The 71,216-nt window shown below is 41.3% G+C and overlaps 5 protein-coding genes and 1 long non-coding RNA gene across 8 annotated transcripts; 4 read left to right on the top strand and 2 right to left on the bottom strand.

The window, feature by feature from the left end:
• The first annotated feature begins 4,197 nt into the window (after positions 1 to 4,197).
• LOC122053501 (protein GL2-INTERACTING REPRESSOR 1-like) lies at positions 4,198 to 4,722 on the top strand. The gene is made up of 2 exons (XM_042615556.1): positions 4,198 to 4,242; positions 4,322 to 4,722. Exon 2 carries the CDS (start codon positions 4,322 to 4,324, stop codon positions 4,604 to 4,606), a length of 285 nt encoding a protein of 94 aa, XP_042471490.1. The 5' UTR covers positions 4,198 to 4,242; the 3' UTR covers positions 4,607 to 4,722.
• Positions 4,723 to 7,346: 2,624 nt separating this feature from the next.
• On the bottom strand, positions 7,347 to 7,824 carry LOC122053502. Its single transcript, XR_006132210.1, has 3 exons — positions 7,695 to 7,824; positions 7,507 to 7,608; positions 7,347 to 7,405 (listed from the first exon to the last, which is right to left on the bottom strand). It is a non-coding gene; the product is annotated as an uncharacterized LOC122053502 (long non-coding RNA).
• Positions 7,825 to 18,496: 10,672 nt separating this feature from the next.
• LOC122050982 (transcription factor VIP1-like) lies at positions 18,497 to 21,913 on the top strand. Of its 2 annotated transcripts, XR_006131289.1 has the most exons (5): positions 18,497 to 19,119; positions 19,648 to 19,780; positions 20,995 to 21,079; positions 21,366 to 21,600; positions 21,772 to 21,913. XR_006131289.1 is itself a non-coding variant. In XM_042611868.1 (4 exons), exons 1-4 carry the CDS (start codon positions 18,596 to 18,598, stop codon positions 21,485 to 21,487), a joined length of 864 nt encoding a protein of 287 aa, XP_042467802.1. In that variant the 5' UTR covers positions 18,497 to 18,595; the 3' UTR covers positions 21,488 to 21,692. The 2 variants fall into 2 exon arrangements, 1 of the variants encoding a protein (XP_042467802.1); XM_042611868.1 differs by lacking the exon at positions 21,772 to 21,913 and having other exon boundaries at positions 21,366 to 21,692.
• Positions 21,706 to 22,960, bottom strand: LOC122050981 (E3 ubiquitin-protein ligase PUB23-like). The gene has a single exon (XM_042611867.1). The coding sequence runs from the start codon at positions 22,927 to 22,929 to the stop codon at positions 21,739 to 21,741; it is 1,191 nt and encodes a 396-aa protein (XP_042467801.1). The 5' UTR covers positions 22,930 to 22,960; the 3' UTR covers positions 21,706 to 21,738.
• A 2,890-nt stretch (positions 22,961 to 25,850) lies between these two features.
• On the top strand, positions 25,851 to 29,226 carry LOC122050983. Of its 2 annotated transcripts, XM_042611869.1 has the most exons (5): positions 25,851 to 26,471; positions 26,590 to 27,105; positions 27,509 to 27,707; positions 27,810 to 27,896; positions 28,708 to 29,226. In XM_042611869.1, exons 2-5 carry the CDS (start codon positions 27,056 to 27,058, stop codon positions 28,996 to 28,998), a joined length of 627 nt encoding a protein of 208 aa, XP_042467803.1. In that variant the 5' UTR covers positions 25,851 to 26,471; positions 26,590 to 27,055; the 3' UTR covers positions 28,999 to 29,226. The 2 variants fall into 2 exon arrangements, with proteins under 2 accessions (XP_042467803.1, XP_042467805.1); XM_042611871.1 differs by lacking the exon at positions 26,590 to 27,105 and having other exon boundaries at positions 25,852 to 26,471.
• Positions 29,227 to 54,025: 24,799 nt separating this feature from the next.
• LOC122053453 lies at positions 54,026 to 59,911 on the top strand. Its single transcript, XM_042615505.1, has 8 exons — positions 54,026 to 54,316; positions 55,738 to 55,798; positions 56,244 to 56,553; positions 57,071 to 57,269; positions 57,372 to 57,458; positions 57,964 to 58,299; positions 58,696 to 58,843; positions 58,945 to 59,911. The coding sequence occupies exons 1-8, from the start codon at positions 54,026 to 54,028 to the stop codon at positions 59,697 to 59,699; spliced, it is 2,187 nt and encodes a 728-aa protein (XP_042471439.1). The 3' UTR covers positions 59,700 to 59,911.
• The last annotated feature ends 11,305 nt before the right edge of the window (positions 59,912 to 71,216 follow it).

Genomic DNA, 71,216 nt, shown 5'->3' on the forward strand with positions numbered 1-71,216 from the left:
GCTTAGTCGCCGATTAGCTTGCTCCGCAGCTCGGCTATCTCGTTCGCCACCAGAGCAACATCTGCCTCCTTGAGATTTTGAGTTAAAACCTGAGCTTCCTTGTTTTTAATGTCTAGGTCTTCGATGACTCGGAGTTTTCTGGCATTGACAAAGTTTATCTCAGACTCAAAAGTATGAGCCTGCTTAGTAAGTCGATTGAGTTGGAGGGTTTGCTCGTGATTTTTATTCTTCTTAACACCGAGCTCCCGTTCGGAGCCTAGTAGTTGCTCAGAACTCCGATCCAAGTTTTCTTTCAGTCATGCCACTTCCGCATTTAGTTGATCAATAAGGACTTGGGAGGCTTCTAATCGCCCGATCGGAGCGCACAGTTGCTGCAACTCATGCTCCAAGAATATTAGCCTCTGGCACATGGCCAGACTCTTCATCTAGAATTATAGTAAGTAAAAGTCAATAAGTGTCGATCAGGGAATGTAAAAGAGAGACTTGGCAAAAAAAAGTATATATGCTTTGGTAGACTTATGAGTGAAGTTGTTCGTGAGCTCCTTGGGAAGGATGGTCATTGCTCGGACCCCGACATATGCCCAGACTTATGCCAATGCCCCTTGGATTTTAATCTGATGCTCAAGAGAGCGTAGCTCAGTGTCATTAGGGTAACGCCACTCATCGAGTAGGTGAATGATGGTCGTTATGTGTTTGTGGCCGCTTGGATCTGATGACTCGAAGGCAGTCAAACCCTTTGACTTGGACATCAGGGAGGAGTAGATGGTAGACACATAGGCGACTAGCCTGGATAGCTGAGTATTTGTCGATTATCGATCGAATTCATTAAATGTAAGAATATAAACTTGAATACCTTTAACCATGAATAATTATTAGATTTTCTAATTATATATATGATATGAATATTTTTTAATTTAAATAGAAAAAAATGACTGCTACAGTTACATAGGTGTCTCAGCCTGTTATAGAGGGAGATAAACCATACTCAATCCATCGACCAATTAAATGAGATTTATTATACTTTTTGATCCGGTGATAATCTAGGAGGGGCCCCCTCCCAGGAAGTGCAACGCTCAGGTGAACGTCAAAACTAAGAGGTGGTCAGCTAAAGGACTAGCCGAGCGGAAGTCCATACAGGCCGATCGGCCGGAAGAATTCGCCGATCGACCGGAAGAATTCAAGAAGGGTTGGGTTAGCTTGCAGCGCACTGAAACCAAAGTCACTCACGCCGTTCGGATCTGATATATTCGTAAGGGGTTAGGGAATTGGCTGGTTAGGACGATCAAGGGAAGTTCAATTAGACTAGCGGCCGATAAATTAAACGGGGGATACGTTCCAACATATTTCTGGGAGTCAATGTCGCTGGCTGACGGCGCTGATGGACGAAAAATCGTACGGGAGAAGATTTCGCCGCCTTGACAGAGATGTGTTCGCCCTGTTATAGTAAGACGTCAGGGACCCTTTCACGATATTAGCTTTTGGGGAAATTTTGGGAATGCACGTCTGCCCGGGAAGTGTGCAGTCAGCTCACCGAGGCTCTATATAAGGGGAGAGGTGGCCATCTGCGGAGGTACGCGCAGACGTCTTTTGGGCACCACTATTCACTTCTTTACTTACTTTATTTTCTTCTTCGGCTGTTGTATGACTTGATCGTCGGAGGGCTGTCGCCGGGAACTCCTTCCAGGCTTGGCACTAACGACTTGTGATTGCAGGAGCAGAACACCTTCACCGCAAACGAAGACCCACATCACGTTATTACCCGGTGGTCGTCTACTCAGCTTCAGGGCAGGATCACTTTCTAATGATGTTATTATACTTTCTACATGATTAAATACTACTAGCTAGTTTTGGAGTGGAATTGAATGTTTTGGAGTGGAATTGAATGTGTTTGCTATAAGGTTTTTATTATCATTGGTAATGTATTTAGATTTATTAGATTCAGATATTTATTAGTAAAATTTTAGATGTCTTGGATATTTATCTTTGTTTTTTATCATTGGTAATGGATTGGATTTGATTTGATTGTATCATTTTTGTGAATGTGTTATGTGGATTGTATCATTTATTATGTTGTTTGGTTCTGTAATATGAATGTGTTGTGAAAATCATCATTTGTAATGATGCTTTGATTGATATTTTATATGTAAATAAGGAAAATGTGAAAATAGGAAGGTGTTGGTGAAATTTTCACGCTAATTAGCTATAGAATTTTAATTGTCATTAGCTGATTTGAATTTTTCATGTCTCAAAGTAGCGATGGAATTTTTATTTTCCATCGCTAATTAGAGATGACATTTTAAAATTCCGTTTCTAAACCTAGTGACAAAATTTTAATTTTTCGTCTCTAAACCTAATGACAGAATTTAATTTTCCATCGCTAATTGGCGATGGAAGTTAATATTTGTTGCTAAGTTTAGAATTTTAATGTTGACAAAATTTAAGTTTCCATCACTAATTTTACAGATGAAATTAAATATTCCAGTTCTCATTTTATCGACGGAAGTTTAATTTCGATTGCTAAGTTTAGCTACGAAATTAATATTCCATTACTAAACTTAGTGACGGAATTTATTATCCATCACTAATTAGCGACGAACGGTTAAATTCGATCGCTAAATGATGTGAACAACCTATTTTATCGCGATGGAAATATTTGATTGCCATGTCCAATTAACAATTAATTAGCGACTGATATAATTTCATTACTAAAAGGATTTTTTTTTCTTATAGTGATTCTAGTTAGTTTATAATGATTACATTCGTTATTTGTTAGTTTTAAAAATTAAAAATTAGCCTTTGAACGAGGTTTTATGTATTATAATTATTAAAAAAAATAAAATAATAAAAATATTTTATTTTATTTTAAAAAATATTAATAAGGAGCTCCCAAGTTTATAAATTTTAAAAAGGTTTATTTGACACATAATGGTGCTCTTATAATCTTACTTAATATGGGTGAAGACGATTTGTTCGTCTCTAATGTCCCAATCCATCCGTCCTTGGTCAATATAAAGAAAATAATTATTAATTATTAGTACAAGTGATCAAGATATAGAGACATCATGTATTATAATCCCACCTAAGATGCATCCCATACAAGCCCGGCTCTCAATACAAAGAATAAATATTATTAGAGTAAAGAAAGTATATTAAGATATCGAGATAAAACCACTATTCCTGAGCTTGGAGATCTTCCAACTCTCAAGTTCATTAACAAGTTCATTAAGGCTCATTTTTAGTCGACTGAATTTTTAGTCCACTAAAATATGCTAAATGTACATATTATCACTAATTTATTATATCGTAACCTTAAACACGAACATGAACAATATGCATACTCGAGGACTGATTCAGTCGGATGTAACTCTTTTACAGGACTCAAAGTAACTGTCCATTAACCAGGCCATGCGACAAGGCCTACTAGCTAGTTCAATGGTTTTGAGGCGATGAAATTAAGAGATAGCGGTCTCTTCCAAATTGTAGTGCAAAGACAACAAGATGTTAATTAATTAGGGTTTTATACTAATTTAAGTCCCATTAATTGCGTAATTAATTAACTATTTAATTAAGTAATTGTCGGTGGACTTTGTGCCATAATGGCCGCAATAAAAGCCCGTTGCAGGAACCTCGCATTTACGCCCGATGATATAAATACTTCCATTAATTATCCCAGTTCCCTTCAATTCCTAACCCTAATTTCCAAAAAAAAAACCCAATAAATTGTGGTATTAATCGCTGCGTTAATTAACGTTCGGGAGGTAGTGGGAGAAAATCGAGACCGTTGAAAATTTGAAGGGCTCTCAATCAATGCCCATTAAGGGACAATTATTCTTCACGCAATTAAAGCCTTAAAAACCATTTTAAATGTGGGTTTTCATTGGACAATAATTCTTTTATTTATTTTTGCGTATTTTGAATTCCTGACCGGGTCAGTAAATACTGGAATCTTGCACATTTATGTTCTTCTCCCTCCAGATCTTCTTCGGCTGGAAGATGAGAAAGAAGAGGGATGAGAAAAACAATCGATTGTAGACAGTTTTTTTTTTCTTTTTTGTTTTTTTCTTGAAAAGCTGAGAAATGAGATTTACTCTGGGAAATTAAATTGTTCATTAATTATTTTGTTTTTATTTACAATGAAGAGAAGCAATAAATTAAAGGCTGGGAATTTGCTTATAAAATGGCATCGCAGGCGTACTTTCCACCCATCGCTTAGTTTTGTTCTCTGTCTGCCTCACTCACAAGGTTTGTATTCTTCTTTTGATTTTTATTTTTTATTTTAATTTATAAAAATAAATAATTGTTGTGAATTTGTTGGCGACAGATGAGCGGGCGCGGTGGACGAAGGGTGGAGCTGAAGCTGAACGTGTCGGCGGCGGAGACGTCGCGGCGGCGGCGGTCGTCGTCGGTGTCGTCGTCGGAGCCGAGCTCGTGCTTGTCGTCGGAGCCGGAGAGTCCGCCGGCGGAGGCGATGGTGCTGGCGGCGTGCCCGCGGTGCCTGATGTACGTGATGCAGTCGGAGAAGGACGAGCCCAAGTGCCCGAAGTGCAACCGCGACCTGCTCCTCGACTTCCTCGCCGGCAGCGGCGCGGCAAAGGCGGCCAACTAATTAACTAGTTGAATTGCTCGATCTCGATTGCAGCTTTAGTTTGAATCGTTCTCAGTTTCTGTTTTCCCCTCTCTGCTTTTTGTTAGTTGAAGCTGATCCATGTGAAATTTCCTTGCTCTATCATTCTACTACTAATAGTTTGACAACAAACGTTCAGTTTGAGTAGCAAATCTTTAAACGAATATGTTCGCGGGTTTACGAGCCAATACTTTAAGTTCGATCTCAGTTAGCTCAAAATCAAAGTTATTAATTTAATCAAATGATTTTTTTTAAAAAAAAAAATCTAAGCAGCTTAACTTTTACCTCCATAAGTTTGTAAATATTTATTTTTATTTATTACTTTCCCAAAGTACTAGTTATTTTGCAATCTAAATCACCCTTTTTGCAATGTAAAATTGAATCTAGCTGGGCGACCTTTAAAAACTAGTATTTAATAAATATAATTTTTGAGAGAATTTTAATGTTGGATGACAAATTAGATATTCTATCGTTGTACTATAACCCTAGGACGGTCCTTACATTATAATAAAGCTGTTAGGTAGTCTATTCTCATATAATTAAAAAAATATTGTCAAAAGATAAAACTTTCAATATTACATTGATTTCTATCTCTAAAATTTTTTATATTTATAGATCTTCAATAATTTAATGTTCCCCATCTTAGATCCGCCTCATTTGCCCATCAAAGTAGAAAAAGGTTGATTATAATCCTTTTCAACTCATATAAGACTAGGGCACATAATATAAACATTTATTTTTTTATTTAATTTATTTACTAAAAATACAAACCCCTGAATATTAATGATACAGTGCATAATAATATGATCCGATCGTTAAGAGACAAGAATATGCGAGGATATAAAGTCAAAGGGATACGACAGTCAACATTCAAAGAGACGTGACAGTCAGAAGTATGTGACAGTCAACAGTCATGAGGACGTGACGGTTAACGGTCAAGAGGATGTGTCAATCAACAGTCAGAGGGACGTGATAGTCAGCAGTTAAGGAAAAAAGAGGTATGACCATCGGGTGTCGCTAGCCGCAGGACACCCGGTCAAGTGCTTACAGATCAGGATCCCAAATTTGAATCAAGATGCGCAATCGGGGTGATGCCTGACCTGCTCTGACTGGTCGAGTTTTCATAGCTCGATCATACCCAGGCCTGGTTCTCTCGGTAGGCCAACTCCCGATCAGCTCTAGAGCGATCTCACTACAGCTCTCCCTGCCCCTCAAGACTTAGGCTAGGTGTTATACCTGACGGATCATCCCGAGCTGTCCTAGTCATGCCAGGGCAAGACAGAAGACGCTACACGACAACAAGGTCAGAGAATCATAACTACCTGTCAGGGAATAACTGCTGTATGTCAGGTTATATTCCAATGGTCTGTAGTCATCTGTGAATGGAATCTTCTTCCAGTCCACAAGCACTACAAAAAATATCATTATTACTGACTGAATATTCCGTCGGTATATGAGATTACCGACGGAATACCGACGGAATTTCTGATATCGGAAGTATTTTGGTCGGCAATTACTTTACCGACGGATATATTTATCCGTCGGTAAGTACCGACTGAATATATAATTCCGTCGGTAAATTACCGACTGAGATTCTTACCCGTCGGTAAAAAACCAAACGGCGGTGAACGGAAACTCCCGACGGAAACAGTGATTCCGTCGGGAATATATCGAAGAAAACCCTGTACTTTCGATAATTTACCGACGAAAATTATAATTCCGTCGGTAAAAATCTGGAAAAAATTTGAAATTCAGCCCCTGTTTTGCTAGTTTCCCATATACAAATTTAATACAAATACAAACCATCACAAGCGATGGTATCACAAACACAATCCACATAATATATTAACAACATACAACAACAATATCACAATGTAAATCAATCCACAATCTCCAAAATACAACATACAACAAATATATAAACTTAACTGAACGACAAATAGAAAATCTCCAAACTATAATAAAATGTAAGTATCAAGTTCTCACAATCAAAAGTATCTAAAATTATACAAGTGAACGACAAATACAAAATATCCAAAATACATACCATGATACATCACTTATACATATATTCGAATATAATCATATAAAAGTCAAATACAATAGATTATGATTAGAATAAATCGATGCAAATGTAATATAACTCAAACATTGTTATATATAACTAATTTTACTTGTAAAAAAAAATACCTGGATTATATTTTGGATAACCAATAATAGTGGTGATGGTGAATGTATCAGTATGAACTCCTGAAAAATGTAAAACACTTTAAGATAAGCATCTAATAATATACAATAAATATATTTGACTTAATGAATATTTAAAAAAATATAAAAAAAATCAAGTTATAGTTAAACATACCTCAACAAAATCTAATCATCAGCGGGGTCGGGGTCTGATGGGTCTGGGGTCTCCTCTGACTGGGGCTGCTGTGATGGGTCCCATCGTGCAATGATTGCTTGCATCTGGGCCAATGCCTACTCCCGTGCAGCCCACTTCTGATCCATGGTAGTCATCTGAGTCTTCAAGTCTTGGTTTTCTTTTCTTAATGACTCCACCTCAGAAGAAGAAGAAGAGGAACTCGCACGACTCCTAGGAGTCCTCAAGCGATCAAATACCACCTTGACCTGGGAACCAAGGCCGTAGAGGGAGGAGTTCTTTGTCCTTCCACCCACAACATCATAATAAATTTCATTTATTTCCTAAGTGGATAGATCCTGTGACTCCCCTCCCTCTACTGGTGGCTGAGATGCCTGAGCAACCCTGCTTGTCATTTCCTCCTGTGTAGAAAAAATATACAATTTATATATTATACACAATTATTAAAGCTAATTAATCATTATTAAAAATTAAATATAAATTGCAAGTTAATAATTCAAACCCCAATGTTCTTTGATCGATCATCAATATATGTGTCATCCTTTCTCTTGTGAGTTTTGAGAAAGATCTCTAAGCAAGTGGGTTGTCTTTCTAAAGAACGCTCCTGCATGCACAAACAAATTTGACTAAAATTATACAAGTTCATTAATAAATAAAAATTTATTTTATATAACTTTAAATTAAAATCACCAGATCCATAGCGTGCTCAACAATGGAACGAGATCCTGATGTATGTCGAGCAGATCCAGTACTCGGGCCACCTGGCTCTGTATTCCTATTCGCTCGAGCTTTTAGAGCCTTTGTCTGTCATCTTTCTGCAGACCAAGTGGTCGTCCATGCACTCCAAATCTCCTCGGATACATAAGCAGGTCGTGTGCCATCCTTTCTCACATAGTATAATAGGCCTTTGTACAACTTGACACAATAAATATTCCAAGTTTTTGCAAATTCTACCTTGTGTCCCTCCTCCTATGTATATTTTTTCTGCAATTTAAAAATAAAATTTTAGAATATTAAAGGATAAATATAATGTACATATTCAATTTACTTACCACAAATTCTTGATAATAGAAATCCTTAGTTCCAGCATCTACATGTCTCCATGTAGTCTCAGATATGCAGACTCTTTCTGTCACGCCCCAGAGGAGTCCCTGTCCGAGAAAATTTCGGCAGCATCTCCCCTGTACGGTGGACAATCTGAAACTTTTCTACATCTCACAAATACCTTAGCCACAGGCGGCTGGAATAATAACAACAAAATAAAAACATCACCACGCAGTTATATATATCAAACAAAGTAGTGATACTCTGACTCAAAAACCACCCTACTCAACTACACTCGTAAAGCTCAAAACCGACGAACTCACCTCTTCTGCCAACCAGGCAGGCATGTAGTAGAATAAAAACCAAATCCAAATCCATCGATATAATAAAATCTATATCATGTCCATAAGTAAATAAATCCAGAACATAACGAGTTCAAACAGTTTAGAACAGAAAGAAACCAAAGAAAACCAAACATATCCTGGAGGTCTGCAGGACCAGCACTACGTGCAATGATGACTAGCGACTGGAACTCCATCCTGACAGCATCAACCTGAAAATATCAACAATGGAGGCGGGGTGAGTCCAACACTTAGCAGGTACAGTTGATATGCAAAGTAAAGAAACAACACCTAGCACTAATCATGCGTACAGTCTCCTGATAAGAAAGATAAGAATGCATCTGAAATAAACAGGAGAATACTGTACTAACCAGGTCCTGAGTATAAGGTCAAACAGTCCGAGGGATAAAGAAATCCTGTATGCATGTCAAACATAGGTATCCAAACAATATGCAGCATATAAATGCAGCAAACACAAACACAAGCAATAAATGCATCATGCATATGATGCCAATGATGCGTCCTGGTCACCCCTGACGCCAGTCAATCATCTCATACAAAAGTGAGGCCGAGTGGGTAGGGCTGTGACAACCGTGCACTCTGTCGTCACTACTCCTGATGAGTGACCGAGTGGACGGGATGCTGTCGGAGTACACCTATCCTCCTACCCCAAATCATAGATGGGGGAGTGCAATGCTCTCAACTCCCGGTACTCAAAGACGGGGAGGAATCCCTGCCGGATAACACGTTGTGTCACACTACCCATGAGTGGACCAACGGTGCCTAACAGAGCCCTGCTGCAACACACTCAGCCTGAATCGACCACTAACCCATGAGTGGTGGTGTGTGCAGATCCATGTAACTGGCGATGTGCTCAACAATAATGGAGCGGACTATCACACAGCATGCAATCATGTAAATGGTGCATGACACTAACCACAAGAATATCCTGACCTAATCCACATATATATAAAAAATGCATCAAAGGTCAACGAATCCAAAACAATCCAAAGGTATACAGAAGGTATAAAACCTAGGTCCTGAACATGGTCAAGCATGGCATATCACTACCCCTATAAGCATGTATAAACAGGTAAAATATACCTGAGATGCTAAACCAATCAATCAATCAAGCATGTAAGATTTGGGTAGTGATTAACCGAAACAGATAAGAAACACAATTAATACAACATGTTAATTTAATTACTAAGCATATCAAATGACATAAGTCAAAAGTACCCGCCTCCGAAAATAGAAAGGTCCAATTCCGACTCCGAGATACTCGTCTCGCGTCAAAATCCTGTGTCACCAATATACGTACATTTATTTATCTAGAACTCAACGAATAGCTAAATAAAATCTCAACGACCAATAGGATAAGATCCTAATCAAACTATTTCATATTCATCATCATAATAATCCAATTCCAACCTAACTCAATGTATTTACCAAATCTAACAATCCTCTACATCATGCATCAACTCCCTATGTCGTACCTCAAATCACAGCCTTGTTCAAGAACAAGAAACTGCTGGAATTTGTTGAAATCAACGACTGCCAGATCCAAGAAACCCCACACTTGCGGACCAGATCAGAAGGAAATCAAGCATGCAACCAAATGTTCCAAATACGACCCACTCACCTTGTTGGCTCGGCAGTACAGTACCAGAGCACAAAAGAGGGCAGTAAGGCAGTGTTAGGGCATGGAAGCAAGCAGTCTCCAGTGATGGTTGGCACTGCTCTGTGCGGCGGTGACCACGAACCGGAATCTAGGGCATGGTGAGGAATCAACTGGGAGGTCTCGGATGCCGACGGATCGGCACAGGTGAGAGAGATCTGTGGTGGGTTGACGGTGCTTCGTGCGGCAGCGACCTAGGGCAGAGGCATCGCAAATCCGCAGAGGGAAAAGGCGACGGCACGCAAGGCGACAGTGGGTCGGCGGTGGCAGATTTGTCGCCGGTGCTTGAGGGAAGTGGAAGAAGAAGGCGTCGAGTGGATGGCTCGGAAGAAGAAGGAGAAAATAGCTCTGCCGCGGAAGAGCAGTGGCGCCGGGCAGAAGGACTGAAGAGGAGAAGAACTGCCGAGCGGTTAGGGCACGGGTCGGCGCCGAGGGAAGGAACTCGGGAAAATCGCGTCGGGCGCGCGGAGGGGAAGAAGTCGGCACTGGTTGAGGGAAAAGGAAAAATAAAGAAAAGGGAAAAAGAAAATATAAAATAAATAAACATTTCCTTTTTAAAACGGGGTAACCTAAATAGATTTTCCCGGACCCCGTTTTTATCCCCGTGAACTTATCCGTATAAGCTTCGAAAAATTCCCGAAAATTTTCCAAAAATTCCGGAAAATTCCCTTATTAATATTCGTCAATTTTCCGGTATTTTACACTTTCCTTAAATTTCCGTGTGATATATGTGGATACTCGATGGCCGTCGGGAGTAAACCTACATATAAGCAATATTAAGACATAAGATATATGTTATAAATAAAGAACTTGAATTACTAATAATAAAAAAAATACTTACGACTCTCCAACAACCCTAAGTACGGTGGATCCACGGAGTGGTGCTGGAAGATCTGCCATGATACCTTATATCTACAAAAACATATTAGCACACATCATAATAAATCTTTAATAACATGATAAATAAGCAACAAAACATGATTAAAGCATAACTTAATAGATGAATAATAATGCTAAAATTTAATCAATGCTAGACTCTGGAGCAGGCCGCCGGCCGCGAGCAGCCCACTGGCCGCCGGCCGCAAGCAGCCCGCCGGCCGCAAGCAGCCCGCCGGCCGCAAGGACCCTGCCGGCCTCGAGCTGGCCACCGGCCGCAAGCACTTTGCCGGTCGTGAACAGGCCGCCGGCAGCGATCCGCGAGCAGGGCGCGGCTGGCGGCTGTGTGAAAACGCAAACGAGAGACGAGAATAGAAGAGCATACCTGAGAGATCGCCAGAACGGTTTGAACGGGAGGAAAGGGCGCCGAGATCGCTGGAGAGAGCCGCCGGAATATCGCTGCCGCTGAGGAAAGAAAGAGGTCGCGCGAAGAGGAAAGGGACAATCAGTGCCCTAAAACGTGATTTACCGACGGAACATTAATTCCGTCGGTAATCACCGACGGAATGGTTAATTCCGTCGGTGATTTCGGCTAGTTATCGGGTAAGGTTTACCGAATGCAAAGAAAACGGGTACGGGCGGAAACTTACCGACGGAATACTTTTTCCGTCGGTATAATAAAACCCTAAACCCGTTAATTACCGACTGAATATCATTCCGTCGGTCATGTTTACGCCCGCACCCGCCTATTTACCGACGGAATAAGAAGTCCGTCGGAAATACACAAAATTCTAACGGCGATATTATGGGACTCCCCGATGGAATAGTGATTCCGTCGGTAATTACCGACCGATCTAAATCCCGTCGGTACTTCCCGACAGAGGTATATTCAGTCGGTATACGCCGACGGAGTTGAGATTCCGTCGGTACTCCCGTCGTTAAACTCATGCATTTTTGTAGTGAAGAGGGTGCCACGTATCCTCCATCATCAAACAAGTCTTGACACTCGACATTCCCTGACATCAGTCAGACTCTAGAGGTACGCACTGTCATATAAAAAGGGAGGGCCTCTCTCTTGCGCAGGTACACTCTCTCACATATTTGTACTTATCTTCTACTTTTCTTTCTCTTTCATACACTATTCTTCTGGGAAAAAAATACTTGACTTGAGCATCGGAGGGTCTGCTTCGAAGACTTTTTTCCTGATTTATGGCTTCTAACGTTCCGTGTACTTGTCTGAGTATGTGCAGAGCTCAAGTACCGCCGGTTCAGTTATCGTCGTCCGTTAATACCATGTGAGAGTCCATTCTTACAGATGCAAACGAGAAAGATGTCTCAATCATCTCTCCATTAACGTCAGTAATCATTCATCTGATCTTTATATGACTTAGATTCCGAATCACATCAATTAATTTTCAAGGGGTAAAAATCAAAGACCGTCCATAGCCTATTAGAATGGATGTACTTTTTTTTTAAAAAAGTTTTTAATCTAAAGGACACCATTCCATCCATTTCTGATGTAAAATTTACCTGCCCTAACTACTCTTTAATATACTACACAAGATACCACTTAGTTTAATCATACAATTATATGAATAAAATAATTCTATATTATAACAACTACTAAATTTTAATTATGTAAATATTGTTAAATAAGATAAGTATTAATATTGAATATTATTAACTATGTCAAATCATAATCTCTCAGGGGAACGTACAACTTTATATAGGCGAAAAAAATATGAAAATTGATCGGAGTGTTTTTAAATTTATCCGGTTAGTGAATCAAGAAAACCCACTGTCAAAATTATTTGATGCTGTCTGTTAGAGTCAGGAAATCGTATTAATAAATAAAAAAATAAATATAACTCCTTTCATTTTTATCTTTTTAAAAACGACAATTTACCAAATGACACACTTGAAAATCTGAATTTACCAAAAGGTATATACTACTTTGGTATTTATCAAAGAGCGCACTTTTTTAAAAATATTTCCTATTTTACCCTCCTGATAATTTGACTTTTTCTATTGTTTTCCTTTTCTTCATTATATTTCTCTCACTTCTCTCTCCTCTGTCGGCAGAATATAGGAATAACATTAGTCAATCTTTAATCACATTTTAATACATTTGAAGAAGCCAAAATAAATAATGGATACCATATTTGGACTCCTTGTAATTTTAGAAATCCACAGAAACTGAAATGGGTGCAATCGGAGCTTTCTAGGTCGATCAGTGGGTTTCGGTCAAAACCCACTGATGGACCTAGACAGCTCTGATTGCACTCATTTAAGTTTCTATGGATTTCTAAAATTACAAGGAGTTCAAATATGATGTACATTATTTATTTTGACTTTTTATAAATGTTAACAAGCAAAATCAAAGAATCGGCATATTGGGCTCGATATGGAATCATATCGGGCCCAACGTCCGATATCATTCCATATCAGTTGGGCCCGATATGATTCCACAGGCCCAACGTGGGCTTTTATGTTGATTTTTGATTTTGCTTGTTAACATCTTAAAAGCCAAAATAAATAATGGACACCATATTTGAACTCCTTGCAATTTTATAAATCCATAGAACCGAAATGGGTGCATCGAGCTCTCAGTCCATCATGGTTTTGACCAAACCCACCGATCAACCTAAAGTCTGATGCACCCATTTCAGATTTCAAAATTGCAAGGAGTGAAAATATGGTGTCAATTATTATTTTTGCACTCATCAGAGGATTTGAAAACCCTAAATCTCTCTTTCTTTATTTTTTTTTTTTTTGTTTAGGCATGATATGAAGAGATATCATGCTCACGTTGGGCCCGATATCTCTTCATATCAGGCTTATGGGCTCGATATCTCCCATATCGTGCCCACGGGCCCTGATATGGGAGATATCGTGCTAAGTAACAACAAAAATAAAAAAAATAAAAAAATAAAGAGAGATTTAGGGTTTTGAAAACCTCTGATCCACCACTAGAAATGTCAAAATAATAGCATATTTTAACTCCTTGTAATTTTAGAAATTATAGAAATTGAACGGAGCTTTAGTCGATCGGTGGGTTCGGCCAAACCCACCACGGACCCAGAGCCCGATCGCACCCATTTCGCTTATGATTTATAAAATTACAAGGAGTTCAAATATGTGTCCATTATTTATTTTGCTTTTTATAGATGTTAACAAGTAAAATCAAAAATCGACATAAAGCCCGTTGGGCACGATATGATTCCATATCAGCCAACGCGGGCTCGATATGATTCCATATCGTGCCCGTTGGGCCCGATTTGAGTCCATATCGTGCCCAATGGGTTTTTCACGATTCTTTGATTTTGCTTGTTAACATCTATAAAACCAAAAATAATGGACACCATATTTGAACTCCTTGCACTTTAAAATCATGCGAAATAGATAACGGAGCTTTTCAGTCCATGGGTTTTGACCAAACTCACCGATCGACCTGAAAGTCCGATCACCCATTTCGATTCCCGTGATTTCTAAAATTGCAAGGAGTGAAAATATGGTGTCAATTATTATTTTAAGCACTTCTAGTGGAGGTTGAAAACCCTAAATCTCTCTTTTTTTCCTTTTTTTGTTTAGGCATGATATGAAGAGATATCATGCCCGTTGGGCCTGATATCTCTTCATATCGGGCCTGATATGGGAGATATCGGGCCAAGTAACAACAAAAATAAAAAAAGAAATAAAGAGAGATTTAGGGTTTTTCAAAACCTCCCACCACTAGGAATGTCAAAAATAATAATGGACATCATATTTTAACTCCTTGTAATTTTAGAAATTATAGAAATGGTAAATGGAGTGCATCGAGCTTTAGTCGATCGGTGGGTTTCGGCCAAACCCACATGGACCCAGAGCCCGATCGCACCCATTTCGCTTCTATGAATTTCTAAAATTACAAAGAGTTCAAATATGGTGTCCATTATTTATTTTGCTTTTTATAGATGTTAACAAGTAAAATCAAAAATCGATAAAAGCCCAACGTGGGCACGATATCATTCCATATCAGCCCACGTTGGGCCTGTTCATATCAGCCCAATGTGGGCTTTTTGTCGATTCTTTGATTTTGCTTGTTAACATCTATAAAAGTCAAAATAAATAATGGACATCATATTTGAACTCCTTGCATTTTATAAATCCATAGAATGAATGGGCGGGTCCATCACCGCTGACCGAAACTCACCGATCGACCTGAAAGTCCGATTGCACCCATTTCAGTCCTGTGGATTTATAAAATTGCAAGGAGTGAAAATATGGTGTCAATTATTATTTTTGGTACTTAGTGGTGGACCAGAGGTTTTGAAATACCCTAAATCTCTCTTTCTTCTTTTTCCATTTTTTTGTCTTGTCTATATGAAAGATCAATCTCATGTTGGGCCTGATATCTCCCCATATCAGGCCCAATGTGGGCCTGATATGGGGAGATATCAGGCGTAACAAAAAAAAAAAAAAAAAGAAAGAGATTTAGTTTGTTCAAAACCTCTGATCCACCACTAGAGAATCTTAAAATAATAATGGACACCATATTTTAACTCCTTGTAATTTTAGAAATTCATAGAAATTGAAATGGGTACAATCGGAGCTTTCTAGGTCGATCAGTGGGTTTCGGTCAAAACCCACTTATGGACCTAGAGAGCTCCGATTGCACCCATTTCAGTTTCTATGAATTTCTAAAATTACAAGGAGTTCAAATATGGTGTCCATTATTTATTTTGGCTTTTTTATAGATGTTAACAAGCAAAATCAAAAAATCGACATAAAAGCCCACGTTGGGCCTGATATCATTCCATATCAGGCCCACGTTGGGCCTGATTTGAGTCTATATCAGGCCCAATGTGGGCTTTTTTGCCGATTCTTTGATTTTTGCTTGTTAACATATATAAAAAGCCAAAATAAATAATGGACACCATATTTGAACTCCTTGCAATTTTAGAAATCCATAGAAACTGAAATGGGTGCAATCGTAGCTCTCTAGGTCCATCAGTGGGTTTTGACCGAAACCCACTGATCGACCTAGAAAGCTCCGATTGTACCCATTTCAGTTTCTATGAATTTCTAAAATTACAAGGAGTTAAAATATGGTGTCCATTATTATTTTTGGCACTCCTAGTGGTGGACCAGAGGTTTTGAAAACCCTAAATCTCTCTTTATTTTTTTTTTATTTTTTTATTTTTTGTTGTATCTAGGCCTGATATCTCCCATATCAGGCCCACATTGGGCCTGATATGGGGAGATATCAGGCCCACATTGGGCCTGATATGAAGAGATATCAGGCCCAACGTGGGCATGATATCTCTTCATATCAGGCCTAAACAAAAAAAAAGGAAAAAAAAAGAAAGAGAGATTTAGGGTTTTTCAAAACCTCTGGTCCACCACTAGGAGTGCCAAAAATAATAATGGACACCATATTTTCACTCCTTGTAATTTCATAAATCAGAAATGGGTAATCGAGCTTTAGGTCGATCGCCGAGTTTCGGCCAAACCCACCGACGGACCTGAGAGTCCGATCGCACCCATTTCGCCTATTATATTATTATCAGAACAAATTCTTATCTATTATTCAAATTTTGAAAACTTCAGTTAACAAAGTGTTTTGTTCATTGAAATCCAGCTGCTACACTATTCTGTGCCAACTGTACACCATAAGAACTTCATTACAATGGTTAGAACCAAACTTTGACACCATATCTACCTTCTCCTCACTCAATCCTTCTTTGTGATTGCAAGTTTACAAAAATCCAAATAGGCTAAGTCTATCAGTGGGTTTCATAAAAAAACTCACCGATCGACCTAAAAGCTCCGATTGCACCCATTTCAATTTCTATGAATTTCTAAAATTACAAGGAGTTAAAATATGGTGTCCATTATTATTTTTTGCACTAGAGGTTTTCAAAACCCTAAATATCTCTTTATTTCTTTTTTTAATTTTTGTTACTTGGCTCGATATCTCCCATATCAGCCCACATCCTCGATATGGGAGATATCAGGCCCTGATATGAAGAGATATCAGCACGTGGGCATGATATCTCTTCATATCACGCCTAAACAAAAAAAAGGAAAAAAGAGAGATTTAGGGTTTTCAAAACCTCCGTCCACCACTAGAAGTGCCAAAAATAATACTCGATACATATTTTTATTTTCAATTTTAGAATTACACGAAATGGGTGCGAGCTTTCAGTCGATTAGTGGCCAAACCCACCGACGGACCTGAGAGTCCGATCGCACCCATTTCAGCTTCTATGGATTTCTAAAATTGCAAGGAGTTCAAATATGGTGTCCATTATTTATTTTGGCTTTTTATAGATGTTAACAAGCAAAATCAAAGAATCGGCAAAAAAGTCCACATTGGGCCTGATATGGACTCAAATGAGGCCCAACGTGAGCCTGATATGGAATGATATCAGGCCCACTTTGGGCCTGATATGGAATGATATCAGGCCCACGTTGGGCCTGATATGGAATCATATCAGGCCCAACGTGGGCTTTTATGTCGATTTTTTGATTTTACTTGTTAACATCTATAAAAAAAAGCCAAAATAAATAATGGACACCATATTTGAACTCCTTGTAATTTTATAAATCCATAGAAACTGAAATGGGTGCAATCAGAGCTGTTTAGGTCCATCAGTGGGTTTTGACCGAAACCCACTGATCGACCTAGAAAGCTCCGATTGCACCCATTTCAGTTCCTGTGGATTTCTAAAATTGCAAGGAGCCAAATATGGTGTCCATTATTTATTTTGGCTTCTTCAAATGTATTAAAATGTGATTAAAGATTGACTAATGTTATTCTATATTCTGCCGACAGAGAAGAGAGAGAAGTGAGTGAAATATAATGAAGAAAAGAAAAATAATAGAAAAAGTCAAATTATCAGGAGGGTAAAATAGGAAATGCTTTTAAAAAAATGCACTTTTTGGTAAATACCAAAGTAGTGTACGCCTTTTGGTAAATTCAGATTTTCAAATGCACTATTTGGTAAATTACCGTTTTAAAAATGGCCAGGTTTTATTTCCTTTTATTTTATTATTTTTTAATCGAGGACAGATCCGGCGGGACCGCCCTGACCGGTTTGAGGCTTTGAGCCCATGCGGCGCCGACCGTCGAGATCTGGGCCCATCAGGAAGGTGCATTTACAAATATACCCCTACCCTCGTATTGAACGCAGCCTCAGAACATCTGTTTCGGACGCTTTTCAGTAGACATCGATGTGATTCAGGGCGGTGATAGGACACCTAGTCAGTCATGCTTGGCGGCTCCTGTCCAATAATGACGTGTTCGTTTATCAGAGTCCAGATCTGTTGATCCGGAAAATCGACGGATGGACTGCATTTACTTGGAACTACTTCTACATAATTCTTAGATGGAATCCGTAGAATTTCTGATCCGAAAACGAAACCTGATCGAGAACCGTCCGCTCACCATCAACTATACCTTTCCAGTAAAGAAGTAGGCCCCGTAAAACGAACCTCCCTGTGAGGCTGTAACTTCACCGCGTTCGCTCGGGTAGGTAAGTGAGTACATTGTTAGGTGCAAGTTTTTCACCTGATGCAATTTTCACATTGTCGTCGTCGTGCTCGAAGTAGACTACATCGCCATAGGTTGCGCCGCCACTGCTAGACCTATCCTGCTGAATCGGCCGGCGATGGAGCCTCCCGGCCTCCAGCCGCTGACTAACTCCCGCTTCGGGGAGATACCTCTACCCAACCATCATCGCGGCGGCGGCCACCGCCGCTCCAACTCGGAGACCTTCGTCCGCCTCCCTGGTGATCTTCTACTCGACTCCGATCCGGACTTCGAGATCCCTGACATCGACTTCTCCTCGTTCTCGGACGACACCGTGTCCGGGGACAGCGGGGCTCCCTTGGTCACTAGGCCGGACCCGCCGGTTGCGACAGAGGCGTGCCTTCCTGGGGTACACTTCAGGAGTCTGTCGTTCGACACAGCCTTCTTTGAGGGGATGTCATTTCAGGAACCACCGTCTGGTGGCAGCGGTGCTGCTGCAGGATTGACGCAGATGGGGCACCACCGCCGGCGCGGGTCCATGGATGGCGCGACTTCGCCGTTCGAGGGGGAGTCAGCGCCGCCATTCTCGGATTTCGCGAAGAAGGCCGTCCTTTCGGATAAGCTTTCCGAGCTAGCTCGGATTGATCCCAAGAGAGCAAAAAGGCCAGTTTTTGTCCTCTCGCCTCAAATTCAAATTATTTTCATGCTTTCTTCACGACAAAGTTAAATTGAAGAAGACGACAATGCAAACTTACAGTTATAGGAATTCTTATCTTCTCTGGCGACACTAATTTTGAATTTTTTGCAAAACTCTCTTTGGTTGAATTCTAAAGAGTGAAATTAGTTCGTTGGGTAATTTGTGAAATCCAAATTTACGCTTGATTTCCAGAGATTCTCCGAATGAATTTGTTCTCCAGGCGTGGTGCAAGAGATTCTGGTCTTAGTTTAATAAACATAGAACTGATGGGTATACGTTGAAGGATCAGAAACCGGTAGGGAATGCAATTGTTTCCTCTCTAGTCCTGACATGAAACACTAACACTTGAAACTTCGTTTTGGTTCAAATCCTTTAATCATGAGCATTGAAGATCATTTTTTTTTGCTCCTATGCGTTGCTAGACAAAAAAAGGAATGCTTGTCTATTGAAAGTCTCTTGAATTCTGATATGTTTCTGGCCCATTTGTAATACAGGATTCTTTCTAATAGACAATCTGCTGCTCGTTCAAAGGAGAGGAAGGTTCGCTATACAAGTGAACTCGAGCAGAAGATTCAAACACTTCAGACGGAGGCAACCTCTATTTCTGCACAGCTTACAGTTTTGCAGGTAGGAGATAACTATTCATCGCATAAATTCATATGATGATTTTTTTTTCTTTGTTTGAGGAAGGAATTCATTGCATAAATTCATATGATGATTTTTCTTTCGTTACACTGGATTTAATATGGTTGGGAGATAATTTCAGACGCTGGAATGGTTGTCACACTAATGTTTTTTTCCCCAAGTGGTTAAGGTAAAAGATTGACTATAACTTTTAAAGAAGGCATCAAACTTTCCTCAGAAAGTCCTTTTCAACACTTAATCACGAAGCTGAATCTACTAAAGTTACCTAAGATATTGACTATATAATTAAAGTAATTTTCCTCTAGATTATAGAATATTGAAAGAAAGTTTTACTATCTGAGGATTGTTATATTGTGTAATGAAGCACAACTAATTTGGCTAGGGAAGCAATTTGTGTCTTCATGATCATATCAGTATCCATGCGATTACTAACATGAAACATGACAAGCCTTGAACTGGTATACAACTATTAATCTTTTCAAATATCCTAATACATATTAAATGGATACCATGAAAATATCAATGTGGTTATAGTACTCTTGGATTGGGTGTATAAGTTTATGAAATATTAATGCAAATAAAGAAATGGATAATGCAAAAAATATAATAAAATTGGAGAAGGATTGAAGATTGACACATATTTAATTACAGGAACAACAATAGGAGAGCTTTTCAAGATTGATGCATCTTTAATTTAATTTTAAACAAAGATTCTTGTTGTCTTGTAAATTTTCTGGTTGTTTAGTAATTTTTGGTTGTCAATTTCTTTTTCTTTTGGTAAATAACTATTTAGATGATCTATTTTCGATCTAGTTTGTATTAAGGTTGGGGATTTATAGAAGAAGTCCCCCAACTCCATGTATTTTTCACTTGATTTTCTTTATGTGAGGGTTATTTGTTTATTTATCCGTTGCGTTACATCAAATGATATCAAAGCCAAAATCTAGTCCAGTTTGTTACATATTACTCTCCTTAATTGCTACCACTCTCGCATTCATCCCTTGTTGGTTTTCTCATCCACCTTAGCCACCATGTCGTCATCACCATAACCACAATTACATCACTTGCGGTCTACCATCAATGATCTCTCCTCGATTGCCTCTATACAAATTGAGCAAGAGGCACCCGCTTTTGTTGTTTTGTAAATTTCTGATTGTTGGAATGAGTGATTGAAGTCTATCCCGTTCATGATCCAGAGAAACAGTACTGGTTTGTTTGCTGAGAACAGAGAACTCAAGCTGAGATTGCAGGCTATGGAGCAACATTCGAAACTTCGAGAGGGTAAGTTGTTTTCGTTTTAAAAGTTCACTTATAGTCTCATTTACTTGGCTATGTTCTTACATGATTCCTCTTACGTTCTATCATATAAATTTCCTCATCATCTTTTTGTCATACAGCTGCAATTGTTTATCCATGACAATACGATTACTAAGTGCTTCTTGTGATCTGTTTATTATCTTCTCTGGATCATAATACTCTTTAGCTTGTTTCAATTTGCATTTGTAGTTTCTTTTTCAAAGAAGTTCAAAGATTCACTTATCAGAAGAAGCATTTTTGGTCTGTACAGCTCTCAACGAAGCATTACGAGAAGAAATCCAGCGGCTGAAGCAACAGATCGGAGAAGTTCCGAGTGCAAATGGAAATCGTTTTAGACGCGCAAGTCAGCGGCATGAAGAGTTGCCTCTTTGAAGTACTCATCTTGTTCAGCATACCCATGCGTCTCCGTCTCAAATTTCTTCAAGTGATCAACAACTGAGCGAGCAAAGTTTGATGGATCTGATGGACTTGATTTGAGAACTGCGGTGAGAGGATGCATAGCAAATCTGTATTCATCGTAAAACTTGGACTTGATTTAAGAGATTGTTATGAGGAATAAGAATATAGATTGAATCAATTGATCTTGCAATTTTTCTTCTTCTTCTTCGTAAAAACAGAATGAATTAATGAATTAGGGTTGTTTTGAGATGACGTAGGCATGGACGACAAGGGGAATCCTTCCAAACTGGTGAATGCAACCTCAGCAGCCACCTCGCCTTCTCCTTCACCGCGCTGCCGCAGTCGGCCTGCAGCACCAAGCAGAGCTTCTCCACCGCCCCCACGCTCACCATCTCCTCCAACACCTCCTTCGTCGCCGAGCTCCAGCACACCGCCGCCAGCACCCTCACTGCCTCCTCGTCCGCCGCCGCGGATATCTGCAGGATCCTCTTCGCCACCACCCCGATCCCCGCCGCGTGCCCCACCAGCTCCGCCCTCCCCTCCGCGCACGAGCAGAGCCTGCTCAGAACCCCGAGGTCTATCTCCGTCGTCCGCTTGTCCGGAGAAGACAGCTCCAGTTCCACCACCTCCCTCACCCCGCCGGCCTCCACTATCTTCAACCGGTTATTCCCCCGAACGCAGGCTCGGAGCAGGACCTGCAGCGCCGCCTTGGTCACCTGCGGCGAGATCCGATCTCGAATTACCCCCAGCACCGATCGGAAAAACTCTGTTTTTAGTTGCTCCAGAAGTCGTGCACTTGCCGCCTCCATCAAGGCCTTCGCGACCATAGTCGCCGTCGATTTCATCTCTCTGTTTTCTCCGGCCAAGACTTGCGCGATCAAGTCCACGATGGAAAGGCAGTCACGGCCGTCGGCGATCGGCTTCAAGTCATTCTGAGGCACTCGGAGCGACTGAAAAAGAAGGTTCAGAGCGAGGTCGACCTCGACTCGATCGACGTCGACTCGGAACGAAGCGATTAGTTTGATCAGTATTCGCGGGACGCCGGACTGGACCAACCGCCGGCGGATGGATTCATTATTCTCGCACCCGAGCGCGGCGAGTAGGTGGAGCGATCGGAGCTGGAGCCGGGGAACGAAGAGACCGCGGACGAGGTCATGGATGTCGGGGCATCTATCGTCGGCGGCGTCGAACCAGGATTGGATGAGGCGGCGGAGGGTGTGGTTGGGGGTGAGCAACGCCTGGTCGTCGGGAAGCGGCTGCTGGGTGACCGGGCAGATGGGCTTCCGGTCGACTAAAAGCCACCGCTCGATGCTGGCGCGGTCGTAGGTAATGCCGGTGACGGTGGTGACGGGGTCCTTCATGATCTGAAGCGATATGGGGCAGATGAAGTGGTGGGGGACTTCGCCGGAGTCCATCAAACCGGGCCGGTGAAATAACTGCCGCTGCGTGTGCATGCAGAAGCGGGAGAGGAGATCGATTTATACGTGCGTTGTTGAATCCGTAAAAAAACTTTCAATTCCTTTGACTACGTGATTACTTAGGGACATTGAGAATGAGAAGAGACGCTAACCTTCTTCCCTGCCGGTGGCCATTAATTCATGTTCACAAACAGCGAGCGAGCTTCCACACATTCCCATTCACCACGGAACATCATTAATTCTAGTGTTAATTAGTATTCCACAATTTTGACAAAATCTGTCTGAAACTTAGATCCTTGAGACACCTTCCTTTTCAATTTGTGTTAAACGAACGGATCGTCTCACGATGGCAATGAATCGGGTTGGGATTGAATTTTATATCTTCCGTCCTTATATCCATCAAATATAGGATTTCTGATGGATATATTCATACCTATTAAATGATCGTTATAATTTTTTTCTTTCTATCAAATTATTATCATTTAAAAAAAATATATTAAAATTAACAATCTATTAAAAAATATATATAATTTAAAAAAAATTAAACATCTATATATTCTCCTCCTAATTTCAACAAAAATAATAAATTAATTTTTTTTTAATATATATATACTTTAATCAAATATTCATATAGGATATCAGATATTCATAGTCCCTTCATATTTTCTTTTATTCAAGATGGATGTCGAATCTTTCATTACTTTGGAATGAAATTATCATCCCTATTCGCCTCCTCTAGTTGCTTACTTGCTTTGCTGGTCTTCCTTCTTCGCCGTCTTATGATTTCAATTTAAAAGGACGTGACGTGTTTCTTCAGCCCTGACTTTGACCAGTCAAAGTCGGCCGTATCCTCTTTCCGCGGAACTGGCAATCTTAGCTAGATTCTCCTTCGTCGACAGAAGAGAAAGGACTGAAATCGACGGAGCAAGTTTAGGCGGTCTTTCCACAGCTATAAATTAATGCATGCAGGAGTGTGAAATGAGATGATCATGTTTCTCACTCCGTTAATTTCATTAATTAGTCCGTCTTAGATAATTGGTATGATCCTATAAAAAGTACATAATAATGATAATATAGAAGATCCGTATAAATAAAAGAAAATTTTTTATAAATATATTATAGTTGAAAATTGAATCATAAATAATTAAATGATAATTTAATCATGAGACCATCATTATTTATTATCCTTTTATAGAATGTTATCATCTTTTACAAGAGAGTAGATCATCTGGATCGCATTTTACGGTCCCAAGGATGATCCCTTAGCATAGATTGGTGAAATGAATGATCCTCATTCATAAAATAGGTGGGGACCATTCATCCCCACCAATCCACATCAAGGGAGCATCTCCTGGACCGTAAAAAACGGTCCAGAAGATCTGAGCTGCTTTTACAATATACGGAAGTACTTCACGTGAATGATGAAATCGATAGATGCGGATGGATTTGAAAATGTGAAAAAATAAATTAAAATATTTTGATCAATTATTGAATTTGATAATAAAAATTTATTTATTTATTTATTTTGATTTTTTTTTTATTTATTTAGTAAGTTGATAATAATTTTATTGATGAATATGGTCTGTGAATATTGTTCATGAATATTATCTACAAATATTATTCATGAACATTGTTCAATAATATATTTCACGAATATTGTTTACTAACATTGTTTACGAATGTTAACGAATTGAACACGTATGTATTTAAGATAGTGACAGATTCGGAAATTCAAACATGATCATAGAGGGGGCGATTGCGGCAAAGATGTCCCTCATCCTCGGCTCTTGCAGCGCCGCCCTTCTTCCTTCCCATGCACCTTCTCTCCTGTAAGTCTGCTTATTGGGTTGCCTTACCTAGTTTTATATTTGTACAAGTGAACTTTGACATTTCTATCTCATAGGTCTTATTGCTGAGATATTGTCTTCCGATCGAGTGTGATCCAATGGTACAGGCATGAACAGGTCACTTAGTGGCACAGTGTAGATCCGCGCACCGGGCAACAAGGTGGTTGGAATTTCGTTGTCGGATCCAGAATCCTATACCAGCCTAAGGCTTCAGGATTCGCTTAAAGGAGACTAGTGTTTGGCCCGACTGCGAGTTGTAAATTCTTCGCCCCTTTGATTTTAGTCGTGCATTTTTATACATGTGATTCTAGTGTGGTAGAAGAATTTTCTTTGCATACAGGGATTCCACCGCCGAACGATAGGGCAAAAGTAATTCCAACTCCCATTCCTAAATTAAAAGACATCTCAATTTCCTACCTAGGTTAATCATTCACATAGTTATGATTAGTGTAACCATAAACAGATTGTCATTCATATAAAAAATACTTTTTGCTAAAACTAAGGCAAGGAATTTATTTTGTTAATCAAATTATATATCCATTGGAGAGGGCGAAATGAATCTTACACCGTACAGAATCACTGATATAGATATTGCACCGACCCTTAAGGACGCAAGCAGGTGAATATGATGAACTAACTTTTTCTAAAGAAATGTGATGAACTTTAGCTAGGTCAGAGAGAGTCTAGTTGTCCATTATCAACATAGAAGATAAGAGAAAATTCAAAAAACTATATTTAGAGTTCTTGCAAATGATAGATCATCCAATCCATGGTGTTTATTGTTCAAGCACTTGTAAATCAAACTCAATAATTTCTCAAGAAAAATTTGCAAAATGATTTAAAAAATAATTATCCTGGATTTAAACATATCAAAATGAATTAAATTTATCACCCTAATAACGAGCTATAATCGTTACCAATTAAATTTGTTTAAATAGGTTAAATATGACTTGCATAGATAAATGTAAAATTTGAAAGGAAAATTTAGATATAATAATGAGAATAATAGGCTATAATGAGTGTAAATATACACAATTGAAAATTTCGAGTCACGTGCATCCAAAACCCGTTCTCATATACAAAGGGGACAAAAGAGGAGGCGACGAAATCGTTTACCTGCCCCACCTCTCCCATGCCTACCGCCGCCGACTCGCCCTCCTCCTCCTCCTCCAATGCCTCATCCATCTTCATCGCCGGATCCGATCCTGACGAGATTCACATCGTCGGCACCTCAGGGGTGAGCGTGGCTCACTCATGGCTCTGTCACTCATGGATCGCTCCTGGATCGTCGACCTTGCATCCCTCCTCGCCTCGCCTCCCTCGCTGACTCTGACCGCCCCACTCGCTCCCTTATTGAATCACCAGCCGATGCCGGCGCCATTTCGTCAGGCCCTCGCCTCTCCATCCTCCGGATCCGGTGACGACCCTCTCTGCAACTGGCCTACGACACATTCCAATCCTCTAACCCCCTATTGCCCTTTCTCTCGTCCCGCGTCATCTCCTCCTCCTCCGCCACCGGCGCAGCCAACTCTCCCTCCCTCTCCGGGTTTAGGGCCGTACTCCTCGCCCTCTTTGCCGCCGAGGTCAGAACCCGCGCAGGGAGGCCCGTTCTCCTGCCACAGGCCATCTTGTCTTCCCGTTGCTGGATTCAACTGGATAACAGTACAAGGAAATCTGCCAAAACTGTATCTGGTAATACTTCAAAACCTAACACTCAAAATCAGTTAAACTGCAGGTCTCTAAATGATCTCTACTTGTCTACGCAGTTTCAGCATTGGTTGTGTAATTTCTTTTGTTGCTGTTTTCGTAGCTTTCAAATGATACTGTCAATGTGCAACTCACAAATTCAACTAAATCAATCATATTTAAATGAGGAGGTAGTGAAGTAAACCTCTATAAATTGGGGATAAACCTCTACATCTCCTATCGGTATAAATCTAACTCAGTGGGCGGATTATTCTTCCTCCTACCCGCGACCAAGAAGGCGGTTGCAGTGGCGTTGGCTCCTCCGCTCCACTTGTTTCTTTAAAGCGAGCGCGGGGTCTCGACGCAGTCCCACTCCAATTCCCGTGGCCTGCTCTTGCCTTCTCGCCGGCCGCTCCTCCTTTCTCCGTTCAATCCTCCACGGAAAATACGGTGCCCCGACGCCGGAGGCTGCATTAGCACCGCCGCGGCCCTACATTTTCCTAGCTACTCGCGCTCTTCGTAAGTGGCTATTCTGTAAAGGGCCCCCCTTCCTCCCTCGGTTTTGGGTTGGTTCGGTAACCTTTCCGGCGATGAAGAAGGTCGCCACCAACGAGCAAGATACCTATAATCTCTCGCAAAGGTTCTTTCTTATTCCCCTCTCAATCCCCCCGGGTCGCTGGCTAGTGCTTTCTTTTCTTTTCTTTCTTTCTTTCTCGACTTGCTGCGTCTTTAATCGGAAGCAGATTCTTTTGTCCTTTTCCTGAATTTCGAAATCGTGTTTGGGGTTTAGTTTAGGGGTTAGGTTTGTTCGTTGAAATTTTTGCTGAGTTGTTGTTATCGGAAACTATCTTTGCTTTTTCTGGAGCTACAATATTCTGGTAGTAACGCAATGCATTTTTCTCGCAATCTGCAAGAATCTCAATGTGTTTGTTTACAATTTTAGGGTATCCAAAACCTGGGTCATTTCTTGAGAATTTGTATGTGAATTTTGTGGCGGTTATTTAGAGGAAAATCATTAATGTGCAATTTTCAAACTCTCGCAGGTACGACATATCAATGCTTCTTACTCTAATGCAAGAGGTTTATGAGGTTGCTGATGCTGCTGTTAAGATAGACTGGAATGCGCTTGTCGAGAAAACTGCAACTGGAATTACGAATGCCCGAGAGTACCAAATGCTGTGGAGGCATTTGGCCTACCGTCACCCATTGCTTGATAAGATAGAAGAAGGAGCTGAACCTTTGGTTGGTTACTTTGTGTCCATATTCTGTTCTTGTGTTTACAATTTTATAAAAATGGTTGAATTACAATTCAATCAAATTGATAGTACTTGCTTCATGTTGCAGGATGATGACAGTGATCTCGAGATAGAATTAGAAATTGTACCTCCTGTCATAGAAGAAGCCTCATGTCAGGCGAAAGAGTTAGCCGAGGTACTTGTTTCATCATATTATGTGCCTGTACTGTCGTTTGTATATGAATATTTTCATTGAACATCATGAAACATTCAAATAAACTATCTCCTCTGGTATGAAACTCGCAAACACACATACACACACTGATATAGTAGGCGTGCTTAATGGTTTGACACGAACAGCTAGCTACAGACTCAGAGAAATGCTATACTTCTGACAACCTTCGGAACAAAAGATTTAGTTCTGTTGCCCACCAAGTCCCTTCAATTTTCTTTTAAATAGTTTATACTCTTAGGACAAGAATGTTCTTCAAGAATTTATTGTGTTTTTAGTTCCATGTTCATACGATTTGAATGGATTGGACACACTAGAAACATCTGCAAGTTTAAAAAGGTGCTATTCTTGGTTTCTCTCAATTTCCAATTGACATTCATGTGATTTTCCAAGATTTGTATTAGGGAAGGTTGAATTGTTTTGGCATAATATAAATCTACTGTCAACATATTGTTTTATATTGTCTACTAATGGTAAGATGAACTTTGATCATGCGTATTTGTTATTGTACAAATTTTTGTCATGGTCGAAAATGCTCACTTATTGCAATTGGAAAAAAAATGGTTACCATACATTGCAGAGCACGTCTGAAGACAAATTTCTAAACTAATCTAGCTTAAATGGCCAAGCAAGGCCAAACCCACATGTTCAATACCTCATAAACCTAACTAAAATAGATTATTGCAATTGGACAAATCCATGAAAGTTTTTTTTCCCCATTAATTGTAATTTTCATATGTGGCTGATTAAATTAATGAATTCCCCACATGTTTAGATTGTGTTAGGCTTAAGGGAGAAGACAGATCTAAATGCTCCTTTGGCTGAAAAAGGAGTTGACAAGGAGATGCTAGACGCCGCTCCAGATAAACAAGCCCCTCAAACTAGCCATGCTGTTGCTTCTAGCAGTCTCCAGGAGAAGCTGAGCCAGCCAACAGGAGCACCTATCGTCAGCGGCGTTGAATCAGGATTGGATGAGGCAGCAGAGGGTGTGGTTGGGGATGTGCAGGGCCTGGTCAGCAAGAAGCGGCGGCTTGGTGATGGGGCAGATGAGACTCCGGTTGACTAAAAGCCACCGAAGCGATATGGGGCAAATGAAGTGGTGGGGGACTTCTTGATCCCTTAACGATCTCTACTTGTCTATACAGTTTCATCATGGTTATGTTCCCATTTAACATTTCTTTTGTTGCTGTTTTCTAGCCTTCAAATGATACTGTCAATGTGTAACTCAGAAATTCAACTATTCAATCTTTTGAATGAGATAATGAAGTAAACCTCTATTAATTGGGGATGAAACCTCAACAACTCCTATGGGTATAAATCTTACTCTAGATTCGAAAGAGATATTACCTATAAGTGCTTTCAAAAACATTTAGTGTTTCCTTTTACACTTGAGATAAAATGTGCTTGAATACAAGTGTTTTTGTTCAAGCATTGGATTTTCAGTGTATTTAGCATTGGATGTTTAGCAATATTACTACGTGCTTTAAGATTATTTTACATGTTTCATCGTAATCTATTCCTAAATGAATCTATTAGATCTTTTATCTCAATCTACGAGATGCATAAATACAATGAGATTCTTAACAAAAGAATACTTTTATTTATTTCTTCATCCTACATGATTTTCTAGTTTAATCTGTATAGTTTGAAGGTGTTGTTTTGTTCCTCCTAGCTAATTTCAACTAGCAAACTTGGTTTTGAGTATGCAATAGATTGATAGTGTAGTTATTAGTTATCAGAGTTTAAATCATACCATCAAGAGGTATCATTGGAAGCTCTAGTTCTTTTTCATCATACTTGCATATATAGAGTTATATTAACACTAGGGAGAAATGATATGGTGAATTCATTTCCCTATATCAATTTTTACAAGTGATGACATAATTGGTTGGAGTCGAAAAAGATTACGGAACAAAGGAACAATGGCAGCCAACTCTTTAACACCATCTTTCACCATGTATCTTTCACTCGAAGATGAATATATGATGAACAAGATCAAAGCCCCCATATATTATGTCATTTTGGGTTAAGAGTTACTTAGGAAAATTTTTTTCATGTCCAAAATTTAGAGTAAATTTTTTTTATATAAAATTATTTTAAAATCAACTGTATTTATATGTTTTTTAATTATTGAGTTTTTATTACGTTTATTCGATATTTAAGAAAGGGGATGTGATTTATTCTTATGACATGACTTAGAATTGTCAGATAGAACTAAGACAATTATTAATGATTTGAAGACGGATAAAAAAAAATTGCATATGGAGATTAGTGAATTGAAAAATGTAATAGTTGCGAAGGTGCAATTGATTGTAATGATCTCCTGGAGGATGCAAACAACTCTGTTACTATAAAGTTGAGTGATGAAATATATTCACTGAATAGAAAGTTTAGAGTTGTTATCGATGTATTTATATTTACTTGAATTTTGATGATGTTGAGGTGATTGATGCAATATGCTATAAGCAAATCACTTTTGAAGTAATGAAAGATTTTTTGGAGTTTTTAATGTTCCTTCTCAGTGTCTTATGGTTTAATGTTTGATATAACTATCCAATCAGCTTGATAAATGTATGATGTTTGAGGTTTCAATATATAGTTCATGATTTAATGTTCCTTCTCAGTGTTAAATCTGACAATGTGCATGAGTTCATGGTGGAGATAGATGAACAGTAGGAGAGGAATTTTTGGTTTCTAATTCTGAGATTTCTGTTTGGAGTTTGTGAGCTACTGTTTTTAGATTCTTATAGATATCAGTTCTAAATCTGAGCTAATGTTTTGGAGTTTGTGGCAACGTGTATGGAGTTTGTGGCAACTTACCACGTTCGAAGTTCCTTCCATTACATGTTTCTTAGATTCTTATAGATATAGGATTTATGAAAAAATAGTTTATTTGGTTTCTTGAGTTTCATCATTATTGATCCGGCGATAAGAACAGGGGATCCTCGTTGTAAGGGGTCAACGCCACGTGGAAGTCAAAGAGCCGGGCGGCCCATCGGAGAAGGTCGGACCAGCTAGGCCGACCGGGAGAAAGGGGGCGGACCGACCGGGCGGCCGCCCGGTGCTTAGCCGATGGCACAAGGCACCCCTATGGAAGTTGAGGTTCCGGCGCTCATTGAACAAGATCGTGGGCCGAGCGGACGGAACGCTCGGCCGAAGGCATGAAACATACTGCTAACGGTCGTCACAAAATACATTACCAAAAATTTCCCAAGTGAACCATCATATTTGGCCGGTCGGATGGAAGTCGGACGTGGGCCGGTCGGGTTCCCGACAGGAGTTTGGAGAAACAGACAAAGGACATCTTCTGACAACTGGCATGCTTCGTGATATGGTTATACTCCAAATCACGCAACAGGGGGTTCCGCTGTCCCATCGAGGACATGCTTGGACTGTAGCAGTATGGGTCAGGTAAGCTCACTGACAAGCCCTTACTGGGGTATGGGCCACGGACACGTATACACCTCGGAGTGTGTGCACTTGCTTCTCCGCTGCCCTATATAAAGGCCTCCATCCTTCACCGGAGGTACGCATTCTGATTTTTCGAAAGCCACTTGCCACTGCTTGCTTGCCTGACTTGAGCGTCGGAGGGTCGCCGCCGGGAACCCCTTCCCGGCCCGACTTCTGTGCAGGTTCGCTGGAGCTTCGTGCCACCAGTCGAAGATCCACGTCAGCAGTCGGAAAGCGCCCCGTGCCCAGCGTTCGCTGATTCAGCATTCTGACAGGATCAATTATGATTTTTCGAAGTTCCTTTCCTCACCATGAAGTCCTTTTGATGGTAGTTGAAAAAAATAGAATTTAAACAAGATACAAACCATGGTCTTCAATATGCAAGAACAATCCTCATCAATAGAGAGATTCATCTTTCACTTTAGTAGCAACATAAGCATACAATATAAGAAACTGAATTCATTCTCCAATTTCTCTTAAATTACAATACTTGTATAGTGGAAGAAATGATAACCAAAGTTGTTTTAGTTTTTAAGACTACAAAAGAGGGTTAACCAATATCTTCCTACAAAACACAACTCAAGACTCCATGAAACTCGTGTTGAAACCACATTATCTAAATGAGAAGCTTTTTTATTGCATCTTGCAATTACATCAGTTTGAGAATAAATTAGTATGAGTAAATATCAAGAAATTGTTAGGATCTTTCGTACGGCTAGAGAGGGGGGTGTGAATAGCCGACCCCAATCGATCGCGTTTCTTCCTACGATTAGGTTAGTGCAGCGGAAATATAAACTAGAAACGAAAGGAAGAATATCAAACCTTAGACGCAGCGATGTAACGAGGTTCGGAGATGATACTCCTACTCCTCGGCGTGTCCGTAAGGTGGACGAGCCCTATCAATCCGTCGGTGGATGAGTCCCCGGAGAACCGGCTAATGTCAAACTCCTTGTGGGTGGAGAAACCTCGCCACAAACGTTTGCAAAAGCAAACAAAGAGTACAAGTACAAAGAATAAGCAAGAAATACAGTAAGAATACACAAGCACTCTACCAATCTTGCTTTCTCGTCGACTGGAGTCCGGATGAAGCAGCAGCTTCAAAAACCCTAACAGCAGCAGCTGTTCCAGTCGGGGAAGCTCACGCGAAGCTTGCGAGGAAGGAACTCAACAGAGCTCAAGCACCAGAACAGCAGCTCTGTAGCAGAAGAGAAGAGGAAGAAGAGTTATCGCGCAGCAGCAGCCCTCGACCCCTTTATACCTGCGAAGAAGACAGCGAAGAAACTAGCCGTTGCGTCGCAACGGCTAGAACCCTGATCGGTCTAAGGACCGATCAGCCTAGGCGCATGAGGCTTCTGTTTGTCACCTGATCGGTCCCCAGACCATAATCGCTCTCCTCTGATCGGCGTGGACCGATCAGGCTCTCCGATCGGTCCATAGACCGATCAGCTTCGCCTCACGCCATCGATCTATTCCCGATCGGCCCGCACCGATCAAAGATGGGTGGATCGGCCGAGACCGATCCACGGTTTCTTCGCGAGGTTCCCGATCGGTCTCCGCATCGATCGATGAGCCATCGATCGATTCTCGACGGTCACCGCATCGACCGTGGCAAACGCAGATCACCGGATCGGCCACCGGACCGATCCAACTCGCTTAGAGTGCCCTCTCTAACCTAATTCGGAGAACGAGCTACCGAGCCCTCTCCGACTCCATATGCCAAGCTTCACTCACTTGGACTTCTCAACACCGGATGTCCGATCACCCTTGATCGATCTGGATTTTCCCTCGCCGGCCACTCACCAGGACTTTCCACCGGCTTCACTCACCAGATTTCACACTGCCTAACATCCCGCTTAGGACTTTCTCATTCACCTAGCTTCACTCACTAGGATTTTCACCGCGCTTCACTCAATTTTCCACTGCTCGGCTTCACTCACGGGACTTTCACCTGCCTTCATCTAGACTTTTCCTTGCTCGGCTTCACTCACCAGGACTTCCCAACCGCCTAACATCCAGTTAGGACTTTCCATCTCTGGCTTCACTCACCAGACTTTCCAACCGCCTAACATCCAGCTAGGACTTTCTCCTCGCTTCACTCACCAGACTTTCCATACCGCCTAACATCCCAGTTAGGACTTTCTCACTGCCCAGCTTCACTCACGGGACTTTCCCACCGCCCGGCTTCCTCATGACTTTCCCATTCACCTAGCTTCACTCACTAGGATTTTCCAATGCCCGGCTTCACTCACCGTGACTTTCACCTTCACCTAGCTTCACTCACTAGGATTTTCACCGGCTTCACTCACCGGGACTTTCCAACCGCCTCGGCTTCACTCACCAGGACTTTCTCCGTGCCAAACTCCCTGTTTGGACTTTCCCGTGCCAAGTCTCCATACTTGGACTTTCCGCGTGCTACTTGGACTTTTCCCGTGCCAAGTCTCCGTACTTGGACTTTTCCAACCAAGTCTCCATACTTGACTTTTCGCGTGCCAAGCTCCCTTGGACTTTTCCTTGCCAAGTCTCCATACTTGGACTTTTCAGTCAACCAGTCAACCTTGACCTAGGGTTGCACCAATAATCTCCCAACCATCTATTCTTGTCTCACATCAAGAATACAACTCTTCCACGAGTGTCAAACATCAACATGCAACTCAACTAGGTCAATCTTGACCTAAGGTTGCATCAACAATCTTCCCAAGTCAAACATCAAAATACAACTCGAGTCAAGTCAACTCGAGTCGGGTCAACCAGGTCAACCTTGACCTAAGGTTGCACCAACAATCTCCCCCTTTTTGATGTTTGACAAAACTATAATCAAGTTAGGTTAACCCGATAACCTAACTTAGGTTTTCCAACCATCTTCCAATGTCCAATGTTCTTTCCTTGAACATTCTCCGGACATTCTCCCCTTAGGTTAACCCGATAACCTAACTTGGGTTCTCCAATAGTTCTCCCCCTTTTTGACACACATCAAAAAGAATTCCAATGTTCTTCCTTGAACATTCCTTGACATTCTTCCCCTAGCTTAGGTTAAACCGATAACCTAACTTGGGTTCTCTAATAATTCTCCAATGAACACTCTCCCCTTTTTGACACACATCAAAAAGAAAAAGGAGAGTATCAAGGTCAAGAGTTTCTTCCTAATGAAAGTCCCATACCTTTCATTGAAACTCTTATTTTCCCTTTGATACTAAGCTCAACAATCCACTTAATGATAATCCCATATCACTAATCCTCAAGGAGTAAAAACTCCCCCTTGACCATTGCACCAACAATGTCTTGGAGAGTTTCAAACCTTTATAAATCTAAAACCTAACTTCCAGCCGAAATTTCAGACATGCAGTCTATCAGACCTCACTGGATCGGTCACCAGACCGATCCACAGCACTCTGGATCGGTCCAGTGACCGATCCAGCCCTCCCTGGATCGGTCCAGCGACCGATCCAGACACTGATCACAGGGATTTCTGATTTTTCTTCTCCCGAAATTCAGAAACCCCTAATAAATTCCAGAAAATTCGAAAAATTGTGAAATTTTGAGGATACATTCCTCATAACATACATTATCATGGAAAAATAGTTTTCTATGAAAATAGTTTCCATTTTCAAATCTTGATACAAAATTCGAAAACTTTGAAATAGTTCAAAGTTAAGTCATCTTTGTATCATCTTGCTCAATGAAGAATGCTATCACTAGGAAAGCTTCATCAAGGTTTTTCAAATCAATTTTAAAATGCTTTTAAAACCATTTGAATTTAGGACCATAATCTTAGGGCTAAATGTACATGACTTGTACACAAGCTTTCCCTATGATCCCTATTTTCTTGAATTAGGCTCATCTAGGTACAAAACCTATGCACCTTGATCCTAACTCATGATCCTAATATCTCACACACATCTAAAGTGTATCAAACACATCCAAGTCAATTTTGATGTGAGATATGGGTTAAGGTCAACTTAGGCTAAGTTCTCATGCATTTTCTAAACACCAATTTGATCTCAATATCAAATTATATGTTTGTCCTTAAATCAATTCAATTGATTATTAATGCAAGAGATGATGACATGGCATAAATTAGTAACATAAATGAAAACATGTGCCAATGTCATGATGTCATGGCATAAAGTTTGAAACTAAACTAACACATGACATATAGATAACCTAAGCATTATCATGACATTTCAAATGATAATAAGATAAATATGATGTCATGGCATGGCATATGGCAACCAATCATGGTAAGTTAGCATAGATAAATATACCTAGATTACCTATCTAAGTATCCTTAACCACTTTGCTAACTTAAAATCTAACCCTAGATTGCCCAAAGTGCTCCAAGAAAATGTCAAAACCCAAATTGGCATTTCTTGATCTCTTGTTTGATTTATACCATTTAAGATTTTACAAGAGTAGCACTTCTAAGTTAAGGCCCGGACCTAAGAGAATATCAAAATCCCAATTCAATATTTCTCTAGGTTTTTCCAAATTGTGTCAATTTAAAGTAAGATTAATATATTCTTACTTTGGCACAACTTACTCTTCCAAGGAGTGAATGATAAAGATTATTCCATTTCATTTTCAAAGGTTCCCAAAAACCTTGAAAATGCTCCTTGAGTGTCAATTTCCTCAAAGTTGGGTTAACTACCCTTCTAATTGGAGTTGACACTCTCTAACCCATCTATGGGATAGAGAAGATGCTCCTAGGAACCCAATACCTATTTGAGCTCATTGGGTTCACTAAATATTCACTAGGGATGACTTCCCTAGCAACCCTCCTAATGACCCTCTTAGGCTTTGAAGCCTTGGTCATTTGGGTCTCGTCAAGGTCAACTATAGGGGTGACTCCCCTTGTAACCTTGGTAATGGTCTTCCTAGCCCTAGGTTTTGTTCCATAATCGAATGGAACATTATGATAAGTGGGCTTGACCATTTGGGACTTAGGTTTGTGACCCAAACCTTTCTTGTCCTTGGACTTGGGTTTTTGACTCTTAAACCCTAGAGATGACTTCTCCATGTTCTTAAGAGTCTTTTCCAAAGTATCAAGTCTTGACTTCAAGACTTGATTCTCCTTCTCTAATACCTCAATTTTTGATTTATCACTCTTCCTTGAGGTATTCCTAGGCATATGTCTAGTTGATTTTGGATTCCTACCTAGGTTATCCTTAGCCTTAGATGGGTTGATCCTAGGGTTAGCTTTCCTAGTGTTATCCTTATCTAGACTAACATCTTTGGCACCTAAGCACATATATTGGTTCCTAGAATTATCATGCTTATCATTCTTGACAATTGCAATAAAACTACTAGCATGAGTCTTATTATTATTGCAAGAGTGTGCCTTAAATGTTACCTTAGGGTTTGCCTTAGCTCCCCCTATCGACGTGCTCGGTCTCTTGTCCTTGTGAGATTGCCTCCCCCTCGGACATTGACTCCGATAATGTCCCCTTCGCTTGCATTGGAAGCACACCACGTGCTCCTTGCCCTTGCGTGTTGGGACTCCGACTTCCTTGATCTTTGGCGCCGGTGGAGTCTTTCTAACCCTCTTTGGACACTTACTCTTGTAGTGCCCAAACTTCCTACACTCAAAACACATTATGTGTAATTTGCTTGAAATCACGTTTGTGTCTGGAAGCTGATGTAGATGAGCCTTTCTTCATCCCTTCCGGAGGTAGATGCTTCTTCTTGCTCCGAACTTGAACAAGAGGAACTCTCCTCCTCTTCTTCCTTGGATGTTGAGTAGCCCTCAACTCCCAATTCGCTCCCTCCATGATGTGAGCTACTTGGCTCACTAGGCTCCTCTTCATGGCTTGAAGTGGAGCTCTCCTCATGGTACTTGGCCAAGTTATCCCACAACTCCTTGGCATTGTTGTATTTACCTATCTTACACAAAACACTAGTAGGTAATGAAAATTCAATTGTTTTAGTTACCTCATTGTTGATCGTGAATTGGTGGACTTGTTCCTTCGTCCACTTGTTCTTCTCTAGAGGCTCTCCTTCTTTATCCATTGGAGGAGTAAACCCTTCTTGTACACAAAACCAGTTCCACATATTAGTCCTAAGAAAATACATCATCCTTACCTTCCAATATGCGAAGTTGTCGTTGTAGAAGGGTGGAATGGTGATGTCTTCTCCAAATTGATCCATCTCTAGCTTGTGCTCCCACGGGTGTGAATCCGATGAAGAGCGGCCTCGCTCTGATACCACTTGTTAGGATCTTTCGTACGGCTAGAGAGGGGGGGTGTGAATAGCCGACCCCAATCGATCGCGTTTCTTCCTACGATTAGGTTAGTGCAGCGGAAATATAAACTAGAAACGAAAGGAAGAATATCAAACCTTAGACGCAGCGATGTAACGAGGTTCGGAGATGATACTCCTACTCCTCGGCGTGTCCGTAAGGTGGACGAGCCCTATCAATCCGTCGGTGGATGAGTCCCCGGAGAACCGGCTAATAAGACTCCTTGTGGGTGGAGAAACCACACACGTTTGCAAAAGCAAACAAGAGTACAAGTACAAAGAATAAGCAAGAAATACAAGAAGAATACACAAGCACTCTACCAATCTTGCTTTCTCGTCGACTGGAGTCCGGATGAAGCAGCAGCTTCAAAAACCCTAACAGAACTCAACAGAGCTCAAGCACCAGAACAGCAGCTCTGTAGCAGAAGAGAAGAGGAAGAAGAGTTATCGCGCAGCAGCAGCCCTCGACCCCTTTATACCGGCGAAGAAGAAACAGTTGCGTCGCAACGGCTAGAACCCCGATCGGTCTAAGGACCGATCGCCCAGGCGCATGAGGCTTGCTTGTCACCCGATCGGTCCCGCATCGATCGGTGTCGCGATCAAGCCCCGACGGTCGTGGACCGATCAGGAACCTCTGACGGTCCATGGACCGATCGAGCTCCTCACGCCATCGATCTATTCCGATCGGTGCCCGCACCGATCAAAGATGGGTGGATCGGCCAGACCGATCCACGTTTTCTCGAGGTTCTGATCGGTCTCCGGACCGATCAGATTGCAACCGATGAGCTCGCCCTGATCGGTCACCGGACCGATCAGGCAACGATGTCTGGATCGGTCCACGGACCGATCCAACTCCTCGGTTTAGAGTGCCCTCTCTAACCTAATTCGGAGAACGAGCCACTGAGCCCTCTCCGACTCCATATGCCAAGCTTCACTCACTTGGACTTCTCAACACGGATGTCCGATCACCCTTGATCGATCTGGATTTTCCTTGCCGGCTTCACTCACGGGACTTTCCACCTGCCTCACTCACCAGATTTCACACCGCCTAACATCCCAGCTTAGGACTTTCTCATTCACCTAGCTTCACTCACTAGGATTTTCACCGCTGCTTCACTTACCAGGACTCCTTCACTCACTGGGACTTTTCCACTGCCCGGCTTCACTCACTGGACTTTCCCTTGCCTGGCTTCACTCACCAGACTTCCCAACCGCCTAACATCCCAGTTAGGACTTTCCACCGCCTGGCTTCACTCACGGACTTTCCAACCGCCTAACATCCCAGTTAGGACTTTCTCCTTGCTTCACTCACGGGACTTTCCATACCGCCTAACATCCCGCTTAGGACTTTCTCACCGCTTCACTCACGGACTTTCCCACTGCCTGGCTTCACTCACCGGGACTTTCCCATTCACCTAGCTTCACTCACTAGGATTTTCCCGAATGCCTGGCTTCACTCACCGGGACTTTCACCTTCACCTAGCTTCACTCACTAGGATTTTCACCGTGCCAAACTCACTGTGGACTTTCCCCGTGCAAATCTCCGTACTTGGACTTTCCCAGTGCCAAGTCTCCATACTTGGACTTTCCGCGTGCCAAGCTACCTGCTTGGACTTTTCCCCGTGCCAAGTCTCCGTACTTGGACTTTTCCAGTGCCAAGTCTCCATACTTGGACTTTTCGCGTGCCAAGCTCCCTGCTTGGACTTTTCCGTTTGCCAAGTCTCCATACTTGGACTTTTCAGGTCAACCAGGTCAACCTTGACCTAGGGTTGCACCAATAATCTCCCAACCATCTATTCTTGTCTCACATCAAGAATACAACTCTTCCACGAGTGTCAAACATCAACATGCAACTCAACTAGGTCAATCTTGACCTAAGGTTGCATCAACAATCTTCCCAAGTCAAACATCAAAATACAACTCGAGTCAAGTCAACTCGAGTCGGGTCAACCAGGTCAACCTTGACCTAAGGTTGCACCAACAGAAATTTCAATGACAATTGAACTAAAAATTTCAATAACTACAGTTACATCAGTTTGAGAATATCATATTACTTGCATCCTGCAGTTACATTAGATGAGAAGCTTCATATTGTTAGTCACAGAACAAACACTCGCAAGCTCCCTCCCTCAACTTGCATTATCAACGCTTGCAAGAACAAACTAATCAAAAAATTTTACAAGAAAGAAGAACAAAAGCAACAAGAAGAAGAAGAAGCACTTGTAGATCTTTTTTTTTGAAATAGAAGACAAAAAATGGAAACTAATTAAAACCTAAACAACAATGGTGTTGGTCTGGGTAGGCCGGCAGGAGAGGGTTGAGTTGCTTGAAACACTAAAATAATGTCTTCTCGATCTTTCAACTCAGGTTAGCACCAATAGCAAATAAAATAGAACCAATAAGAAACTAAAGAAAAGAGGCACCAAAATTTACTTGGTTACAACCTAGGTGGTTGTTAATCCAAGCCAAATAAAAGCTCTTAAAAAGTTTCCTTCACTGAAGGCGGAGAAGCCTCTTACATTCGTTAACAGCTCAGATCATTGCTAGGAAATCAATACAAAAGTTGTTATTTATTTTCTAAGTCTAAGGAGTATTTTTATAGCCCCTGAAAATTCTTATCCGCAGGCTGAAGGTGCCTTCCATAGGGCTGGAAGGCGCCTCCAGTGAGGCAAAGGATAAAATCCTTTCCGCCAATGGCTAAATTGCATGGTCGAAGGCGCCTTCCATGGCTGGTTGAAGGCGCCTTCTGCCTGAAGGTCGCGGAGGCGTCTTCAACTCTTGTTGAAGGTGCCTCTAGTAGCTCCATAGCTCCACTCTAGCTCTTCCGCTGCTCTGATCGCCTGAGTGATTTCGGCCAACGGAATAGGACTCACCCGAACTCAATTTTCGGCATTCTCCTCGAGGAGCCTTCCTCCCCGGCTTCTCGTCCCTCGGACTGCCATGCGCGTCTATATTGTCCGTCGGTGTACTCTTCCGCGGCACCTCGTCCCTCAGACGTACCGAGCCCGTCAACTCTCACCAGTGCCATCCTTCTTGCTAGCTACGTCTTTCACTCGACTTCCTGTGCTCCTAAGCTCCTGCACACTTAGACACAGAGATTAAAACATAATAGGACCTAACCTAACTTGGTCGATCACACCAAAATTAACCTTGGGGTACCAACAATCTCTTCTTTTTTTTATGTGAACAACCCAAGTTAAGTTAGGATAAACAAATATAAAGTTAAAACAATAAAATTACAAATATGCAATAAAGTGCAAAAAAAAATTTAAATTAAATTTTAAATTTTAACTACTACCTCCCCTAGACTTAATCTTCCCTTCTCCCCCTTTAATCATATAAAAAATTAGGGTAACACAAAAAAACTAAGGGTAACTTTCCAAACACAAAAAGTAAGTTATGAAAAATTTTTGGAACTTATTTTGATATCACTTAGAAAAATTGCAACAATTTTTTGAAATTTTAAGTTTTTTAAAAAAATTCTAAGCTATGAAATTGAAAATAAATTGAAAGTATTATTTTAACTAACAATTTCATGCTTATTAATTTTTCAATTAAATATTCAACTCAGTAATTGACTTCAAGGCTATGGCGAGACATTAGGCTTTCTTCGTTATTAGATCATCAACCACTTCTAGATAAAACCTCTTAAAGAATTCAAAAATTTAATGTACTTTCTGAAAGCCTTAAGTCTAATTAAACTTTTAATTTAGACAAGTCTTTAGAACCCAATATAGGTTCCTTCCAAATGGGTTAATCAGAAATTTCTTTGGTAAACATTTTTGAGAAATTTTTCTAACTTGTCTTTTGTAGTAATAAAAAAAATAATTTAGACCATTAAATTTTCTACTACTTGTATTACATGAGCATACATGATTTTTCAAGTTCTTTATTTCTTTTTTACAAAATATCATTTTCTAATTTTATTTTGTCAAATTCTTCTAATGGACAAGATTTGACTAAAATTATTTTTAATTCTATATTTTCTTTTTCAAGCTTGCAACAGTTTTTAGTTAATAATTTAACACATTTAAACGACTTATCAGGTGGAAGAGATCGTACCTGACTTACCTTGTCAACCTCGTTGTCTGTAGCTCCCCCTGAACTGCTGCTTTCTTCTGTTGGTGCTCCTCCTTCATCGATGCTCTCGATGCTCATTTCGGTAGAGCTTTCTTCGTGTTCGTCTTTTTGATGACTTGCCATTAACGCAAGTCCGGAAAAGGCTTCGACCTCCGATTCGGATGACGTTTTGTCCCACATCGCCTTTAGGTCTTGTATTTGTTCTTTTGGACGGGCTTCTTGTTCTTGCCTTTGTCCTTCTCATTGATCTTTAACTTAGGGCAGTTGTCTTTAACGTGCCCTTCTTCATTGCAGTGGTAGCATCTGATTGTTCTTCTCTCTCTACCCTGCGGATGGTTAGATTTTCTAGATTTATGTAATTTTTTAAAATGTCTTACCATCATTACTGTTTCATCGTCGTTGAGAGAGGATTTTAAATCTTGTTCGTCCATTTTTGCCTTAAGGGCAATGTTGTGCTTCGGCTCCTTGTTCAAATCTACACATCTCGTTTCATGGATTTCAAATGTTGAAAGTAACTCTTCTAAGGTAGCAGACTCTATATCCTTAGAGATATAATAGTCATATACTAATGATGGTCATTCCTTATTTCTAGGGAATACGTTAAGTGCGTACCTTAGCGAATCTTGGTTGCTTACCTTTTCTTCGAGATTTGAAAGTCCGGTGATGAGCTCCTTAATCCACGAGTGAAGGTGTGCCACAGTTTCATTTTCTTCTAATCGAAGGTTGGTGATTTGGTTGAGAAGTAGGTCCCGTCTCACAAGTTTCACCTCCGAGGTTCCTTCGTGTAGTTCTAGGAATTTTTCCTAGAGCTCCTTGGTAGGCTCGTAAGCTCCGATCTGATTAACTTCTTGTGGCGGTAGAACGCTTAGCAGATGGAACTCTATTTTACCGTTTGCCACAAAATCAGCTTGCTCCTTTTTGATCCAGTGGTATTTATCTTTACCTTTGGATGCTACAAAATCAAACTCCATTATTAAAAATAAATTGAAATCAATCTTGAAAAATACCTCTATCTTCTTTTTCCGATTGGCGAAGTCCCCCTCAAACTTTGGTGGGTGGATGCCTGATCCGGCCATCTCGTGTGCTTCGTTCGACGGTTAGTCTTCCTGAAACTGTTAGGCTATGATACTACTTGTTGGTCCGGGTAGGCCAGCTGGAGAGGGTTGAGTTGTCTGAAACACTAAAATAATACCTTCTCTATCTTTCAACTCAGGTTACCAGCAATAGCAAATAAAATAGAACCAATAAGAAACTAAAGAAAAGAGGCACCAGAATTTACTTGGTTATAGCCTAGGTGATTGTTAATCTAAGCCAAATGAAAGGTCTTAAAAAGTCTCCTTCACCGAAGGTGGAGAAGCCTCTTACACTCGTTAACAGCTCAGACTATTGCTAGGAAATCAATACACAAGTTGTTATTTCTTTCCTAGGTCCAGGGGTCTTTTTATAGCCCATGGAAAATCTTATCCGTAGGCTAAAGGCGCCTTCCATAGGGCCAGCGAGGCAAATGATAAAACTTTATCCTTTCCGCCAATGGCAGATTGCCTGGTCAAAGGCGCCTTCCATGGCTGGTTGAAGGTGCCTTCAGCCATTGAAGGCGCCTTCTACCTGAAGGTCGCGAAGGCGCCTTCAACTCCTATTGAAGGCACCTCTAGCAACTCCATAGCTCCACTCTAGTTCTTCTGCTACTCTAATCGCCTAGGTGATTTCGACCAACGGAATAGGGCTCACCCGAACCTAATTTTCGGCTTTCTTCTCGAGAAGTCTTCCTCCCCAGTTTCTCGTCCCTAAGACCACTGCACGCGTCCTTCTCGTCTGTCGGTGTACTCTTTCGCAGCACCTCGTCCCTCAGACGTACCGAGCCCGTCGGCTCTTACCCGTGCCATCCTTCTCGCTAGCTGCGTCTTCCGCTCGACTTCCTGTGCTCCTAAACTCCTACACACTTAGACACAGGGATCAAAATATAATAGGACCTAACCTAACTTGGTTGATCACACCAAAAATAACCTTGGGGTTCCAACAAATGGTACCTGAACAACAATTAAACTTGGAAATATGTCAATTTGTTCAATATTTGATAACTCATCTTGCTTTTTATCAACTATAGAACTCTGTAACAAATAATAAAAGTAAAATCAACTATCACCAAAACATAATACCAAAGTAGCAAATTGCACCAAATATACAAACCAAACCTTTTTCCGAGACTTTGTCTTTGCCCTTGTCTCAATTTGTTCAATTTTAGATTATTTTCTTTTAGAGTGTGGACATCCACGAGACATTACTTTCAGTGGACTATGAAACTTTTTGCTATCATTTCTTAATTCCTCATATATTATGTTGTTGTCCTGATCATCATCCAATGAATCACCAATATTGATATCCATAAACCTTTTTTTTCTTCTTTTAATATCCCTATTAAAACAAAGCACCTCTCATCATTTTTTGACCCAAGTTGTCCCACTTCTTGTAACAATGGTTGAAGATTATTATATCTTCGTATTCCCTCTGCATGTTGAAAAGAATCATCATAAATATTGATGATTCCTTGATATCCACGTTTAATGCTTTTGCACCATCGTTCCAAAATATAATTTTTTGGAATTGTAGTGACATTTTTTTCACTAGAACAAACATCAAATGTCTACACACAATTCCACGAAACTCAAAGAGACGACACAAACACTTCATCTGACATTGTAACTCACTATATTGTACTCAAAAGGAAATTTCTTTTGGAGTTGTTCCTGTTGGTGCGGTTAACACTAACGATTTAGCCCAGGTTTTGATGAATGACAAATCAGGTTAAGTTAGTTTGTTGTTGTCTAACACTTTGATCGAGTGTGTAGGAGAAGTCCAGACAGGTCGACGGGCTGACCGGATGTCTGGCACGAAGCCCAGCTAGGTCGACGGGCTGACCGGATAGCTGGCACGAAGTTCAAGCGGGTCGACGGGCTGACCGGACGCTTAGGCACGAAGTCCAGTTATGTCGACGGGCTGACCGGATAGCTGGCACGAAGTCCAGACAAGTCGACGGGCTGACCGGATAGTTGGCACGAAGTCCAGACGGGTCAACGGGCTGACTGGACGTCGGGCAGGTAAGTGAGGTAAGTCACTCGAGGGGAGTGACTGCGAGGACGCGTTCCCGGGAAGGGAACATTAGGCGTCGATCCGGCTTAGATCCATTTTGGATATCTAAGTCGAGATCGTGACTAGATTCCGGTCTCGGAAAGACGGAATCTAAGTCATACTCTATTTTGCTAATTCATACTCAATCTGCGTATCTATAAAACTGTGATAACAATCTGTGTTGCAGGGTATATTTGCCTCGGACTAACCTTTTCTTGCAGGAGAAGGACTTTCTGGAGAAGAGGGGTCTGGGCGCCCGGAGGCGAATTTTATCCAAGCCGAGTCGTCGCCACGTGGAGTTCACTGATTAGACTTGCCACGTCGCACCAGGGCGCCCGGAAGGGATCCAGGCGCCCGGAGCAGCATATAAAAGAAGCCCCAGGGGTAGGGGTGAACCTTCAATATCAACTCAGAACTCTTAGACTGCTTGCTCTGCTGCTCTGCGCTCCAACGACGCTAACGAAGCTCCGACAACGTGCTCTTTTCCTTGTAGCTTTCCTTCTGTCGGTATAGCTTTGTTTTATTGTTTATTAGCATTTCTTGTACTGCCTTTGTAATTATCATTTCAAACTGCTAGTAAATTGCCCAACGAAAGTACTCACGGAGTACGGGCCTTCAAGTAGGAGTCGTCACAGGCTCCGAACGAAGTAAAATTACTGTGTCTATTCTTTTAAATTCCGCCGTGCTTAACTCTTTTTCAACGTTGTTTTTCGAATCGATATTCACCCCCCCTCTATCGACGTTTCACGATCCAACAGTTCCCTCTTTTCCATATACAGTTTCCATCACCTTAAAAAAAGTGTTGACCTTTATTGCTTTACAAATAAAGTATTACAAAACATCAAACCTTGCAGTTTATTTTGAAACAACTTAAATATCTTGTTAGTGTAAACACTTTGAAAATATTTTTCAATTGGATTGTTACTGATGACCGGAATTATTGAATTGAAAGATGCAAAATCAGAATTATCTTCCTTTTCAAAGCATTGTCATATTGTTCATCAAATTGCTTCAAAGTTATTTTCGAATGAACATAATCATCAAAAATTACATTCATACTCTCATTTTTTTGACTTGTCGACATCTCTACTCAAAATTTATCTTTTACATACATAGATATCTACTTATAACGAATTTCATATAAAAAATTCAACCGGTCATTTTTCTCCAAGTTAAAATTCTTCAATTATTTTTTTTAGTTGCTATCACATTCTGTAGATGTCAAAGAATTGTAAATGATATTCTTAAAATTTCTTTTTATCAACTTATAGTTGGCATGACTACTAAACTTGGCTAGAAGTTTTTTCATAATATGCCAAAGATATAAATGATGACGAGAGTCCGGAAATACCTCAAGAATTTCAATTTCCATGGCTTTACATTGATATGCAAAAATAGCTTGTGGAGCTCATCCCCTTATGCATGTCAACCATGATTTAAATAACCAAATGAAAGTTTCTGAATTTTCTTTAGATATCAAATCACAGTCAAGTAATATGGATTCACCATAATGATTTACTCCAACAAACGGAGTAAATGATATATCATAACTATTGGTAAGATATGTAGTATCAAATGTAACAACATCAGAAAAAGAATCACATACAACCCTACATCTTGGTTAATCACATAAAAGAAATTTGAATTTCTACTTTATATATGACAAAAGTAATTATTCAAGGCTTGTACATCACCATTCCTGAACCTTAATCTCTGTTCTTCAACCACATAATTTCTACACTTTCTCTTATCAAATGGTAAATTTTCATAGCCACCAGCTTCAACAACAAATGATTGAAAACTCTTATTCAATGTTATTTCCGCTTGATCATTCAACTCTAATTTCCTCTTAGTATGAGAATCTAACACTTTATTACATCTAAAATGTCTTGACTTACATGAACTTAATGCATGATTATGTTCTAAGTGAATACTAGTAATAACACATAATTCATCATTTTGAACTGTAATATTAATCTTTACTTTGCAATCTATTTTACTGCAAGGTCTAGGATAACAAGAATTTTTCACTCTAGGAATGGTCTTATCATTTTTAGAGCATCCGAATGAAAAATGCTTCATCTGACCATCATCTCCTTTTTTGGAACTCAACTTTGAAATACCAAAACCAAGACCTTGGGCATATGATTTATAAAAATTACAAACTTCTGTTGGATCAATCGCACGTGAGAGGGGGGGGGTGAATCACGTGGTTTTCAAAATTTTTCTTTTCAATTTTAAAAACAGAGTAGAGTTCGCAGTGAAAAATTAAAATGAAAACTACATCAGAAGACACGAGCGGTTTACTTGGTTCGGAGCCTTCGATGACTCCTACTCTAAGACCCAAATCCCGCAGACCTATCGACAGGTAATTTACTAAAGGCCTCTTCCGGTAACTCTGGAAAAGGAAATCAAGTACAAAGAAAGTCAGAATAAGTGCAATACACCACACTTGTCCTTTTGTAGTAATCAAGTACACAAATGAAAAGTTATCGACACTTTTATAAATAGAAGTAGGGCCACTCATGTGTCGGTGTCGGATTGTCAACCGTGATAAGAAGTTCTCGAAACAATTGTCAGACATAGCAGCTTCATAGTAGAGTCGTAGCAGAAGCCTGGAGCAGTCAGAAGTTCATTTGGATGCATAGTAGCTCGTATAGTTGTTGTGTTTTGAAGGCTTCTCGAGACTGCCTTATATAAGACATGGAAGGCGCCTTCCATAGCAATGGAAGTGTTGGATCGAGATCGCGCTAGAGGGGGGGGGTGAATAGTGCTCGTGGTTAAATCGTTCGATTATCGGAATCATAAATCATACAAGAAATTAACAGAGTAATAAGCAGCGTAATAAAAACAGTCAAACACAGAGACACATGGAAGATTTACTTCGTTCGGAGCCTAAGACGACTCCTACTCGAAGGCCCGCGATCCTTGATCGCTTCCGGTGGGCAACAACTATAAGCTCGATAACAATTACAAATTACAATGAAAGTATTGAAATAACTTTTTACCGACAACTTAAGAAAGAGGAAAATTGGAGCTCCGAGTCGTCGGAATGTCGCAACAGCACTTCGGAATGACTTTGTTAGCAGCACGTCGAAGAATGAAAGCCTGGAACTTGATTATTTGAAGTGCTGGTCGAAACCCCCTTATAAAGGGTGTTCAAGGCGCCTTGAAGGCTGTTCAAGGCGCCTCCATGCTGCCGAGTCTTCCGCGTGGATCAAATCTGATCTGGTCGAACTTCATCCTTTTAAGGCGCCTTATACCCTGCTCAAGGCGCCTTTTAAGGCGCCTTATAATCCCTTCAAGGTGCCTCCATGGATGCTTCGCAGCCAGGTCAGCTTTTGCACCCGAGGCGCCTCCAAGCTCCATGGAGGCGCCTCAGACACTGTTCATCCAAGGAAAAGCTTCCTTATTTTGTATCTACAAGACATGTTAGTCCCAAACAATATCCTGCAACACAAAGTTAGCACATAAAACATAATACAAGAAATAATAAAGACAGTCTCCGGACTGTCTGAGTCTGACTTCGGATTTTCGTCCGGAAACCCTAGGTTGACCCGACGCCTACTGTTCCCTATGCGGGGAACGCGTCCTCACCTACTCCACTCAGGAGATTTACCTGATACCAGTCCGGTCCTCCAGACCGACTGGACTTTCCGCCTAGGGTTACCACCCCCTAGGACCTAGGGTTGCCGCCCCCTAGGGTTTTTCTCCACCTAGGGTTACCACCCCCTAGGACCTAAGGTTGTCGCCCCTTAGGGTTTTCCTCCACCTAGGGTTACTGCCCCCTAGGATCTAAGGTTGCCGCCGCCCCCTAGGATCTAAGGTTGCCGCCCCTTAGGGTTTTCCTCCACCTAGGGTTACCGCCCCCTAGGACCTAAGGTTGCCGCCCCTTAGGGTTTCCCTCCACCTAGGGTTACCGCCCCCTAGGACCTAAGGTTACCCCCCTTAGGATTTTCCTTCACCTAGGGTTACCACCCCCTAGGACCTAAGGTTACCCCCCTTAGGATTTTCCCCTGCCTAACCGCAGTTATGACTTTCCTGAAACCTTATTTAACCACGTTAGATAACAAGGAACCTTAACTTTGAATCCCTTTGCCATTATCAAAACTGAGATTCGATCGTCGGATGCTTACTGCACCAACAGGAAGGCGCCTCCAATGAGGCAAGTTCGATCCCAAACTGTTTGGCACTTATCCGTTGTGAAGTCAAAAATTCATCCTGCGAATGGCGCCTTCCATAGCCATGGAGGGCTCTTTCGATGAACAATACAAAGACACCTTCCATCTCCGTTGAAGGCACCTTCGAACACTGTTCATCTGAAGACAATTTTTTCCTTTTTTCCTTGCAAAAAATGTTAGTTCAAAATACCCTTCAAAATAATTATTAGGACAATAATAATGAATAAAATGTAGTAATTAGTTCCTGTCCCCCAGGATCAGGAACTGGTCAAGCTCTTAGTTTAGGGAACCCAAATGGACCTAAATTGGACCAACGCCTACTGCCCCTTCAATTGGGACACGTCTTCACTTGGTCACTCTCATTCAGTGACTTACCTTAAATTACCATCTTGTCAGACATCCGGTTAACCCGTCGATCTGTCTAAACTTTATGCCAGTTATCTGGTCGGCCCGTTGACCTAGCTGGACTTCTTGCCAGATATCTGGTCAGCCCGTCGACTTATCTGGACTTCATACCAGCATCCAGTTGGCCTCGTTGACTTAGCTAGACTTTATATCAGCTATCCGGTTAGCCTGTTAACCTAGCTAGATTTCTTGCACACTTAATCAAGTGGTTAGATCATAACAAAACCTAACTTAACTTACTTGTCATTCATCAAAACTCGAGTTAGACTATTAGTGTAAACCACACCAATAATCTCCCCTTTTTTGATGTAATGATAACTTGGGTTAAGTTAGGGAAAAAATGCAAACATAAATAGATAAATGATATGGATTAAGTTATTTAGATTTCGATTGGTTTCAACTTAACACCTTAATCCTCCCCCTTTAGCATTCATAAAAAAACATGAATAGATATTCAAGAAAAAATATGTCAGGGAAAGTAAACAGAATTTTTTTTTTTACAATAATTCTTAGGATTACTTGAGGGATAAAAAAAAATGTTATAAGCATAAAAGCTTTTCAAAATGTTATTTTTTTTTACAACATATGTTAAAATATGTTCAAAAATAATTTTGAAACCACTTAGTATTTCAAAATGATAATGAAAATAACTTATTAAAAATCTGAAAAAAAAAGTTTTGAAAAGTGTCTTTTCAAAAACCTTTTAAAAGTATTTTCAAGACATCTTGTAAAGCAAATTTCAAAAATTTTAAAAAATTTTAAAGACATCTTTCAAAACAAATTTAAAAATATTGTATATTAACATTTTCACAAGGCTAATAAAGTTGAAAATACTTTAAAATCTACTAACTTTAGAAACTTTAAAGTTTTCCAATTTTTTTTTTTTGAAAATGTTAAGTTCTCCAAAAAAAGACTTAAAAGATTTAAAGTTAAAGTTCTCCAAAGCAAAAGTTAAAATACTAAGTGCTGCAACATTTAAAATTGTTTTAAAATAGTTTGGAAAAATTGAAACAGTTTTCAAAATAATTTTTCAAAACATGTGATAATCTTTTTCAAAAATGGATTTTAAAAAAATAAAAAATATTTTCAAAATTTATTGACTTATTAATCCTCCCCCTGAACTTGATATCATTTCAAAATAATATAGTAAATTATAAATTGTCCTTAACTGTCTAATCGTTAGTTACTAACTAACTATCAGAACACAACAATTTTCACTTGGTTAATCAGGTTAGGTCTTTGTATCCAGTTAGTGTTTGACTAACCTGAATTACTTAACCTGATTGCTATAGATTTGATATTTAACACTCAGACTTATGTCGATGCACTGATATAAGCATCTTAAGTCCAGACAATATGCCTATATATCTCACCTCTTTCTAAGTTTGATAATACATAAACAAGATAACCCTAATATATTGGTGAAATGCTCAAGTCCTAGATCCATCTATACTAAGGCTAAAATTGATTTTGAAAATTCTAAAAATAAGGGAATTTTGAGAAAAATGTAAGTAAAGAATTTTACCCTAGAATTTGGAAAATTTGAAAATAATTTTTAAAAATGATGGTCCTAGTCTATGAAACACATTCATAATTTTAACAATTATACTGAAAAAACTAACTGAAAATAGTAAGTCAAATTATATACAATGTATAATAATGTATGTAACACGATCAGGTCTGATTAATGTAGCAGGTGGTGGTAGGGGTCGCTCAGGAGCGCAGAGCCTGAAGAATTTGCTCAAATCTGGTGGTTATGTTGTCTCGGAGAGAAGTAAATCCAGTGGTCATCTCCCCCCGGAGTGTGCTGAATCCATCTGAGACTGATTGCCGAATCTACGCGGAGGACTCCTCAAGTCGAGCGAGTCGATCCTCGATGGATAGAGAAATTGAGAGCTAGGTCAAGGTCGAGGGCTGGTCTAAAGTTGGAGGATACTCAAATATCTCCTCAGTCATAAACTCTGGCCACTCCTCTCCCTTGGCTGGGATAGGTGGAAAGTCATCCTCGGCCTCGACTAATATGGCTAGCTGTGGCCCACCTCCCTGCATTTTGACATTAAATAATTTATGTAAAAACAAATCTCTTTTTGTTACCTTAGCATCGTTGGTTCCCTCGTGCAATTCGATGAGTTTATCCCACAGCTCCTTTGTATTTTCGTGTAGGCCGACACGGTTCAGTTCTTCCTTCGTTAGCCCGCACTGGAGTGTGTTGAGAGTCTTGAAGTCGATCTGAGCCTTTTTCTTTATTTCCGGATTCCAATGTTCTAGGTCCATTAGAATTCCAACGTTGTCGATGGGAGCTTTGTAGCCTTTGGTGATGCTAAACCATGGGTCGAAGTCGGTTTTCAGGTATACCTTCATCCGCTTCGTCCAGTATGAGAAGTCGTCACCGTTGAATAAGGGAGGACGAACGGTGTTGTACCCTTCAAGTTGTGCCATTTGAGTGTTGAAAAAATAAACTAAAGAAGGTACCAAGACCTGGTCTTGGATTAGCAGAGTTTAAGATATAAATAAAAAATATAGAGAAATTTGAGAGGTGTTGCACTAATCTCAAATTAAAATTGAACGAAAAAAATTATCTAAATAGGTAAAGTTTTACCAATTCAAATAGAATGTAAAAAAATAAAAAGTGATTCCCTCGGCTTGATTGGTGGTTGCACCAATTCAGAGCAAAACCTGCTCTGATACTATTTGTTGGATCGATCGCATGTGAGAAGGGGGGGGCAGGTGAATCACGTGGTTTAAAAGTTTTCTTTTCGATTTTAAAAATAGAGTAGAGTACGCAACAGAAAATTAAAATGAAAACGACACCAGAAGACACGAGCGGTTTACTTGGTTCGGAGCCTTCAGCGACTCCTACTCCAAGACCTAGGTCCCATGAACCTATCAAGGGGTAATCTACTAAAGGCCTCTTGTAGTACCTCCGGAAGAAGAAATCGAGTATAAAGAAAGTCAGAACAAGTGCAATACATTGCACTTGCCCTTTTGTAGTAATCAAGTACACAAATGAAAAGTTACCGACACTTTTAAAAATAGAAGTAGGGCCACTCGTGTGTCGGTGTCGGACTGCCGACTGCGATCGGAAGTTCTCAGAGCAGTTGTTGGGCGCAGCAGCTTCACAACAGAGTCGTAGCAAAAGCCTAGAGTAGTCGGAAGTTCAATCGGATACGCAGTAGCTTGTATAGGTGCTATGTTCTGAAGGCTTCTCGAGACTGCCTTATATAAGGCATGGAAGACGCCTTCCATAGCCATGGAAGGCGCCTCTAATGAGGGAAGTTCGATCCCGAACTGTTCAACACTTATCCGCTGCGAAGTAAAAAATTCATCCTGCGGAAGGAACCTTCCATGGCTATGAAAGGCGCCTTCGATAAACAGTACGAATGCGCCTTCCATCTTCGTTGAAGGCACCTTCGGACACTGTTTATCCAAAGACAATTTTCTCCTTTTTACCCTGCAAAACAATGTTAGTCTAAAATATTCTGCAAAATAATTATTAGGACAATAATAATGAATAAAATGTAGTAATTAGTTCATGTTCCCCCAGGACCAGGAACTAGTAAAGATCTCAGTTTAGGGATCCCAAATGGACCTAAATTGGACCAACACCTATTGTCCCTTCAATCGGGATGCGCCCTCACTTGGTCACTCTTCTTTAGTGACTTATCTTAACTTACCATTTTGCCAGACATCCGGTTAACCCATCGACCTGTCTGGATTTCATGCTAGCTATCCGGTCGGCCCGTTGACCTAGCTGGACTTCTTAAGAGATATCCGATCAACCCGACGACCTATCTGGACTTTGTACCAACTATCCGGTCAGCCCGTTGACCTAGCTGGATTTCTTGCATACTTAATCAAGTGGTTAGATCACAACAAAACCTAACTTAACTTACTTGTCATTCATCAAAACCCGAGTTAAACCGTTAGTGCAAACCACACCAACAACTTCTTCTTTAGATGAAAAATACATCTCAACTTGTGGAGTATCAAGTGCATTTGAGGTTGATGAATCACCCAATACTGACACATCACCCTCGATTAATAGTTCTTACTCCATAACAATTTACAACCTAAATTCAAACAAAATTGAAGATGGAAATAAATAATAGCACAAAGAAATGTTTAAGAATATTATTAGAAAAAAAACTAAAGATGGAAATAAATACAGTATGTTTCTTTTACTGTTATGAATACACATGACCATCAGTAGTAACAGATCATACAACAACATCATACTCTATCTATAAAACTACCATGCACATCCATTGCTACAACCAAGTTAATATTGACACGAGGTCTAAAATAGTTTGATGCACAACATAGAAGGTGGTTGTCTACAACAACACTAAAGAGCATTCAAAAAATGAGAAATCCTAACAATTTAGTCAGAAAGTTAAACTTGACAAGATTTACTGTGCATAAGGCTGACATAGAACCACTTGACTTAAAATAAGAAAATAAATGAGAAATGATATCAGAGAGAATGAAACACACAAATTTTGTAGATTATAATAGCAAAAGAAACATTCTTCGTGACCCCAAGAAGAATAGAAAAGACAAGAGGAAGGAGGAGATACCGTCGAAGGAAAGGGAGAAGGTGTCGATCCTGCTCCGTGGGCAATGAACACCGCTGCCAAGTCACACGGAGACAGCAGCAAACGGAGCTTGTCATATGGAAAGAACTTGGCGAGGCAGACGATGCAGTCGAAGGGGGTCGGGGTCGAGGTCGGAGTCGAAGGGCTGCTTGTTGGCAAGGATCACAGATCACGACGTAGAAGAAGAGAGGGAGGACGTCAATATGGTTCCTTATGGTCTGTTTGGGAGGAGGTGAGGAAAGGGGAAGGAAGGGGAAATAAGGGGAAGGGAAACTTTGAACCTCGTTTGGGAAGGAGTGAGGAAAGGAAAGGAAAGGTAAGGAAGGGTAAGCTTTAACCTTCGTTACCCATGGAAAGAGAGATTTTCTTACACCCCGAATTGGGATGTAAGGAAGGGGAAGGGAAAACAAAATATTTTTTATTCTAATTCTATCCCTGTTCTTAATATTTAAGAAATATTTCAATTTCTAATTTTACTATGTCGCCGGAGTTCAATTTCCTTGCATTCTTCACAGCTCGCTTGCTACCAGATTATTAGAGGAGGGGATCCGATACGTCTTCTAACTGAATTGAAGGGAGAAATTATTTCTGTCGTCAAAATTTAAGAGGATATCTACTATTTTTTAAGAAATATTTCAATTTCTAATTTTACTATGTCGCCGGAGTTCAATTTCCTCGCATTCTTTACAGCTCGCTTGCTACCAGATTATTAGAGGAGGGGATCCGATACGTCTTCTAACTGAATTGAAGGGAGAAATTATTTTTGTCGTCAAAATTTAAGAGGATATCTACTATTTTTAAATTTTTCCATCAAAATTTAATAAAATTTTAAAGAATAGGAATTCTCGTTATCAGCGTTATCTTTCAAATTTTTTTATTTAAAATTTCTAAAATCATTATTTTATTATCAGTAATTCATTGTTTTGTTATAAATAGTATAAAAAAATTGATTTTTTATTAAAAAAATAACTAATTTAAATGATAATATAAAAAATTAATTTTATTATTAAAAATATCTAATTTATATTTATAAAATAAATATTAATATTATGAAAATTTTCTAATTTAAAAAATAAGGGTATTTTTATAACTTTATCTATTTAACCTTCATTCCCTTTCCTTTCCTCTCAAACAAAGTAACACATGTTACGTTAATGAACCTTCCATCCCTCCCAAACAAGGAGAAGTTAAATACTTTACTTCCCCTTCCTTCCCCTCCCTTCTCCTTCCGTTAATGAACCTTCCCTCACTCCATCCAAATAGAGGGTTAGTGGGGAATCAGCGACGAGGGTGTGGCGGGGGCAGTAGCAAGCGGAGCTTGTCGTTTGGTCACGACATGTGTTGGGGGGGGCTGTGAAGAACTGTTGGAGCCTGCGGGGGTCTGCCATCCTTCCGAAACCGTGAGCTCATAGTCTTTTCAAGATGTATTTGAAAGGAATTGTTCCTAATCCACCATCCTTCCACAGCTACGAACACTTTCTGAAATGTACTCAAAGAGATGATTCCCAATCTGCCATCCTTCTAAAGGCATGAGCACTCATTCCATGTTTACTAGTATGGGCGGATCATATAAAGAATGAATAACACATCGATTGAGGCACTTTCCGTTGTTTATTTATTTTAAAAAGTATAGACGGATGATTTTAAATAAGTCCGTAGATTAAATTTGATACATTTTCTCGTCCACCCAAAATTGGATATAACACTTGCATTCGTCCTTCACTTTGGCTACTTCAGGTTACTCAACAACCAACGGCGAGGTCACGGGACGAGGCGTGGGTTCGCAAGTGTCGTGGAGGTGAGGCATGAGATCGTGAGCATGGCGGATGAGAGGTTGAGATCGTGTCCCTATTTCAAATACAATGAGATTAGATCTGATCTCTGCATTCTATTATACCCTTTTATATTAATCTACAAGATGCACAAATACGATGAGACTCTTAAATAAATTTATTTATTTATTTAACATGTAATTGTACATTGATTCCTTAATCCCTTTTTCAAAGTATATATATATATATATATAAAATTGGATCGGAGATTTCCTTATTCAGATGGGTCCGTCCCATCCGTTCCGTCCCGGACCATGACGGATTGACCCATCGAGAGCACTAGTGGAGGAGAGGTTCGTTGATTCAGTTCTGAATGAAGAATTTAATTTATTTTTGGAATTAAAAAGTTGCTTGTTTGATCCGATGGCCTTCCTGATAAATAGTCCGTTCCACGCAGGCAGGCCTGAATTCTTCTTGCTTTAATCCCGAAAAAGAGGCAGAGGAAGGCGATTGGGCCGAGTTCCCAGATCAGCAGGCGGACTATTCTTCCTCCTCCCCACGACCCGGAAGGCGGTTGCAGTGGCGTCGGCTCCTCCGCTCCACTTGTTTCTTTAAAGCGAGCGCCGGGTCTCGACGCAGTCCCACTCCAATTCCCGTGGCCTTCTCGCCGGCCGCTCCTCCTTTCTCCGTTTAATCCTCCACGGAATATACGGTGCCCCGACGCCGGAGGCTGCATTAGCACCGCCGCGGCCCTCCATTTTCCCGACTACTCGCGCTCTTCGTAAGTGGTTACTCTGTAAAGGGCCCCCCTTCCTCCTTCGGTTTTGGGTTGGTTCGGTAACGTTTCCGGACATGAAGAAGGTCGCCACCAACGAGCATGATACCTATATTCTCTCGCAAAGGTTCTTTCTTATTCCCCTCTCAATCCCTCCGGGTCGCTGGCTGGTGTTTTCTTTTCTCTCTTTCTCGACTTTCTGCGTCTTTAATCGGAAGCAGATTCTTTTGTCATTTTGCTGAATTTCGAAATCGGGTTTGGGGTTTAGTTTAGGGGTTAGGGTTTGTTCGTTGAGATTTTTGCTGAGTTGTTGCTATCGGAAACTATTTTTTTTTTTTTCTGGAGCTACAGTATTCTGGTAGTAACGTAATGCATTTTTCTCGCAATCTGCAAGAATCTCAATGTGTTTGTTTACAATTTTAGGGTATCCAAAACCTGGGTCATTTCTTGAGAATTTGTATGTGAATTTTGTGGCGGTTTTTTAGAGGAAAATCATGAACGTGCAATTTTCTAACTCTCGCAGGTACAACCTATCAACGCCTCTTACTCTACTCCAAGAGGTTTATGAGGTTGCTGATACTGATGTTAAGATAGACTGGCATGCTCTTGTCAAGAAAACTGCAACTGGAATTACGAATGCCCGAGAGTACCAAATGCTGTGGAGGCATTTGGCCTACCGTCACCCATTGCTTGATAAGATAGAAGAAGGAGCTGAACCTTTGGTTGGTTACTTTGTGTCCATATTCTGTTCTTGTGTTTACAATTTTATAAAAATGGTTGAATTACAGTTCAACCAGATTGATAGTACTTGCTTCATGTTGCAGGATGATGACAGTGATCTCGAGATAGAATTAGAAATTGTACCTCCTGTCATAGATGAAGCCGTACGACAGGCGACAGAGTGCGTCCAGGTACTTGTTTCATCATATTATGTGTCTGTAACTGTCATTTGTATAGGAATAATTTCATTGAACATCATGAAACATTCAAATAAACTATCTCCTCTGGTATGAAACTTGCGCGCGCGGGCACACACACACTGATATAGTAGGTGTTGAAAATGGTAATATAAATCTGTTGTCAACAGATTGTTTTATATTGTCTACTAATGGTAAGATGAACTTTGATTATGCTTATTTGTTATTGTACAAATTTTAGTCATGGTCGAAAATGCTCACTTATTGCAATTGGAAAAAAGAAAATTGTTACCATACATTGCAGAGCACGTCTGAAGACAAATTTCTAAACTAATCTAGTTTAAATGCCCAAGCAAGGCCAAACCCACATGTTCAATACCTCATAAACCTAACTAAACTAGATCATCGCAATTGGACAAATCCATGAAAGTTTTTTTTTCCCGTTAATTGTAATTTTCATATGTGGCTGATTAAATTAATGTATTCCCCACATGTTTAGCTTTTGTTCTCATCATGCGGACTAGGCTCAACAAAGAAGACAGGTCTAAAAGCTCCTTTGGTTGAAAAAGGAGTTGACAAGGAGATTTTAGACGCCGCTCCAGGTAAACAACCCCCTCAAACTAGCCATGGTGTTGCTGTTAGCACTCTCCTGAAGAAGCAGACAGAAAATGAATTGTTAGGTTCAAGCTATCCTCCTAAGAAGAAGAGGAAGCTATGGACTAAAGAGGAGGATAAGGAATTAATAGCTGCAGTACGTAAATTTGGAGAAGGTAATTGGGCAAACATTCTCAGAGAAAATTTGAAGCTTGACCGTACACCATCCCAGTTATCTCAGGTACTGAACTTGTTTTTTTTCTCACTTCAATGGGCCATAATATTTCTTTTTTGCTCTTTTTCCTTTTTGTGGTCTTAATGGCCGATAAGATTTTGCAACAATAGAAGATTGGTATATTTTGTTTAATGGCATGTTCCCATGCTAATCTGCTTCAAGACATGCAAATTGAGATATGGTAATCTGGTTAGCAGCAAAATGAATATATGTTGAAGAGCATGAAAGGACTGTTCCACCTTCTACATAGATTAATGCATATCCATCAGATTTAATCATAGCAATCAATTTATGCAAGTTCAATGCCTCATACTACACTAAAATTTTCTCAGAAATAAAAAAGTTTCTTTTCTGATATTTATGAACACCGATGATAATTTTGTATATTTTTGGTAACTGCAGAGATGGTCCATCATCAGGAAGCGTGATGCTAACATCCTTGCTGTTTCGGGCAATAAGTCGGTTAGCTCAGCCCAATCTGAAGAGAGGATAGCAGCACAAAAGGCAATTATATTAGCTCTTGATACTCCCAAAGGTGGTAGACTATCAGGTTTGCAGTCTAAGTTCTTTCTTTATTCCCTTTGTACACTCGTAAATGCATAACAGCGACAATCTTAGTAGTGGTAACTATACTTCTCAACTTTATTACAGGTGGCGCGCAATCAATTGGCAGGACAAGTTCTTCACCACTCGTAGGTTCAGTGCCTGAAGCATTGGCAGTCTCAAGCCAACCATTTAATCAACATAAACCACCTGTTCCAGCAGCATCTCAAGCATTAGATTCAAGATTTCCCTATAAATGCGGGACAACCTCAACAAAATCTACTACACATTTTGCTACAAATTCTTCGATACAAGCTGCTGCATTTGCTGCTGGGGGGCGCATTGCTACACCTTCCACTGCTGCCTCTTTATTCAGAGCTGCACAATCTAAAACTGCTGTTCATATTGGGCCTTGCAGCAGTAGTGTACCTTCTTCAAGTAACTTAATCAAATCATTTGCTGTTACTAGCACTGCAGCAATGGCGTCAAAGAGCATGCCGACAGTTGGTACGACTGCACCATCTTTGGCAAATCCAGTGTCATCTTCCTATAATACAAAACCTGGAGGGCAGCAAGTGCAAGGTTGCTCTGTCGAAGTGGTAAAGAATTTGCAAAATGCAGGATCAGACACAATTCCACAAGATCTATTGGGTAAAGAAGTAGAATGTGCAGATGATAGCGAATTATATAAACTGCTGGAATTGGATATGGATTTAGCGATAGAGAATGATGTTGGCAATGCTAATGATGCATCAGAATCTGTTGCGCCGAAGTCGCATGCTGCAAAAGAATTACTCACTGAAAATGCAGACAGCAAAGTGGTTTCCTCTGTCTCAGAAACAGAGAACTTGAAAAGTGGATAATGGAGATTATGCTTCAGCAGGGAAGGCAATTTCATCAATCAATAAGGATAATAAAATCTCAATCAACTAGTTTCAAACTGTTAGACATATTGGATGAACCAAAGGCTAGACCGGTAAAAAAAACACAGGAATCTTTTAAGGAATTAATAAATTTTTTAGGGGCTATATTTCATGTCCATGCTGACTTTTTCAAAGACCATTTGATTTTTGAAGATGATTATGATGTGCATATATGAAAGTATTTTTTTTTTAATTCAGTTTCCAGCTCAAGTAGTTATTTTTCATCAAACTAGTTTCTGTCATTCATGTTCAATAAGTTGCATGTGGAAATCACAATTTGGTGAGTTTATTCACTCTTATCAACAATGTCCAAACTTCTCATCCTGTTGACATCCACACCCACCGAAGAGTTCACAGGCTGCCTCAGCATACAAGAACTCTTGTGATCCGCAATGGTCCACTGCTCTTTCTTCTCTGATTGCTGCTGGTTGCGGGCCGACAAGAGAATTTTCTATCTTAATTTTGAGTAGTTCAGTAGTGTTCTAGTAGTTACGAAATCGTACTTACTATTGTAGGATTACATGATTTTAAAAATTCTTATTTGGTTCGGAGCCTTCGACGACTTTTACTCTAACACTCACGATCTATCGGACCATATTGATGGACAATTCACTATAATCCTCTTTCGGAACTGCTAAAAGAGTGAAACAAGTATAATAGAAAAACTAGAACAAGTGTAACAAGTTACACTTTCCTTTATGCAGTAATTATGTATAGAATTAAACTTTCATTACCCAACACTTTTGAAGATGATCGGATCGAGCTCGGTGTTGGAGGGATTCTCAGTAGTAGTCAGGTATAGTAGTGTTGTAGCACAGCGGGACGAAGTTGAAGCAGTCAGAAACTCGAAGGGTCACGTATTGAAGTTATAATTGAGTTGTATTGAAAGCTTGTCAGAACCCTTCTTTTATAGGCTGTTTAGGGCGCCTCCAAGCCTCGTCCAGGGCACCTCCAAGAGAAAACTTTATCCCACAAATCTCGGTCACGATAAGCTCTTCAACCTTTGGTTTTTATCCTTTGGAGGGTGTCTTCAACGCTCTTCCAAGGCGTCTCCAAATCAACGAAATCTAAGCTCAAAACCCTGAAGATGACGTGGGACGAAACGTTGCCATTAGAATCCGAAGTTGAAGCCTATGTCATACTAGCCCTAATAGCAGATTATCAAAAGGAAGATGAAAACAGCTCAGAGATGAGCATTGATGAAGGGAGAGGATCATTAGAGGAAATCTGCGATGAAGGGGAAGCATTAGAATACGAGATAAGTTAGGTACGTGTCTTATCTCCTGAAAAATCATTTCAATTTATTAAGATCCTTTCCAAGGATTTAGTAAAATTAGAAAAAGAAAATATAGACTTGAAAAGACTTAGCAAATGCACGCATTTAGATTTGTTTGATAATTTAAAGTTAGAAAATGATAAATTGAAAGTTTGAAAAATGAAAATGAATGTTTGAAACTGAATAATTTTTAAAAATTAAAATTTAGAAAGTATGGTATGCTAAACTAGTACATTAGAAAACATCAGGGATAAATTAGAAAAAAAATCCAGAAATTACGTACCTCCTAAATTTTTTAGTAAATCCAGTAGGTAGGAACTTATACTGGGTTCCAAGATCATACTTAGATTAGATTAAAATGTGATCATTCAATTTTTTTTTAAATAAAATAAAAAAAACTTAAAAGTCTCAGAAAAAAAATTAAATATTTATTTTCTTTAAAAGACTTTGTCTAGAAGTGATTGTTGTTCTAATACCAAAGAATGTCTAGTGCCTCGCCATAGCCTAGAAGTTAATTATTGAAATTAATATTTAATTGTCTAACTGTTAAGATGGTTAATGGTTATAAATTTTTTTTAAAGACACCTCTAGAAAAGTGTTTCATATTTTTTTAATATGATTAAAGGGGGAGATAAGTATAAGTTAAGGGGGAGTAAGAACGTTTTTACTATTTTTTTTTCAAATTTTTGCAAATTTTGTTAACTTGGTTAATTCTCTATATTGCAAGATTTTTTTACAACTTGTTATTATTTTGTAAGATCCTAACTTTAACTTGAGTTGATGCACATCAAAAAGGGGGAGATTGTTAGTACCCCATTGTAGTTTTGATGTGGTCAACCAAGTTAAGTTAGGTCATGTGTATTTGATCCTTGTGTCTAAGTGTGCATGAGCTTAAGAATATAAGAAGTCGAGTGGAAGATGTAGCTAGCGAGAAGGATGGTGCGGGAAGGGAGCCAACTGTCTCAGTACATCCAAGGGATGAGATGGACGCGCGCGGTGCTTAGAGGGATGAGAAGACAGGGAGGAAGACTGCTCGAGAAGAAGGCCGAAAAATGAGTTTGGGTGAGGCCTATTCCGGTGGCCGAAATCACCCAAATGAACGGAGCAGCAAAAGAGCAAAATGGAGTTACTGGAGCTGTTAGAGGAGCCTCCAATGCTACTGAAGGCGCCCTCATGCCTTTAAAAGTTCAATGTTTTCCTATTTTCAAAGATTGATATAAATTTGAAAACTCTTGAAAACTTCAATATTTTCTCCTAGTTTGTGTCTAATTTTTCAATGATGAATACTATCAAAAGATAGTCTTCACCAAGGTTTTCCAAAAGCCTTTTAAAATCATTTTCAAAACCAATATCCAACCATGTTCCTTGAGCTCAATGCATATGACTTGTACATTAGCTTTCCCAATGATTGGAAAACACATAACTATGTATTTTGATGAACCTAAAACTCAACAAGATGCATTAAATCAACATCTTGAGTTTTGTTCACCATCCTAACATCTCACTTGTATCTAATGTGTACTAAAACACATACAAGTCACCTTATGGTTCTTTGTGAGATGTATATTGGTTTTGTCCTAAACTAAGGGATCATGCATAACTATCTAGGCATTATGAAACTTGTGATCATCCACCTAGGACGTCACTTGGTGTCATCCCACTTGTTGGGATATTTACCATTTATAATAGATGTAATTTGTCCTTAATAGCAAGGAAATTAAAATAATGCATGATGTTATATGACATACATCAAAATAAGCAATTTTCCAAACGAAAAGCAAGCTATAGCTACATGATGTATGTATGGCATGACATGATATTTTTGTGTTTTTCAAAATAGAAATTGATCCTGTCCGAATGCTGAACCAACGGACGCTGGGCACTTGGCGCTCTCCGGTGGCTGACGTGGGTCTTCGACTGGTTGCACGAACTTCCGGCGAACCTGCACAGAAGTCGGGCCAGGAAGGGGTTCCCGGCGGCGACCCTCCGACGCTCAAGTCAGGCAAGCAAGTAGTGAAAAAAGTGGCTCCAAAGGTGTCCCACGCGTACCTCCGGCGAAGTATAAGGCTCTTTATATAGAGCGGCGAAAGAGCTCCTGCACGTCCACCGAGGTGCATACGTGTCCGTAGCCCATACCTCGGTATGTGTCTGTCAGAAAGCTTACCTGACGCTATACTGCTACAGTCCAAGCACGTCTTCGATGGGACAACAGAGCACCTCGTTGTCAGACTTGGAGTATGGCCTAGCCATAGGACTTGACAGCTGTCATAAGATGGTCTTGTCCTTCTCTACCGACCACAGGCCGGGGCGTCCGGCAGGCCGGCTGGGCGGGGAGTCCGTCTGGCCAGCCCTCATCTTACGCGCTGGCCGGACGACACTCACTTCACGTCCGGCCTGCCGTTGGCATCGATATGCTGGGGATATTTTCGGTAGGGTGCTATGTAGAGACTGTTTAGCAGTATGTCACCTTCTCTTAGGCCTTCCGCTCGGCTCTTTGCTACTGTTCAATTGAGCGTCGGAACCCCGACTTCTGTTGGGGCGAATTTTGCCATCGGCTATTCACCGGTCGGCCGCCCGGGAGGTCGGCCCATCCTTCTCCGGTCGGCCACCTGGCCTTTTGACTCCCGCGTGGCATTGACCCCTCAGAATGGTCCCTGTTCTAACCCCCTCAGAATGGGGGTCCCCTGTTCTAACCGCCGGATCACTTGCCTCCCCCTCAAGTCTAGTCGAAGGAGGCGAAGTCCGACTGACTAGACTGCCGATCTGACAGAGTAACGACCGATACATTAATCCGCTCGGCCAGGCTTAGGGATGCTCATCCGTTCGGCGGTACTTTGCCCATGCCTTGTATTTCCCTTGGAATCCATGCCCCATCCTCTTCTCTACTGCCAACCACGTGCGCTGCGTGCGATACAGGGCGCTCATTAAATGTAACCCATATCTTGCTGACACGTGGCAATCTTACTTTTGCCAGGGTATGGCGGTGGCGTCACCTCCGATGGGACAGCCGCTGTTTGAAATGAACGGCTGGATGATGACCTCGTTCTTCACGACCTAAATCGGACGGCTAAGGCCGTACGAGGCAAACGTTATAAATCTCGCGGCCCCTCTCTCCGCCGCCTTCTTCTTCATCGACCTTCGACCCCCGTTGTTGTTTCTGCTCCGGTGATACTTATTCCCCGCCTGTTTGGTGCGCTTGCCATCTTCTTCCTTTCCTCGATCTTTTTCGTACCCGAAAGCCTTCCTTTTCAGCTCCCCTCCTCCTGTATTGCTTTCTTTTTCAATCTGTCGGCATTTTCTTTTAGTTTTTCTGTCAATACCTCTTCTGTTTCGATCATGGCGAGTACTTCTACGCCTACAGTCGGCGCTCCTAGTCTTTGGTATACGACTATGGAGAGCCGATTTGATGAAGAAGACGCACTGCGTCTCATTCGAACGTATGAAATTTTGGCTGACCATGAGATAGTTGTGGCTAGTCCTTCCGATCGGCCTAATGACCCGCCGCCCGGCACCATTTGCTTCTTCCGTGATCAATTTTTGGCCGGGCTGCGCTTCCCTCGACATCCATTCATCATCAAAATATGCAACCACTTTCGCCTCCCGCTCGGCCAATTAGTCCCGAACTCGATTAGGTTGCTGAGCAGGGTGATAGTCCTTTTCAAATTGAATGATATCCCCTTGGACCCCCAAGTCTTCCACTATTTCTTCTACCCCAAACAATCCGAGTGGGGGACCTTCATATTTCAATCTAGGTCGGGTTTCGTCCTATTTACCAACATGCCGAGCTCCAATAAGCATTGGAAGGAGCATTTCTTTTTTATGCGTCTTCCAGAACGGTCGGCCTTCCGAACGAAGTGGCAGACGGCGGTGCCGAATCAACCGGGTCTTGGCAAATTCAAGAGCCATCCGGCGTATCTTCATGCGGCCAACCAGCTGGTCGGCCAACGTTACGATATCGACAAGTTGCTCCTTCCTGGAGTAATGTACATATTTGGCTTGTCTCCCATCCAAGCCGATCTGCCTTGTAGCATGAGTAAGCGATTCTTATCCCCCTTTTTCTTTTGTTCTAACTGATTTATTCTTTGTTTCTGCAGCTGAAGTTATGTGGCGTGCTAAGGGAACCGAAAAGCTCAAGCTGAAAGCCGCCCATATTGAGGCGGTGAAGGACAAGGAAGCGGCCGAACGGGGGCTGGTCCTGACCGGCCATACAACTGAAGGGAGCGAGGGAACTCAAGTTGCTCCCGAGGCTTCGGCCGCCCGCGTCTCCACTGACGAGGCCGCGACCAATATCACAACATCTGCCCAGGCCGAGGAGGAAGGCCGATCGGCTGACGAGGCACCTTTGGTGACTCGTAAACGACGTCGGCTAGAGCAAGCCGCTCAACAACCTCCACCAAGAGAGCAGCTTTCCGAGCGGAGCGATGATGCTCCTGTGGTTTTTGAGGCGGTCTCCTCGGAGCACACTCCGAGTCAGCTTGACTTGCCGCCAACCATCACTGAGGCGCAACCTTCCACCTCTCAGACTCTACGTCGTCTTAGGCGACTGGGCGACCGTCCGGTCCCGATCGGCGAGTCCTCTGGCCATGCTGCTGCGTCTCAAGATGACTCGAGCGGCCCGAGGGTGATTAAAACTGTCCTCAGATTTCCCTCGGAGGAATACTTACTGGCCGCCGATCGGCCATCGGTTCCCGAACAGCAGATCACCCTCACCGGTCCGCTCGCCAAAGTTTGGGAGGACGCGCGCGTACGCGTCGCGCTCATGTCCCCCAGTCAGCTAGGGGACAGTAACCTGCAGCAGGCGACCGGGGTATGCCTTTCTGCTTTACTGATATTTTTTATTTTAGCTTTTAACTTAACTGCCTTTATTCGCAGAGTTGGGTAGAGCAGATCGCAGTCAGCAATCGACTGGCTGAGCTGGAGGAAGAAATGAAAAAACTCAAACTTTCGGAGGCAAACCAAGGGCAATCCACGGCTGCTTTGGAGAAAAGCAAAAAGCTTTTGGAAGCCGAACGGAAACGAGCTTCCGATCTGGCGAGCGAGGTCGCTCGGCTTGAAGCTGTGGTCAAACAAATGGATAAAGAGATCAAGACGACGACCACTCGGAAGCGCAAGGCCATCGATGACATGGATCTAATGAAGGTGGAGATCAGAGGGCTAGAGCAACGCGTCAAGGAGCTGGATGTCCTCCTGGCCACCGAGAAGGAGGGCCGCTCGACCGATCTGCTCAAATTTGAAGGAGACTTGAAGGATCTCCATGCCGCCAACGATGCTTCCCGAGCCGCGCTCCAAGGGTATCAGGATGGGAAGTCGACCCGCTCTGACGAAGTGAGGAAGGCATTTGTCCGCTCGGATGATTTCGGAGAGAAATTCACCGACAAGATTTCCCTCACTTTCGAAGAGGCGATCAAGGCGGCGGTGGATTACTTGAAGGCTAAAGGCCACCTTCCCGCCGAGCTGACCATCCCCCCAGAGGATCTGGCTACTGTGATGGGCGCCATTCCTGATGCTCTTTTTGATTTTGACGCGTGAGGAGTGTTTATGTTTTTGTACTCTTGCTGTTCGGCACAACTTACTTTTGCTGTAACTTCTTTTGTTTGCCCAGCGTTTGGCATAAATAGATCATCTTTCTGTTCTTGCAACTTTTGTTTTGGCAAGAAATTTTTCTTTCGGCATGTTTAAAGTGTTCCTTAAAACTCCTCCGCTCGGCTTCAAACTCTAACATGAGCTCAAGCCGATTGTCTTCAAAAAACGTCTTCCGCCATGCGACTGTGTAGCCGCTCGGCGCGCGAACGGTACTCGTTCACGTGCTCACATCTTTAATTCTTATTAACCATCTTTTGCTTTGCACCTTACCTCAAAGGGGTTTTCCATATATTTTTGCTAAGCGAGCCGCTCGGCCGTATGTTGACCTTAAAGAACAGGCTCTGTCGTCGGTCGGCTCGGACGTTTATAGATGCCGGCTCGTCTCTCGATATTTAACGTCGGAGCTCGACGGTCTTCCGCTCGAACGTTTATAGACGCCGGCTCGTCTCTCGATATTTAACGTCGGAGCTCGACGGTCTTCCGCTCGGACGTTTATAGACGCCGGCTCGTCTCTCAATATTTAACGTCGGAGCTCGACGGTCTTCCGCTCGGACGTTTATAGACGCCAGCTCATCTCGATATTTAACGCCGGAGCTCGGCGGTCTTCCGCTTCGTCGTTTATAGACACCGCTCGTCTCTCGATATTTAACATCGGAGCTCGGCGGTCTTCCGCTCGGACGCTTATAGACGGCGCGTCCTCGATATTTAACGTTGGAGCTCGGCGGTCTTCCGCTCGGGCGTTTATAGACGCCGGCTCGTCTCGATATTTAACGTCGGAGCTCGACGGTCTTCCGCCGATATCGCCGGCTCGTCTCGATATTTAACGTCGAGCTCGACGATCTTCCGCTTCGGGGCTTTATAGATGCCGGCTCGTCTTCGATATTTAACATCGAGCTCGACGGTCTTCCGCCGGGCGTTTAGACGCCGCTCGCTCTCGATATTTAACGTCGGAGCTCGATGGTCTTCCGCTCGGACGTTTATAGACGCCGGCTCGTCTCTCGATATTTAACGTCGGAGCTCGACGGTCTTCCGCTCGGACGTTTATAGACGTCGGCTCGACTCTCGATATTTAACGTCGGAGCTCGACGGTCTTCCGCTCGGACGTTTATAGACGCCGGCTCGTCTCTCGATATTTAACGTCGGAGCTCGACGACCTTTTAAAGCTACTTCTAACACAGCCGGTCGGCGACGATATTTGCCATCTTTATAATTTTGCTTCCTGCATTACAAGGACATAGGCGACCGAAATGTATATAAATTTACATTTAGCGCACCTTTCACCCAACTCGGATAACGTACTCCCGGCCGAACGGCTCGGGGTCTTCTTCGTCGAGCGCTTGGCTCGAATATTATACCTCCGGTCGAACGGCTTGGGGCCTTCGTCATCGAGCGCTTGGCTCGGATACTATACCTCCGGCCGAACGGCTCGGGGGCCTTCGTCGTCGAGCGCTTGGCTCGGATAACATACTCCCGACCGAACGGCGCGGGATCTTTGACCTCGATCGTGCTTCGAATAATATACACCCCGCCCGAACGGTACGGGGTCTTATCGAGCCTTCGACTCGTGTAATTTATATGCCCGTCCGAACGGCACGGGGTCTTTGCCTTCGAGCATTTGGCTCGTATAATTATACGCCCGGCCGATCGGCACGGGGTCTTCGCCATTGAGTCGGTGGCTCGGATCTTATATATTATGGAGATAGGTCGCTCGGTCGATAATGCCAATTGCGTTTTTTAACATTTTGCTTCCTGCATTTCGAATATACAGCCAAACGGAAAATACACAGCATACATTACATTGGCGCACCTTTCACCCTGCCTCGGAAAGGCTGGAGATAATTTGCGCTTCATGGTTGATCCAAGTCCCAATCCATCTTTATCCGATAGGCAGCTCGTCCACCCAGCTTCCTCCTATGTGGTCGATCCATCGCCTGACATCAAACTCCCGCTCTTGAGGTTCCAGAAGGAGGGGCTTGCTATAAGTTCGGGAGATGAAGTATCTGCTTTTGAGGGAAATGGGACTGTGGCAGTCGGTGCTTCCGCTCGGCCCCCTGATGCTGATGTCGCTTGTTGCTCAGCCGCTCGGCTTGCGCATTCTCTCTCTGTTGCTCCACGAACTTAGCTGCTCTTGCCTTGATTAGAGCGTCGGGCTCCTTCGTGGAGAGCATCACTGTGTGCGGTCGTCCAGCCTCGTCCATTGCTTCCGATCGGATGCAGGAGCGTTCCCACAGACGGTGCCAATTTGATCCTGTCCGAATGCTGAACCAACCGACGCTGGGCACGTGGCGCTCTCCGGTGGCTGACGTGGGGTCTTCGACTGGTTGCACGAACCTCCGACGAACCTGCATAGAAGTCGGGCCGGGAAGGGGTTCCCGGCGGCGACCCTCCGACGCTCAAGTCAGGCAAGCAAGTAGTGAAAAAAGTGGCTCCAAAGGTGTCCCATGCGTACCTCCGGCGAAGTATGAGGCTCTTTATATAGAGCGGCGAAAGAGCTCCTGCACGTCCACCGAGGCGCATACTTGTCCGTAGCCCATACCTCGGTATGTGTCTGTCAGAAAGCTTACCCGACGCCATACTGCTACAGTCCAAGCACGTCTTCGATGGGATAACAGAGCACCTCGTTGTCAGACTTGGAGTATGGCCTAGCCATAGGACTTGACAGCTGTCATAAGATGTTCTTGTCCTTTTCTACCGACCACAGGCCGGGGCGTCCGGCAGGCCGGCTGGACGGGGAGTCCGTCCGGCCAGCCCTCATCTTACGCGCCGGCCGGACGACACTCACATCACGTCCGGCCTGCCGTTGGCATCGATATGCTGGGGATATTTTCGGTAGGGTGCTATGTAGGGACTGTTTAGCAGTATGTCACCTTCTCTTAGGCCTTCCGCTCGGCTCTTTGCTACTGTTCAATTGAGCGTCGGAACCCCGACTTCTGTCGGGGCGACTTTTGCCATCGGCTATTCACCGGTCGGCCGGCCGGGAGGTCGACCCATCCTTCTCCGGTCGGCCACCTGGCCTTTTGACTCTCGCGTGGCATTGACCCCTCAGAATGGGGGTCCCCTGTTCTAACCCCCTCAGAATGGGGGTCCCCTGTTCTAACCGCCGGATCAGAAATGAATGTGACACATGATATCATGACATATGATAGACAATCAATCATGACATTTTTAGCATAAGTAAAATACCTAGATAATCTATCTATCTAAGTATCCTTAATTTTTAGCTAGACCTTAAAATTAACCTAGATTGCCTATTTCTTAAAGAAATGCCAAAACCCAACTTGGCATGTCTTTTACCCTTTCTTGTTTGTGCCAATTGAAATTAAGAATTAAATCCTTAAAATTTTATTTGGCACATGTTACTCTCTCAAGGAGTAATCTTCTTAGATTTTAAGACTTAGATTTGCTCTTAACTCTTAAAGAAGTTATCTAAGTCCTAACTTGACATTTCTTTTGCTTTCCCAAGTGTGCCAATTTAACCTAATTTTAAATCCTCAAAACTTGGCACCTTTTTGCTCTTCAAGGCTTAATCACATTTGATTAAAGCATGAGTTTTCTCTTAATTCCTTAAGAAAGTATCAAAATTCTAACTTAATTTTTCTTATACTTTTCTTAAGTATGCCAGTTTAGATTAAGTTCAACTCTTCAAATTTTGGCACATATATTACTCTTTCAAAGAGTAACCCAATCATCCTTTTCATTTTCAAAGGTTAACAATAATCTTGAAAATGCTCTCAAGTATCAACTTTACCAAGGTTGGGTTAAATACATTTCCAATTTGAGTTGACACTCTCTAAACCCATCTAGGGTGTAGAAAATATGCTTCTAGGAACCCAATATCTATTGGTGCTTCTTGGATGCTCTAGGTACTCACTAGGGATAACTTCCCTAGATACCTTCCTAAGGACCTTTCTAGGCTTCTTAGAAACCTTGGTCACTTCCACTAGTTCACTCCTAGGGATAAGTACGGTGTAATCGAGCTGAACCGAGCCGAGCCGAACTCTTGAATGTTTGAGTTTGGCTCGTTTATAATCGAGCCGAGCTTGAGCTTTATTTAACGAATATATTCATGGTTCACGAGCTTATTCGAGCTTTTATCGAGCCTAAATGAGCTTACTAAATATAAAATATAAATTATAAATTATAAATTCAAATATTTATTAAAAATGAAATTATATATTTTTTAAAAATTATAATATTCTTGTTAAAATTTATAATTTTATTCTAATAAATAAATTTAATATATTTATCTATATTTTTAATAAGTAGAGTGTAAAATCTATAAATTCAATATTAAAACTATTATTTTTTTATTTAAAAGTTAATTCATGAGCTTAACGAACATGTTCACGAGCTAACGAGCTGAATATTGTGAAACTTGAGCTTGGTTTGTTTATCTTAACGAGCCTCATTAAACGAGCTCAAACGAGCTTTTATTGAATCAAGCTTCGAATAGCTCACGAGCGGCTTGGCTCATTTACACCCCTAGGGATAACTTCCATTGCAACCTTCTTTGTGACTTTGTTTGGCCTTTTTGGAGCCTTAGTCACCTTTACTAGGTCAACTTTAGGGATGACCTCCCTTGGGACCTTTTTTGTGAC

This window comes from Zingiber officinale, chromosome 3A, assembly GCF_018446385.1.
Source record: "Zingiber officinale cultivar Zhangliang chromosome 3A, Zo_v1.1, whole genome shotgun sequence".
Lineage (NCBI taxonomy): Eukaryota > Viridiplantae > Streptophyta > Magnoliopsida > Zingiberales > Zingiberaceae > Zingiber > Zingiber officinale.

What these genes read in the sequence shown, in the direction of transcription:
- LOC122053501 (XM_042615556.1), top strand. Translation starts at nt 4,322, where the DNA reads ATGAGCGGGCGCGGTGGACGAAGGGTGGAGCTGAAGCTGAACGTGTCG.
- LOC122050982 (XM_042611868.1), top strand. Translation starts at nt 18,596, where the DNA reads ATGGAGCCTCCCGGCCTCCAGCCGCTGACTAACTCCCGCTTCGGGGAG. An exon ending in CACAGCTTACAGTTTTGCAG is followed by an intron (nt 19,781 to 20,994) that starts GTAGGAGATAAC and finishes TTCATGATCCAG; the next exon opens with AGAAACAGTACTGGTTTGTT. An exon ending in ACATTCGAAACTTCGAGAGG is followed by an intron (nt 21,080 to 21,365) that starts GTAAGTTGTTTT and finishes TGGTCTGTACAG; the next exon opens with CTCTCAACGAAGCATTACGA.
- LOC122050981 (XM_042611867.1), bottom strand. Translation starts at nt 22,929, where the DNA reads ATGGACTCCGGCGAAGTCCCCCACCACTTCATCTGCCCCATATCGCTT.
- LOC122050983 (XM_042611869.1), top strand. Translation starts at nt 27,056, where the DNA reads ATGAAGAAGGTCGCCACCAACGAGCAAGATACCTATAATCTCTCGCAA. An exon ending in ACCTATAATCTCTCGCAAAG is followed by an intron (nt 27,106 to 27,508) that starts GTTCTTTCTTAT and finishes AAACTCTCGCAG; the next exon opens with GTACGACATATCAATGCTTC. An exon ending in AAGAAGGAGCTGAACCTTTG is followed by an intron (nt 27,708 to 27,809) that starts GTTGGTTACTTT and finishes TTCATGTTGCAG; the next exon opens with GATGATGACAGTGATCTCGA.
- LOC122053453 (XM_042615505.1), top strand. Translation starts at nt 54,026, where the DNA reads ATGAACACCGCTGCCAAGTCACACGGAGACAGCAGCAAACGGAGCTTG. An exon ending in AAGAAGGAGCTGAACCTTTG is followed by an intron (nt 57,270 to 57,371) that starts GTTGGTTACTTT and finishes TTCATGTTGCAG; the next exon opens with GATGATGACAGTGATCTCGA. An exon ending in CACCATCCCAGTTATCTCAG is followed by an intron (nt 58,300 to 58,695) that starts GTACTGAACTTG and finishes TGGTAACTGCAG; the next exon opens with AGATGGTCCATCATCAGGAA.